This window comes from Mesoplodon mirus (genome assembly GCF_964341445.2).
Source record: "Mesoplodon mirus genome assembly, chromosome: 15".
In the NCBI taxonomy this organism is placed as follows: Eukaryota; Metazoa; Chordata; class Mammalia; order Artiodactyla; family Ziphiidae; genus Mesoplodon; species Mesoplodon mirus.
In genome coordinates this window covers 33,996,814-34,065,598 of record NC_138991.1, presented here as the reverse complement: position 1 = coordinate 34,065,598, position 68,785 = coordinate 33,996,814, and the positions used below count along the sequence as shown (strand labels likewise).

At 45.7% G+C, this 68,785-nt stretch overlaps 4 protein-coding genes across 9 annotated transcripts; 2 read left to right on the top strand and 2 right to left on the bottom strand.

Moving 5' to 3' along the window:
• The first annotated feature begins 12,879 nt into the window (after nucleotides 1–12,879).
• On the top strand, nucleotides 12,880–14,150 carry PPP1R35 (protein phosphatase 1 regulatory subunit 35). Its single transcript, XM_082644454.1, has 4 exons — nucleotides 12,880–13,238; nucleotides 13,319–13,571; nucleotides 13,652–13,788; nucleotides 13,900–14,150. The coding sequence occupies exons 1-4, from the start codon at nucleotides 13,002–13,004 to the stop codon at nucleotides 14,071–14,073; spliced, it is 801 nt and encodes a 266-aa protein (XP_082500580.1). The 5' UTR covers nucleotides 12,880–13,001; the 3' UTR covers nucleotides 14,074–14,150.
• Nucleotides 14,151–14,620: 470 nt separating this feature from the next.
• On the bottom strand, nucleotides 14,621–19,373 carry MEPCE (methylphosphate capping enzyme). 2 transcript variants are annotated; one of them, XM_082644864.1, is made up of 4 exons: nucleotides 17,090–19,373; nucleotides 15,643–15,861; nucleotides 15,339–15,465; nucleotides 14,621–15,220 (listed from the first exon to the last, which is right to left on the bottom strand). In XM_082644864.1, the coding sequence occupies exons 1-4, from the start codon at nucleotides 18,758–18,760 to the stop codon at nucleotides 15,168–15,170; spliced, it is 2,070 nt and encodes a 689-aa protein (XP_082500990.1). In that variant the 5' UTR covers nucleotides 18,761–19,373; the 3' UTR covers nucleotides 14,621–15,167. The 2 variants fall into 2 exon arrangements, with proteins under 2 accessions (XP_082500990.1, XP_082500989.1); XM_082644863.1 differs by having other exon boundaries at nucleotides 14,621–15,064.
• A 1,229-nt stretch (nucleotides 19,374–20,602) lies between these two features.
• On the top strand, nucleotides 20,603–48,077 carry ZCWPW1 (zinc finger CW-type and PWWP domain containing 1). Of its 5 annotated transcripts, none has more exons than XM_082645528.1 (18): nucleotides 20,603–20,730; nucleotides 23,110–23,215; nucleotides 26,694–26,751; nucleotides 27,562–27,815; nucleotides 28,302–28,380; nucleotides 29,497–29,587; nucleotides 29,885–30,042; nucleotides 30,253–30,375; nucleotides 36,914–37,030; nucleotides 37,764–37,884; nucleotides 38,506–38,581; nucleotides 38,973–39,077; nucleotides 40,013–40,096; nucleotides 40,701–40,767; nucleotides 41,180–41,277; nucleotides 46,179–46,239; nucleotides 46,935–47,075; nucleotides 47,634–48,077. In XM_082645528.1, the coding sequence occupies exons 3-18, from the start codon at nucleotides 26,724–26,726 to the stop codon at nucleotides 47,939–47,941; spliced, it is 1,911 nt and encodes a 636-aa protein (XP_082501654.1). In that variant the 5' UTR covers nucleotides 20,603–20,730; nucleotides 23,110–23,215; nucleotides 26,694–26,723; the 3' UTR covers nucleotides 47,942–48,077. The 5 variants fall into 5 exon arrangements, with proteins under 5 accessions (XP_082501654.1, XP_082501655.1, XP_082501653.1 ...); XM_082645529.1 differs by having other exon boundaries at nucleotides 23,107–23,215; nucleotides 30,256–30,375; XM_082645527.1 differs by having other exon boundaries at nucleotides 23,107–23,215.
• A 486-nt stretch (nucleotides 48,078–48,563) lies between these two features.
• Nucleotides 48,564–67,170, bottom strand: LOC309817053 (paired immunoglobulin-like type 2 receptor alpha). Its single transcript, XM_082644970.1, has 7 exons — nucleotides 66,892–67,170; nucleotides 66,188–66,577; nucleotides 52,872–53,093; nucleotides 50,523–50,553; nucleotides 49,438–49,487; nucleotides 49,179–49,210; nucleotides 48,564–49,006 (listed from the first exon to the last, which is right to left on the bottom strand). Exons 1-7 carry the CDS (start codon nucleotides 66,944–66,946, stop codon nucleotides 48,884–48,886), a joined length of 903 nt encoding a protein of 300 aa, XP_082501096.1. The 5' UTR covers nucleotides 66,947–67,170; the 3' UTR covers nucleotides 48,564–48,883.
• Between the last annotated feature and the right edge of the window lie 1,615 nt (nucleotides 67,171–68,785).

Genomic DNA, 68,785 nt, shown 5'->3' with positions numbered 1-68,785 from the left:
TGCTGGGCATTTGGGGGTTCTCTCAGGTTGAAGGACTGACACCATGTGTGTGGAGAGTAACTTGCAGGCAGGGGGCTGGTTCCTGATTCCTAGGTCTCTGCTAGCAGCCTACGTTTCCTAAAACTTAGTGTCTAAGGTTTCAGTTTCTTGAGTACCCTTTCTGGTTGCCACGGCAGCCTGACAGTTGCTGAGCATGATTGGTGACCAGCTGGGTGGCCACCCCCAGAAGCTTAAGATCTTGGGGGCCCCTGGGTGGGCATGGCTGGATGTAGACCTACCCCATCAACTTCTCCGCACAACAGGCCGCCCCATGGCCACCCCTCCCCCTGTACTGTCATGGCTCCCGCTTCCTTCTCCCCACACAGAGGGACCCACAGGGGGGCCAGTCATTCCTCTGTAATCCCAACACCAGGCTCCCCTCCCCAGTGCCCCCAACACTCCACCTGTCTCCCACCACCCACCCTTTCTCCTCCTGCCTTTGCCCTGGTTTCCCTTGGCAGCTCTCTGGAGCCTGGAGAAGCCCTCAAAGGAAAGATGGTCCTTCATGGCCAAATCCTTCCCACCACAGGGCCTCCAATCCCAGCCCTCCAAGGATGGGGATGCTGCCAAGGTGAAGGTGTGGGTGAGATCCTGGGGGACATCGTGGCCTGAGCTTGAGGTGCAGCCCGGACCTTTCCTTCAGCTATATTAGTTTTCTGAGGCTGTACTAACAAATTGCCACCAACTCGGTGGCCGAAAACAACAGAATTTCATTCTTTCAGGGTTCTGGGGGCCAGAAGTTGAAAATCAGTTTCACTGAGTTGAAATCAAGGTGTGAGCCGAGCTGTGCTCCCTCCAGAGGCTCTCAAGGAGAATCCGTTCCTTGTTTCATCCAGCCTCTGGTGGGTGCTGTCACTGCAATCTCTGCCTTTGTCACATTGTCTCTTTTTCTTCTGTATCAAGTGTCCTGCTGCCTCCCTCTTTTAAGGGTAGTTGGGATTGAACCTGACATCTTTGAGAGGTCAGTTATTACACCAGCCTTCTGCCAGATACACACGTAAGTGTTGATCGCTTAGTCCAGCGGTCCCCAACCTTTTTGGCACCAGAGACCGGTTTTGTGGAAGACGATTTTTCCACCAGTGGGGGGTGGGATGGTTCAGGAGGTAACCTGAGTGATGGGGAGCGGCAGGTGAAGCTTCGCTCACCGCCTGCTGCACACTTCCTGCTGTGCGGCCCAGTTCCATTACCGGTCTGCGGCCCGGGGGTTAGAGATCCCTGGCTTAGTCTACAAGTTGTGGGAATCAGCCAGGAAAGGAGTTGAGAAGTAAGGAGGAGAGGTCCCAGGACCAGCTCTAGGCCAGACTCTCAGTAGCTTCCAGGTAGGCTCACCTGGGAGTGGGGATGAGGGGCATGAAAGACCAGAAGGGCGATTGCATTTCTCCCCAAGTTGTGCAAAAGGAACTTGCCTAAAGGCCTCCTTCATGCCACCTGCCCTGCTCTTAGGTTAGGAAGCACTAGGGATTGTGGGTAAGAGCCTGGGCAGTCACACAGACCTGGGTGTAGACCGACACCTCACCCCTTACCAGCTGTGGTTCTCAAAGTGTGGACCAGGGGCCAGCAGCATCAGCATCTCCTGGGAGTTTATTAGAAACACAATTTCTAGGACCCCACTCCAGACATACTGAATGAGAAGCTCTATGGTGGAGCCCAGCACTGTGTTCAACAAGATCTCCAGGAGATTCTGATGCGTGCTGGAGTTTGAGAGCCACTGTCTTAGACTCCTCAAAAATGTGCATGATAGAACCCACAGCAAACACACAGTGATTGGTAGGATTAAACAAAGCTGCATCCACAGAGGACTTAACTGCAGCCCTAGATTTTCAGAGTAGGTGCTCAGTACATATTTGTGGGATGAATGAAAGAGCTTTACAATGAGTAATGGAATACAAGTGGTGTGATTTTCATTCACTCAGCAAAAAATTACTGAGTGCTAGGTCCTCCCTGGGGCAGTTTTGAAGGTGATTCACTCCAGCCCGGTACACAGCTGAGAGAAGGTAAATTGATAGTCTCAATGCGGGGTGAGAAATGCCCCAGCTGAGGGATGGTCAGATGTGCTGAGGGAGCCCAAAGATGGAAGGAAGGAAACCATTGCTGACTTAGGTGCTTTCACACATGCATTATCTTTTTAGATCTACGAAAAGAGCCTTAGAGTGTAGTCCCATTTCCTATACCTACTTGCTGTGTGACTTTGAGCAAATCACTTGGCCTCTTTGTATGCAGATGTATTTCCCCATCTGCAAAATGGGGATGATAATACCACACAGGGTTTTGTTTCAAGCAGTTAGCATAACCCCTAGCATATAGTGGGTTCTGACAGATGTTAAATGTCTTCTTGTAATCCTCCCAGCGATCCTGTGATGTAGGTGTTACATTTACTTTTTAAAGTCTCAAAGGAGCTAAATGTGCTAGAAACCTAGGCCAATGTCAGTTACTGCAATCTGGCCCAACTTTAGCATTGAGCTCCCTGGCAGCCACAGAAAAGGAGGAAAAGTGATGGTTACCTGGAGAGCTGCTTAATTTACATAACAAAAGGAGACCACCTGGCTCCTCGGGGGACCCTCAGCAGGGCTACCCCCAGGCTGGCTGTCTCACCTGCCCTCCCTCCTGCTCCAGTTCCCAGCTAGTGCGGTGGTTGGCTTGTGGGAAGCAGAGTTGTTTCAGTGAAGGCGCATGTGAGTCAGATTCAAGGGGAGGGGACATACACTGCGCCTCTCAATGGAAGGAATGTCAAAGAATTTTGGGCCAATTAAAAAAATGTCATCTTATTAGTCAAATCCTAAATTGTCAGAATCAAGGATAGTGTTTAAAACCTGAAAAGAATACTTTTTTTCTCATTTGGCAAATATTTATCTTCTCTCTCTGTGGTGGGCCTGTGCTGGGCTCTGGGGAACATGGCCACCCTCTTGCCTGAGCATAAATGGCGGGTGGGGAGAGGAAGGCTGGGCACCACACAGAGGAGGGTGCCTTGGGCTCAGGCCCTGGCTCTGTACCTACCAGCTGCTGGCCCTGTGTCAGTTTTCTCATAGACTCTAAGATCCCCTCTGCATTGCAGTTCCTGGGAGAGGGCTCAGTCTGGGCCTGGGCACCTCTTGGGGGCAGCTTAGGGGAGGTGGGGAGAGTGTGGAGGCAGAGACACAGGTTGAGATAAAGGGGAAGAGTTTGGGGAGCTGGGTCAGGCTTTGACGAGGGAGGGTGGTGGTCTGCGGAGGCTGGGACTCCCCATCCCAGTAGTTTTTGGGGAGGAGAGTCCTATTGCCCCACCCAAGCTTCCTATAGCCTCAGCAGCGGTGGACACCAGTGGGCTCTGGGCCAGGGTTCCTTCTCCACCATCTTGGAACCTCCTGCAGCCTCAGGACCAAGGCAGGACCTCAGAGCTTCAGTTCCCTCTCAGGCCTTCTCCCTTTTACCCCTGGCCCTGGTCCCTCCTCAAGTTTTTGCACAGCTGCCCAGGCTGAGGTTATTGCTGGGGAACATGGCCCCAGCCTCTTAGTCACTTAATGATGTCCCAGCCCCCAATACCTTGTCTCTGCCCCCCCTTGACCCCCCGTCTCTCCTCTTCGCCTAGAGCACCTCTCACCCCTCCCTGGAAACTTTATGTTTCCCATCCCTTCCAGCATTCCCCCTCCTCTGCTTCCCCCGCCCCCACCCTGTCTTTTCCTGTTGGGTTGACATTTGGCAGATGGCCCTGGGACCACTGCAGAGAGTGGAGTCAGAGCAACTCTGATCCTTCTCTTCCACCAGCCAGCCTCGGGCTGTGCAAAGACCTCACACCAGCATCTCCCTGTTTGACCTAGAGGTTTCCGCGGAATCACCCTTCACCCTAGGGATCCCCCAGCATATCCTGTGTGCCCACCCTCATTGAGTAGCAGACTGCCCCCATCCCATTTTTTTGAGGTGCCGACTCTCAGCCAGGCAGAGATCTGTTAGGACCTGTATCCCAGGTTAAGGCCAGCAGTTTACCATGTGTCCCTCTGCATAGTTAAATTTCCCTTACCCGTGGCCCCATCTTCCTGGTTTATGGCCATATGTTTTGTGGCTCTAACCCCACCCACCTTGCTCATGGCCTCTAACCCCTTTCTTGTAGCTCCAGTGGTTTTTGACCAGCCTCTCCCCAGGCTCTTTTAGGCCCTAACCAATGGGCATCAACTTCTCTTCCCTATGGTGACATCAAGGACATCCCCTCCCCAGCAAGCCCAGGCTTGCAATCCAATACTCTCCCCTTTGCCAAGCCCAGCTCCACTGAATTCTCCATACCTCCAACCCTGAAAATCTGTTTCTCTCTGTTTTCCTAGTTTCATCCAATTTCGCCTTCTTCATTCTCTACCCCACCTGGACTGTGGACAGCTTCTTCCGAATGAGACCTTATTCCCTACCCTCAACTCTCCATCCCAGAAACTGGTCTCATCCCATATCCCTGGAGACTCAGACATAAGGGGTGTCACCCTGGCCCTTCTGTTCCTTTCCCTGCTTCTGGAGGGGCCAGGCCGAGGGGCTCAGAGTCGGTGCGTTGGCGGACAGCCGGATCTGTGCCCTCGCCTCCAGATGTCGGTCTGTTCCTTCTGGGTTGGGAGAAAGGAGAGGAGGGCTCAGGCCCTCTGCCAGGGGGTGGTTTACCCTGCCAACCCCTGAGATTAGGTAGGATGGGAAAGTACACTGGGGCTGGGAGCCTGGATGTGTGTGTGGCTGAGGGGTGGGTTATAGCTGTTGAGTGCAAGGTCAGCCACTCCCATCCTCCAGCACCCACTGAGTGACAGGGACACAGTGTGGAGGTGTCTCTGGGTTGACCCCTCGGCAGCAGCCAGTTTGGGAGTGGGAGGCGGGAAGTGAGGGGTCCCTGCACATGGGGTTTGCAGAGGGTGGTGGTGGAGGGTTGCTGACTCATCTCTTTGACGTGTCTGGGCCCTATTGGAGGGCACTTTCCTGGATGGAAACTTGGCTCCTCCCCTGCCTTCTCAGCTGGGGCGGGTCTTCCTAGCTGCCTGCTGTCATGGTCCCAGTCACACCACTGTGCTGGATGCATGCTGGTGCTACTCAACAGCATGGTCCCTTGAAGGACCTCTGACCCTGTCCTGTCTGCTGTCCCACCTTAGCCCACCTATAGTGTCTGGCCCAGCAGAACCTCAGGGATGACCCTGAATGACCCCTTCCAGCACCTAGCCTTGTCTTCCCCAAGCCAGGATCCGTGTCTGGGATTGCCTGTCCTAGATGACTAAAGGGAGCACCACTACCTGGTGAGTCTAACCCATCAAGACAAAACCCAAGAGCCCGAAGCATGACCTCTTCCTGGGGGTCCTCTTGTGCTCCTTTCCCTCTTCCTTCAGCATTGTTTCTTCTCTCCTCTCCCACCCTCCCCAGGATGGGAATGGATGCAGAGGTGGGACCTCCCCAGCCTGGAGAGTGGAGGGAGGGGCTAGTTGATGAGGGCTCGGGCAGGGCCCCCTCACTTGGCAATCTCAGTTAACAGGGTTCGGGGAAGCTTCTCTGTTTCTCCTCTCCTTTGCTTTGAGTAGGTGGTGGAGGGGGGTCAGTTCCTGGACCACATTTACAATCTCTCTCCTCACTCCCTCCTCCTGGGTTCCCTCTTCACACTTTCTACTGCCCCTAGTCAGGGCTTGGTTTGCTATGGTGTGTAACTGGAATCCATCTTTGCAGAAGAGGGTAGAGCTCTAGAACATGCCGCCATGAGGGGACTCTGAAGTTCAGGATAGAGAAGGAATCTTCCTTGCTTATCAGTTCCGTCTTAAAGGGGGGACTTCTTTTTTTAGAGAGGAAGAGCAATATCAAATTGTATTAACATAAATATGTACATGATAATTAAAAAAAAAAAGAGCACAAGCAATTCCAGCCAAAAAAATCTTAGGCAGAGTGGAAGTTGGACTGAGACCCCTCATTCCCTCACCTCCACTTACCCATCCTCATGTTCATATTGTTTCTTTAAAGTTGATCGGTGAACTTTACACTTCTTGGAGGCCCATAACATAAGCTAGCAAACAGAATGGCTTGTTTTTTTTGGCCCGTGCTGCATAGCTTGCAGGATTTTAGTTCCCCAACTAGGGATCAAACCCAGGACCCTGGCAATGAAAGCGCCAAGTCCTAACCACTGGACCGCCAGGGAATTCCCGGGAATGGCTTGTTTTAATCTCTGTATCCAGGCCTAAGAAGAGGTAGCGACCAGATTTTTTAAAAATGTTTTATAGTTATTCTTTTTGCTTAAAAATCAATTATTTAATTAATTATTTTTAACGAAATACAGTTGATTTACAATGTTGTGTTAGTTTCAGGTATACAGAAAAGTGATTCAGTTATACGTACATTCATTCTCTTTACATCCTCTTCAATTATAGGTTATTATAAGATACTGAGTATAGTTCCCTGTGCTATATAGGCTATACAGTAGGTCCTTATTGCTTACCTATTTTATACATAGTAGTGTGTATATTTTAATCCCAAACTCTTAATTTATCCACCTTCCTTTCCCCTTTGGTAACCATAAGTTTGTTTTCTGTGTCTGTGAGTCTATTTCTGTTTTGTAAATAAGTTTATTTGTATTTTTTTTTAGATTCCACATATAAGGGATATCGTATGATTTTTGTCTTTGTCTAGCTTATTTCACTTAGTATGATAATCTCTAGGTCCATCCATGTTGCTGCAGATGGCATTATTTCATTCTTTCTTATGGCTGAGTAATATTCCATTGTGTGTGTGTGTATATATATATATATACACCACATCTTCTCTATCCATTCATCTGTTGATGGACACTTAGGTTGTTTCCATGTTTTGGCTATTGTAAATATTACTGCTATGAACATTGGGGTGCCTGAATCTTTTTGAATTATGGTTTTCTCCAGGTACATGCCCAGGAGTGGGATTGCTGGATTATATGGTAGCTCTATTTTTATTTTTTTAAGGAACCTCCTTACTGTTCTCCATAGTGGCTGTATCAATTTACATTCCCACCAACAGTGTAGGAGGGTTCCTTTTTCTCCACACCCTCTCCAGCATTTACTGTTTGTAGACTTTTTGATGATGGCCATTCTAATTGATGTGAGGTGAAGTGGCTAGATTTTAAGACTGAGGAATTGAGTTTACTGAATTCATGGCTAGGGTTCCTGTAGGGCATTTATATCCATCATTGCAGCCCAGGCCTGAGGGTTAGGGGATAGGGTGCAGTTTCAAGTTTCAGCTCCAACACTTCCTGGGTGCCAAAGCTATCTCAGCCTCCTTAAAAAAAAAAACCCAAAAACCCAAAGGTTTTTTTTTTTTTCTAAATCATAGAAATGTTCTAATATATACAAAAGTAAAGAAAAATATTATGATAAACCCCCATGTACCCATCACCCAGCTTCAACAATCACCCACATTTGGCTAATCTTGTTTCCTGTATACACCCACCCTCACACACTGCCCTTCTTCCCAGCCCCAGCATTACTTTTAATTAAAATTTTTATTGAGATCACTGTAGATTCACATGCAGTTGTAAGAAATAATACAGAAACATCCCTCGTACACTTTCCACAGTTTTCCCCCATGGTAACTGCTATAGACTGAATATTTGTGTCCCCTGAAAGTTCCTATAATGAAACCTAATCCCCAAAGTGTTGGTATTTGGAGATGGGGTCTTTGGGAGGTGATTAGGTGATTAGTGCCCTTACAAAAGAGACCCCAGAGAGCTCCCTTACCCCTCTCACCATGTGAGGGCACAATGAGAAGATAGCCACCCGTGAACCAAGAAGTGGTTCCTCACCAGACATGGAATCTGCCAGGACCTTGATCTTGGACTTCCCAGCCTCCAGAACTGTGAGAAATCAATTTCTGTTGTTTATAGCCACCCAGTCTGTGGTATTCTGTTAATAGCAGCATGAACCAACTAAAGCAGTAACATTTTGCAAAACTATACTATACTGTGACAACCAGGATGTTGCCATTCACATAATACACCAATCTCATTAACATTTCCCAGTTTTGTACTCGTGTGTATGTGTGTGTGTGTGTATTAAGTTCTATATAGTTTTTAAATTTTGTTTTAATTTAATTTTTTAAATATTGGGGTATAGTTGATTTACAGTGTTGTCTTAGTTTCAGGTGTACAACAAAGTGGTTCAGTTATACATATACATATACACATTCTTTTTCATATTCTTTTCCCATATAGGTTATTACAGAATATTGAGTAGAGCTCCCTGTGCTATACAGTAGGTCCTTGTTGGTTATCTATCTTATATATAGTAGTGTGTATATGTTAATCCCAAGCTCCTAATTTCCACCCCCCACCACCTTTCCCCTTTGATAACCATGTTTGTTTTTGAAGTCTGTGAGTCTGTTTCTGTTTGTAAATAAGTTCATTTGTATTATCTTTTTAGATTCCACATTATAAGTGACATCATATGATATTTGTCTTTCTCTGTCTGACTGACTTCACTTAATGTGATAATCTCTAGGTCCATCCATGTTGCTGCCAATGGCATTATTTCATTCTTTTTTTTATGGCTGAGTAGTATCCTATTGTATATATGTACCACCTCTTCTTTATCCATTCCTCTGTTAATGGACATTTAGGTTGCTTCCATGTCTTGGCTATTGTAAATAGTGCTGCTATGAACATTGGGGTGCATGTATATTTTCAAACTATGTTTTTTTTCCAGATATATGCCCAGGGGTGGGATTGCTGGATTATATGGTAGTTCTATTTTTATCTTTTAAAGGAACCTCCATACTGTTCTCCATAGTGGTTGTACCAATTTTCTTTCCCATCAAGAGTGTAGGAGGGTTCCCTTTTCTCCACACCCTCTCCAGCGTTTATTGTTTGTAAACTTTTTGTTGATGGCCATTCTGAGTAGTGTGAGGTGATACCTCATTGTAGTTTTGGTTTGAACTTCTCTAATAATTAGCGATGTTGAGCATCTTTTCATGTGCTTTTTGGAGCACTGTATGTCTTCTTTGGAGAAATGTCTATTTAGATCTTCTGCCCTTTTTTTGATTGGGTTGTTTGTTTTTTTGATATTGAGCTGCACAAGCTGTTTGTATATTTTGGAGATTAATCCCTTGTCGGTAGCATCGTTTGCAAATATTTTCTCCCATTCTGTGCATTGTCTTTTCATTTTGTTTATGGTTTTCTTTGCTGTGCAAAAGCTTTTAAGTTTAATTAGGTCCCATTTGTTTATTATTATTATTATTTATTTATTCTTTTGATTTTTTTTTTTTTTTTTTTTTTTTTGCAGTACGCGGGCCTCTCACTGGTGTGGCCTCTCCCGTTGCGGAGCACAGGCTCTGGACGCGCAGGCTCAAAGACCATGGCTCACGGGCCCAGCTGCTCCGCGGCATGTGGGATCTTCCCAGACCGGGGCACGAACCCATGTCCCCTGCATCGGCAGGCGGACTCTCAACCACTGCGCCACCAGGGAAGCCCTGTTTTTATTTTCATTTCTCTAGGAGGTGGATCCAAAAAGATATTGCTGTGATTTATGTCAAAGAGTGTTCTGCCTATGTTTTCCTCTAAGCGTTTTATATTATCTGGTCTTACATTTAGGTCTTTAATCCATTTTGAGTTTATTTTTTTGTATGGTGTTAGGGAATGTTCTAATTTCATTCTTTTACATGTAGCTGCACAGTTTTCCCAGCACCCCTTATTGAAGAAACTGTCTTTTCTCCATTGTATATTCTTGCCTCCTTTGTCGTAGATTAATTCTATCCTGTTCCATTGATCTATATTTCTGTTCTTGTGCCAGTACCATACTGTTTTGATTATTGTACTATAGTTTATAGTATATTTTGAAGTCAGGGAGCCTGATTCCTCCAGCTCCATTTTTCTTTCTCAGGATTGCTTTGGCTATTCAGGGTCTTTTTTGTTTCTATACAAATTAAAATTTTTTGGTTCTAGTTCTGTGAAAAATGCCATTGGTAATTTGATAGGGATTGCATTGAATCTGTGGTTGCCTTGGGTAGTATAGTCATTTTGACAATATTGATTCTTCCAATCTAAGAACATGGTATATCTTTCCATCTGTTTGTGTCATCTTTGATTTCTTTCATCAGCGTCTTCTAGTTTTCAGAGTACAGGTCTTTTGCCTCCTTAGGTAGGCTTATTCCTAGGTATGTTATTCTTTTTGATGTGGTGGTAAATGGGCTTGTTTCCTTAATTTCTGTTTCAGATCTTTCATTGAAGTTCTGTGTAGTTTTATCAGCTGTGTAGTTTCCTGTATCCATCACCACAGTAAAGGAAATGAACAGTTCCAACACCAAAGAAAAACTCTGGGGTTACACCTTTTATGACCACACCCACCTCCTTCCCACCACCTGCATCTCTTCCACTTCGTCCCTAACACTTGGCAACCACGGAATCTGTCTTCCATTTCTAAATTTTTGTCATTTCCAAAATGTTATATAAATGGAACCATATAGTATCTAATTTTTTTTTTTTTTTTTTTTTTTTTTTTTTTTTTTTTTTTTTTTTTTGCGGTATGCGGGCCTCTCACTGTTGTGGCTTCTGCCGTTGCGGAGCACAGGCTCTGGACGCGCAGGCTCAGCGGCCATGGCTCACAGGCCCAGCCGCTCTGCGGCATGTGGGATCTTCCCAGCGTCCATGGCTCACAGGCCCAGCCGCTCTGCGGCATGTGGGATCTTCCCAGACCGGGGCACGAACCCATGTCCCCTGCATCGGCAGGCGGACTCTCAACCACTGCGCCACCAGGGAAGCCCGTATCTAATTTTTTTGAGTTGACTTTTTTTGCTCAGCATAATAACCTGGCAATTTATCTAAGTTGTTGCATGTTATCAATAGTATGCACCTTTTGATTGCTGATTAGTATTCTATGGCATTAAGTGAACCATAGTTTAATTCTTTACCTGTTGGAGGACACTGAGTTGTTTTCAGTTTTTGTCTATTATGAATAAAGCTGCTATGAACATTGGCGTGCAGGTTTTGAAATGCCCAGGGATATGAAATTAGTTACCACATTCTGGGGGCCAGGGGTGCTTACTGGGTCCATCATTGCTTCTAAGGGCTTTTCAGTAGACAGAATTAGTATATGCTTTTAAATTTAAACTAAAATATTCCATGGGTTCATAAGATACTCCCTAAATTCAAGAGTATAGGGAATTTGCATAACATCATTGATTTTATATTTGTATGTTTTTTCTCCTATGCCAAAATTCCAGTTCTGATAACATCAACATAATTATGTTCTATCCTACCCATTTTCACTTATTCCCAACAACATGACTACTGAATATAATTTAAGATTTTATGGCAGTTAAAATTTTTTTAAACAGCAGTTAATTTTGTCTTTAGGGTAGATCTTTTGGATGTATAACTAAATTACTGTGTTTTTCAAGTCATTCAGAAGAGTTCCCATCTGTGTAGTAAATATACATTTAGGTTTATTTGTTTCATCTTACTTTCAACTTTTAGGGACTGATTTTTAAAAATTAATTTATATCATATAATCATGTAAAACATATAAGTTTCCAAAGTCACATATACAAAACGAAGTATACAGATGGTCCCTGACCTGTGATGGTTTGATTTACGATTTTTCAACTTTATGATGGTGTGAAAGCAATAAGCATTCAGTAGAAACCGTACTTCAAATTTTGAATTTTGATCTTTTTCCCGGGCTTGCAATGTATGGTACCATACTGTCTTGTGATGCTGGGCAGAGGCAGTGAGTTGCAGCTTCCAGTCAACCTCGTGATCATGAGGGTAAGCAACGTGATACACTTAAAACCATTCTGTACCCACTTTCAGCACAGTATTCCATACATTACATGAGATAGTCAACACTTTATTATAAAATAGGCTTTGTGTTACATGATTCTGTCCAACTATATGCTAAATTAAGTGTTCTGAGCACATTTAAGGTAGGCTAGGCTAAGCTATGATGGTCAGTAGGTTAGGTGTATTAAATGCATTTTTGACTTAACGATATATTTCTCTCAACATAACCCCATCATAAGTGGAGAAAGATCTGCAGTAGAGGGAATGGGCATACTTATTCCTGACTTTAGCAGGAAAGCCTCTAGTTTCACCATTGAGATTCTCGAAAACTTTTTTGTAAAATATGGGTAACACCATCCATTCTATCTGATCTTCCACAGCATTTCTTGGAAGATAAAGTATGTGAAAACAAACTGAAAAGTGACACAAAAACACGCCTGTTGACTGTTTACGCATTTTGGGAGAGCCTCAAAAGTCTTGAACCCAACTTAGTACATTTTACAGAAGAAGAAACAGAGGCTCACAGAACTGAGAGGGCCTACCCCAAGGAACATTAGGGAATGAGGCGAGAGCTCCCGTTTCCTGCCCTGCAGTCCGGGATAAATCAACGGAGGCTTTTTTAAAAAAAAACTGTACTTATATGCAGATATTTATTTTTTATATAGATGAATATTTTAGTGGATCTTCGAAGGGTTATAAGTCACAAAAGGCCGCAAGGCTGAATGAGGCTGCCGTCGCCCAGGCAACCACGGCTGCCTAGAAGGGAGCCCGGAGCTGGAGTCAGCAAGCCTCGCCCTCACTCAAACTGGGAAGCTCCGGTCAGAGTTCGGAGGCGACGGAACACCCGGAGATGCTGTGGAGGCACCGAGTAGGGAGGTCCAGTATGGGGACGCTGGACAGTTAATAGGGAGGACTGACACACTCTGGACTCCAGCGGAGGCCAGGTGTTGACGATTGGATAGGGAAACGACGCGGTAGCTCAAGTTTCTAAATGAAAATGGTCCTAATGAGGACCCGTAGAGCTTCCAAGGGCTTCAGCTCTAAAACCCCGGTTTGTGGGCGGAAGCCTGCCGGGAGGCGGGGAGCGGGGCAACGGAAATGACGCTTAGGCGCACCAATAGGGCGGGGCGGGCGCTAACGGTTTTCGGTAGCGCCGTCTTAAGAGGGGCGGGGGAGAGGAGGTGGCGAGTCCGTGTCCCCTGACCCTTGGCCCCCAGCGACTCCGCACCCCTGCAGACACCCCAAGATGATGGGCTTTGAGGAGTCAGAGCTGGAGTCGGTGGAAGGGGGAGAGGCCGTGGCTGACCCAGGGCCACCCCCAGAACCCCGAGCCCCCGAGCCCGGAGCCCCAGTGCCGGAGCTCGGCCTGGACCTGAGCCTGAGCCCTCTGTCCGAGAGCCCCGGGCGCGGGCGGTCCAACTGCAGCCCGGGACGGCGGAAGGGGCGGGCGGACCGGCGGGGCGGGGCCCGCAAGGGGCGGCAGGTGAGCTGGGGGAAGGCCTGGCCGCTAGCCCGCCGACGACCCCGCGCCTACCTCTTCACCGCCCCGCTCTCTGCTTCCAGGTCCGCTTCCGCCTGGCGCCGCCCTCCCCGGTACGGTCCGAGCCGCCGCCAGCCGCCGCCGCACCGAGCGAGAAGCCCGCGGCGCCGCAGGACCTGGGGACGCCCGCGCAGCAGAGCAGCCTGGCCCTGAGCTTCGAGCTGCAGGCCGCGCGGGCCGCAGCCGGGGGCCAGTTCGATGCCGCGAAGGCCGTGGAAGAACAGCTGAGAAAATCGTTCCAGACCCGCTGCAGCCTGGAAGAGAGCGTGGCCGAGGGTGAGGGGGGCAGGCGGCCGGCCGGGCGCGGGAGCGGGGGTGCGAGGCGCCGCTCACTTCCGCTCCTCCTGCGATCTCAGGGCTGAACGTACCGCGCTCCAAGCGGCTCTTCCGAGACCTGGTGAGCCTGCAGGTGCCCGAGGAACAGGTTCTGAACGCCGCGCTGAGGGAGAAATTGGCGCTCCTGCCGCCGCAGGCCCGAGCCCCGCCTCCAAAGGTGAGGGACCTGGGCTTGAGTCTCCCCTACCCCGTCCCCCCTCCTCCCCAACTGCCAGGGGTTCTGTCCCCTCCCCGAGGGTAACCTTGCTTTGTGCTCCAACTCCAACAGGAGCCACCTGGGCCAGGGCCAGACATGACCATTTTGTGTGATCCAGAAACATTATTTTATGAATCTCCACACCTGACCCTGGAAGGTCTGCCCCCTCTCCGGCTTCAACTCCGGCCCCGCCCTTCAGAGGATACCTTCCTTATGCATCGGACACTGAGGCGATGGGAAGCGTAGACTTGGAGGCTCCCTGGATTGCTAGTTCATATTTTTTTGTTTTTAAACTGTGAGAATAAAGTGGTTTTGCTAACAAATGGGACTCTTCTTGGGAGCCTTGAGATGGGGTCAGGCCTCAGGTTGGAAGCTGCCAGAAAGTCAAGGTTTTGGCCCTCCTTTAAAGGAACTTGGTAGTGATGAGAAATAGAGCAGGCGGGTGGTCTGGTCCTAAGAGTGCCTTTTTCTAGTTCCACTTCGACTCCACGGTTAACTTTTCCAAAGTTAGCCTTGTGCCCAAAGCTTACGTAAAAAAATTTTGTCAGTGTTGTTTTGGGGGAGGATAGATGGATTCTTCAAGTTTCACATCAAAGTTCACATACCCTTTTTTCCTGGCCTAGGGTTCTGTACACTTGTGTGTGGGTCTCGTTAGCATTCAACAGTCTTCCCAACCATTGAAAAACCTGACCTCTTCCTTAAGACTATAGTTTGGGCAGAGAGGAAGCACAGGTTCTACCAGGAGGCACCGTCCCCACCCCCCACCCCCAAACTAGAATGTGCCAGACATAGGTGTGTGGGCCACTGCCCTAAACATCAAGTTTATTGTGCTGTTCTCACATTCCAAACCCAACCCCCTCTCTCAGTGAGGGACAGCAGAGGGAAGGATTTTCACAGTACCTGCATGCCTCCCCAGCAACGTCCCCCTCTTAACCCTCAGTCCATCTATCCGTGGTCCACTGAAACGCAGCTAGGGACAAAGGCCGAGGAGAAATGGGAACCTCTCCTTGGGAGAACAGGAGGAAGAGGCTAGAGAACTTGATACCCCCCACCTCCCATGCCCTCGGAGAACAGAGGGCAGCAAACAGTCCATGCCATCCAGCCCAGTGGGCTAGGGGAGAGGAAGATGATGGTGACTCCAGCACAGCTGGGCTTGCTGCTTAGGTGCCAGAGGTGTAGGGAAGAGGCTGGGGCAGCAACACAGGAAAAGCTTTCTCTGCAGATCCAGGAGAGGAAACTATTTTTGGAGGCAGAAAGAAAAGACCTTGGGATACTTTCCTCTCCCCCCCCAGGTCCTCTGGAGCAGCGGGCAGCTTCACACTTTCTGTTCAGGGGGCCACTTAGTGGCTGGGGGAATGGGCCTTGTGGAACAGGTACACAGGACGCTGGAAGCCTGAGGGAAGAGTGTGCAATCAGGAGGGGTTTTGGCAGGACCTTAAGACTCCACAGGGTCTGCACCCTGCACCAGGACTGGCCTCCCTTCCTCCCCCAACAAAATAAGCCAGCCTTACCTCTGGAGGTGTTGTGGGGTGTGGCCACAAGCTCATAGCTGGAGAAGCCCACCTCTGGGGATGTCAGGTAGGAAGTGAACTGCTCTGGCTTCAACTGAATTCGATAGTAGTTCTTGTAGATTGTTTCCTAGGGAGGAGGGCAAGGGATCACTTTAGCTCGTTGCCTTCTCTGCTGGTGGAGGATGATGCCCACCCAGGGGGCCTTTTCACCTTGTTCAGAAAGTCCTCTTTCTGCTTCTTTGAGGCCTTCCTTGCCTCAACTAAAGGAAGGATAGGCCCAACTTCCACAGAAACCCCAACTCACCGTGAGAGTCTTTCTCCTGCCGTAGGATGACCAAGGCTGGGGCTCCAGGACCAGGATGCCCCCAGGATGCAGGTGCCGGTAGATTCGGCGAAACATGCGCTTCAGCCCCTCGTCTCCCCAGTTGAGATGCACCCACTTGGTGAGGCTGAGGCAGAGCACCACATCGTACTCGGGTTTTTGGGCCTCCACCAGCTCGTCTCGATCCAGCACGTAGTTCCCCTGAGGGCAAGAATTGGGGGTGAGGGCAACAGAGGCATGAAAGCCACTGCCCCCTCACAACCCACTCTGCAGCCTCACTTTAGTCCTTGGCCACAACCTGCTTTGACACTCCTCAAAATAACTCCCAAATGGTACCCTGTTTGAGTCTCATTTTCTTGCTTTCTATTGGCGGTAAGCCAATCAAACATAAAAAGGGAGCTTGGGTAACTAAATTGAGCAAATTATCCACGAGATCACCAAAGCTGGGGTCAAATTGCACAGAAAGAATGGTGGGGTTCTCCCAAGACCCTGTCCACTACTTGTTCCCACCCCACAGTCATTAAGCTGAGAGATTCAACGTTATGCAAAGGGCTCCAGCCCAGGTTTGAAAGGGAGACCTGTGGGTTCCTTCCCTGTAGTTGGGACTGGCAAAGTTTCAGGCCTATTCTTTTTCTCCCAGAGAAATGAAGAACCCCATCCCTCAGGAAACCTTTTCTAGATGATAAGCTCATTACCACCCTCTGCAAAGTCCATTCTTCTAGGTTGTAACCCAACACACTGCCAACTATTCCTGTAGCTGGCCTAACTGGAGCATTTTATGGGAATCCACCTGCAGTCAGGGGACAGACACTGACGACATGGTACTCTCTCCTGCTTCCCCAAGGTACTCTTTCTGACACTTCCCCATCCCACCATCTAGGGTCAGTGTGGAGATGACCTTAGGCCAAGCTGCTTAGGTTCCTGGCCACTGACAATCAATTCTGCATCTAATGCAAATAAGGTCCCTATCAAAGAACAGAAACTGTAATTAGTCAGCCACTACCCTAATCCTCCCCCCCCATCCCAAGACATTCCATATCTGAAATCCATCCCTTCATGCACCTTCAGTAGGTTGGAGGACAAGTTTTCATCTGGACCACATCCTCTAACGGGGAAGGTGGACAGGTCTGGATTACAGTACTGGCCAAGAGCAGGGCAAGAGGAGTTTGCCCCAATTCTGGGGCTTGCAGTCATGAGAAAGGACTCCAAGTAGAGCCACCGCCCCCGCCCCCCCCACCCCAGGTTACAGGGGGGAGACACACCCAGTGGAATCAATCGCAGATTCAGATCCTTCTCTGGAGGATTTGGTTTTCCTAGGGAGGGGTGCATGCACAGACACCCTCTGGGTCATAACCTTTCCCTGCCATGTTCCCATTTTATCTCATCTTCATTCCCGGCCCCTATCCCAAGAGCCTGTGAACCCTCTTACCGTGACGAAGACGACATTGTTGGGGAAGATGGATGTGTCTGCTCCATCCAAGGGCACTTGGGGTGCAGCAATGGGACCCCGGCTGGCTGTCAGTGAGGCTGGGAAGTAGCTTCTCTTTCGGACGGTTGTGGTCCCTTCCTCACTCTCTGCTCCTGGGGCCCCGTCAGAAGTCTGGGGTGGCAGACGCAGCTCTTCGGACAGGTAGTGTCGGATGTTTTGGCGGGCCGAGTGGATGAGCTGGGCATCAATATCCAGGCCCACCATGCGGGACGGGCCCCACTTACAGGCAATGCTCAGGGTCAAATGGCCCACATTGCAGCCCAGATCTAGGACGTCCCGACCCCGAAACCACTCAGGCTTCAACACCCGAAGGCGCCCATCCTCACAGGAAGGATTGCGGTACCCATAGTACTTGCAAAAATTCCCATACTGGAACTTGCACTGTTGCTTTTTGAAGCCCGCAGCAGGTAGTGGGTGGAGGTGGTGGCGGCCTCCCCCACTCCCTCGGCCCTTTTCCCTGGGACCCTGGCCTCCACCCCTAGCCCCTGCCTCTGACTTGCTGGAAGTCCTGCGACGTTTGCGATGTCGTGAGGAGGAAGACGAGGGTGCAGAGGTAACTGAGGCAGCTGGAGGGGCTGAAAGGGAGCCTGAGGGACCCTGTAGGGCAGATGGAAGGGGAGACACGACCTCATCCCTGCAGTTGATGGCTGTGTTGAGTTCATAGGGTTCGGGGGCGTCCCGGTTCTGGCCTCTATGCTGCTGCTGCTGCTGCGGGGTGCCCTCCCCATGGAGTGAGGAAGTGAGGGGGGCTGTGGGCAGCACGGAGTGGCTATCATTCCCTCCAGCTGCCTGCTGCTGCTGCTGGTGGTGCTGTCCCCGGTGTCTATGCCGCTTCCGACCAGTCTTGAGTGGCGAAGCGAGGACTACTTGGGCCTCATCAGTGCAAGTATTGAGACTGAGAGGGTCTGTAATATCTTTGGGGATGAGGATCTCCACTGGATCTCGCCCCTTGGCCGGAAGTGGGGATGACTTAGGGGTCTCCGCATTGAGTGCGCGGCTCACTTCCTCATCCAGGAGACTATTCAGGTTCAATGGATCAAAGATATTGCCCCCCAGGAGGAAGTTGGAGGGTAAGACAGAGTCACAGTCCGAATTGACCCGCCTGCGCCTCTTGAAGGCCGGATGTTTGAAGCCTCCACCACCTCCCCCTACATTACAGCTATTTCTCCTCTTGCCCCCACCTCCCCCAGGGGGCCGGTGGGGCTGATAGCCATTACGGGGTCGAGGAGGAGCAGGGGGGCCCAGTTCTGTTCCGCCCCCTCCCCGTCGCTCCTCCCCCACGTCCGGGGGAGCGGCTCGCCCGGGGGGATCCGACAAGCGGGCCTCCGCGTGCGACTGCGCCTGGGGGCCGCCCCCTCGTTGCTGCTGCGACTGACCGCCCCGAGGGGTGGATGCAGCCCCGGGGCTCTCCTTGCCGGCCCCAGAAGCCGGGGATCCCGCCGAGTGTGCGCGCGGGCCCGGCCCACGCTGTGTTCCGCCGCGGAGCTCCCCGGAGGCTGCCTCTCGGTGCGGTTGCACAGTGGGGCCGCCCCCTCCGCCCGACTCATCTTTGAGCGGCGGCGGCGGGGCCGGCACCAGAAACGGCTCCTTCTCCGCCGCCATCTCGATCATTTCCTCCCCTTATTCCGTCCCAGTCGAGGGCAACCGGGGGGACCGGGGGCTTAACCCTCCTTCCTAGACCCCGCTCGCTTCCCCCCCCCTTTCGCGAGTGCGCGCGCAGTTCTGCTCTTCTCCCCTAGTCTCGCGCCCAAGCGCCTCCCCCGAAGCGCGCCCTACTCGCCCGCGAGACCAAAACAAGATGCCCGCGAGACCCGAACAACTCGAGGAATCAACCGCGCGTGCGCCGACCCCTTTCTCCACTACCACTACCGCTTCGCCGCGAGCGCGCACTGCTGGGGCGCGTTCCTCTCGCCCTGGAATCACGCATGCGCACTCCGCCACCACCCTGGTTGCGCGCGCATCGGAGTACGAACCAACTTAACGGCTCCGGGAGTTTAAATATAGCCCCTCTCAGCCCCCCCAAAAGCCCACCACCCCAAACTGACACCCTACTTCCCTTCGCACCTATGTCCGTCCCTACTGATATCCTTTGTCTCTGCCGCGCGATCCCACCCACCGTAGGCGGGGGACGGGGAGCTGGTGTGAAAAGGTCTCCTTGACACCCGACCCTTGTTCCTGAGGAATGAGTCTCAGCGGTCTCCGCCCGGCTCTAAACCCAGCAACCTCCCCACCCCGCCTCCTTCCTCCCCCTAGCGGGCAGCGCCTGCGCACACCCTTTTGGGCTTGCGCGGGTAGATGCAGCACGTGCTGGAGATGACGCCCCGCCCTCCGCCCTAGGGGCGGGGACCGTTACGTTTCTTCCTCAGGTTTGGTACACGCATCATGCGTCAGCACGACTCGGAGGGGCGTGGCTAAGGAACGGGGCGGCCCTCATGAATTATTCATGACCTGGTTGCCCCCTGTGTCCACCTACTTAGAAGGGCTTCCGAGGGAGCAGAGGGGTGAACCTAGAAGTAGGGGAGGGGAAGGAGCGGAGCGTACTGCCCGTCTTCCTACTAACTGTTCACAGTATAATACGACAGGTCATTTTAACTCACCCCCTGGAAAATATTCTCTGCTGAACTGGAAAAAAAATACTAAAACAGGCAATGTTGTCCAACTTCCTCTTCCCCCGAAATGGCCGAGTAGTTCTCTCGCTCCTCCGCCTTCCCCCAATCGCAATCACCTGGGGATACTACGCCCTCCTCTCCGCCTCCCCACCCACCGCCCGGACACCAACGCCTCCGCCCACCACCCGACGTCTGCGCACGAGCCCCCGAGCCCGCGGAGAGCGACCCCGACGCCCACCACAGCCACCAATAGCAGTACACCCACCACCACCGCCCCCTCGTACGCAGGGCTTCCCGAGCACACGTTGCGGCTTCGCGCCGCCTTATATAAAAACGAATGTGGGCGGAGAAGAGGCTTTGGTCTGCTTTGGGGACCCTCCCTGCCTCAGTCAGTGGGGAAGAAGCTACTCGACGGCCTTTCCAGAGGGTGCTTGGTGGCTCGTTCTCCTTGCCAACAGCGCCTGGGGTGCGGGTCCTGTGGCTGAGAAGAGGGAGGAAGAGGCGAGAATGGGGTTAAGGATAGTCTCAAAATAAAATATCAAAATAAGGGCATGAAGGAGACTAAGTGGAAGAATGGGAATCAGGGCACGATTCCCAGAGGAAGGAAAAGGCAGTCTGGGGCACAGAGTAAAGTTAGTAAAAGGAAGATGTGCATCTTGAACGATCAGGCGCTATTGCTGCCACCTAAAAAAAAGTGAGGCCAACGAGGATTATGGGATTTGTAGTTTTACAGGGCGGTCTGTTGGAAGATGGCGGAAATAACTCAGCTGCGCAGACGCAGAAACCGATTCCAGTTGCGCATGCGCCTTAGCCCTGCGAGCAGGCCGCCGGTGGGGGTGGAGGTGGAGCTTGTGCGCGGCCTCGCGCCTTTCTCTGGTGGCGGGAAAGCTGGCTCGAGGTTCGAGGGGGCTCGGAGAATCTCTGCATTAGCCCATTTTGCTCCTCGCGCTTAGGTTCTCATCTTTCCAGAAGGTAGCTGGTGCTTCTCCGCTTGCAGCTGAAGGTGCTAGGCGTGGCCAATCCTGGCACCTGTCGCCTGAGAAGTTTTCTCTTCAGGGTGCCGTCCAACTCTTAACCCCTGTCCTCAGAATCTCTAACCGTAAACTTACTCCCAACAAACAAACAAAAGTAACTCAATATCACGGCGGGCGACGACGGACCTGAGCGAGAATGCGGATCCTGGTGCCTCCGCGGGTTGGGGGTGGGAGCTGAGGGGAAATTCTCTCATGGTGGGGGAGTTGTTCATGGGGAAGAGAGGCTAGAAAGCCACTGTTTTACCCTTTGAGGGGAGTCAAGGACTTTTGGCTCTGTGGTACCTCCGGTCTTAAATGCAATTCTTAAGACAGAATTGGTGAGGGAAGAGAGAGGGAAAAATGTGGGTCCGTCAAAGTTCTTCCCTCTGGTTTATAAGGTGGAATCAGGCCTTTTATTCTAAACATCACCTTGGTGCTCTGTGAGGCAAAATGCTGCCGGAGTCTGGGAGTCCACGGGCATGACCCCTTTAAGCGAAAACAACACAAAAAGGCTAGTTTGAGGTCGGCAATAGTTTGGGGCAAGTATGGAAGCTTTTCGGGAGTTAGATAGCAAGGGTCTGAACCAGGATCAGGGTCCTAAAGAAAGAGTCTGTTCTGGTGATAAGTGCCCGTATCTCTGTGCTTCCTTGCACTCTCTGAGCCGAGAAGCTTTAGTCACCGTTAATTTATTTATAAGATTATGGAAAAGGTTTAGTTCAGGTAGTTAGGACAGTAAATGTCTTGTTAGGTAGTCTGCTATGGGCAGTAAGCGTAGCGGGGATCATTTTTTCCTTCTGTCTTGTTAAACGTTTTAAATCGTGCTTGCTGAGTGCACATGAGAGAAGGAAGAAAGAAAGAAAGAGACAGGAAGGAAAGAAGAGAGAAAGAGAAAAAAACCTCTTACGGGGGAATGATAATGAGCAGGGATCTACATACCGTTGGACATTAGGACAAAAAGAAATCAAACTCCAGCTTAAAGGATATTTAAAATATAGTCTTTATTTATTTATTTAAGAGTTATGTTTTCTCTGGTGGCCAAACTGAGGACTTCAAGCCTGGGAGGCAGCATCTCAAGTAACCCTGAGAAAACTGCTCCCAAAATATAGTCTTTATTTATTTATTTTACAATATATATTTACTTATTTTTGTTTGTGTCTAACTACTCCCACTAGAATGTCAGCTCAGTGAGAACAGAAACTCGATCTTTCTTGTTCTCTGCTCAAAATATAGTCTTTTTTTTTTTCAAAATATAGTCTTTAAATACAGTTTTTTGAGGCTCACGGAGTCTGTGTGCTAGAGGACAATTCTAAAGGGTTTCTTTTGTTCTTTTAGACCAAGGATTCCAGGGACAATATAAAGAGGGAATAATTGGATACTTAAGAGGGGAGAAATTTGTGAACATATTCTAAATGGGGGGAAGGGGGAGGAGGATTAATGCTTTTTGAAAAATATTGACAAGACTGAATTTATTTAGCTAGATCAATTCTCAAACATTTTGGTCTCAGAATCCTTTTATACTCTTAAAAATTATGAAGGATTCCAAAGATTGGTTTATATCTATTTATGGATCTATTGATACTAGTATATTAGAAATTAAACTGAGAAAAAAATTAAACATTTATTTATTAATTTTAAAATAACGATAATGAACCCATTACATAATGTTAACGTAGATAATATTTTAATGAAAAATATATTTTCCTAAATGAGAGAAAATTTAGTATGAAGAATGGTGTTTTACATTTCTGCAAATCTCTTTCATGTCTGGCTTAATAGAAAACAGCTGGATTTTCATCTGTTTCTGAATTCAATCTGTTATGATATCTTGTTTTGGTTGAAGAGTATGAGAAAACCCAGCCTAACACAGATAAGTAGTTGAAAAAGGGAGGGGGCCCTCAGGGGTCTTTGGATCACACTTTGAGATCTGCTGAGCTAGGTGATTTCATTCTATAATCAGTGTCATGATTTTTAGTGTTCTAAATGAAAGAAAACTATTTTTTGGAACAGCTCATTCACCTTCCCTTGGTTCCCTTTATTATTTCTAAGTTATTTCCCCCTTCTTATTCACCCTTCTTTCTTATGTCAGTTCAGTAGTTAGGATCTGGTTATGGAACTTTCTGTTACTTTCACACTTAAAGCTTTATTGGATTTTTTTGTCTCTCTTTTTTCATCTAAGGTCAGAAAAAAGAAATTAAAACCTCAAATGTTATTCCTGGGTCTAGAGCCCCAATTCCTGGGTCTAGAGCTCCCAGTCATTTCATAGCTGGCCAGGTGAAAGTTGGTGGTATTTTGTATATTTATTAACTTCCTTAAAATTGTTTTTCTCTCTCTGAAGTAGATTTCAACATTCGTTATTGTGGAAGAAAGTACTTCGCCTGAAACAGAGGAGCAGAGACTTGACTTGTCAGACGGTGACTACAGATTTTCCCTTCTCTATTGATCAGGTTAGAGATTTTATTTAAAAGTAATGTTCTTCATCACACCCTCACTGTAGATTAAGGAAAACCAGTATTCATTGCTGCTTGTATATTTACTACATCTTATTAACTCAACAACGATCCACAATTGTATCTAGTTGGTTGGGGCTCCAGTAACACACTTTTGCCTAGAGAGGTCAGTATAGGTTTAGATAACGATTTGAACCTAAATATTGGAAAAATTTTGCCTTTTTAAGTTGATTAAAATACTCTTTTTATTTTAAAAATAGAGTTTAAAAAATCACTTTGAAATGGTGGTATATATATAAAATGCTAGGGTTACACAAGAGGGTACAGTAGAGAGCTCATTTCCACCCCCAGCCACCCATTTCCACTCTGCTGAGACACTTTTGTCAGTTTCTTGTGTATTCTTCCAGAGATAGTTTACGGATACACAAGCATCTTATATAGATGAACATTTTAAAAAATCAAATTTTGTCATCTCAGGTACACTAATTTTCATTTTGTTTTTCTCATTTCGTATAGTTTTATAATTCTGATTGTCTTCATAGGGACTTCTCAGGATCATTTTTGGAATTCTAGAGTCTGGGAGAAGATATGTTTGTTATTTATTATTATTATTATTCCTTTTGCAGCCTAATTTTATCCAGTTTCCAGCTTCTATTTAGGATTGTCGTAAAGAAGGGACCAATTTGCTGCAGTGATTCTCCCCCAGTGTCCCACTTGCTTTTTTTCCAGTGTCAAATAAGTTTGGGAGTTGGTGGTGAAGAGTTAAGATGGAAACAATGATAAAATGTGCTCCTTAATATATAAGAAAAGTGGTTACTGCAGAATAGCGCATATCAATTATTTGCATTTATGGAATGAAGAAAAGGAACAGAAAAATACCAAAAAGAAAAAATTAAAAATACTTTATATTCAGCCATGCTGTGGCCACACTAAGTCAAGTCGCCAGTACCTTTTGAATTCATCTTGGGATCTGGAGGGAGGAATTCTACACCCTGAACAACTGAGTGTTTAGCTTGGCCATTTGAGGGTCGTAAAATGTTCAGCCCCTTTAGAGGGAAGACTGTATGAACCCAAAGATCCATTTTATGCTGCTTTTGGATCTCTTTATAGTGGGAGATGGCAGAGTTGGAAGATTGAGTTTCAGGTCCAGGGCCTTCAAAGCACTCAAAACCAACAGCCAGAAATAAGATCACTGAGAAGAACAGACATGTTATTAGAATTTAGAAGCCAAAACTTGGGTTCATCTTGACTCTACCATGTATTAACACTGAGGTTTTGGGCAAACCACAGCTGGGTAGAAATAATATTAATGGTGGAAAGTGAAAACTGGAAAAATGTACAAGTTCTTGGAACATCACAAGATGAATCTTGGCCCTGTGCTGGGTCACAGATGACTTATAGCTGTGTAGAGATGTTAACCTCTTCAGCCTGTAGTGTGGCTGGAGGCCCCCCACTCCCATCCCTCGGTTGGATATGGATGTGGGCAGCCTGGTCCTTTTACCCTAGAGTACCTAGAAATATTTTCTGTGTTTCAATGTGTACTTTTAATGTATGCTTTACATGTGTGCTGTGATATTAAAATTATTGTGAAGCACTGAACTACTGAACTAGACGATTGGGATGTAGTGTAGCACAATTCATAACACAAACTTATAAATCAGACAGATTCTAATCCTGATTTTTACCACTTTATCGATTACTTAATGTCTCTAAATCCCTCTAAGCCTCAATTTCCCCAAATGTAAAATGGTATCAATTTCATAGATTTATTGGGAGAATTAAATGAGATGACATATTCAAAGATTATAGTGAGTGCTCAATAAGTGTTATTCATTATTATTAGTCACAACTTTGGTAGAAATAATGAAGCATGCTGATATTGTGTAGAACATCTGTGAGTAGATAGCTACAGATAAACTATGGATATAGAGTGAATATGCTAGATTCTTATTACTGGCTTCTCTGGGGACCTCTGCTGATTACTAATTATTTCTGAGCCATGAATAGAAATTGCGAGAATCCAGCACATTCGGAAATTTATTAGACTAGAAGATCTAGGTAAAGGGAAGATATACATTATAGTGATGTTAATAAAGGGGGTTCTCTATGCATAGGGATGTCTGAATTAGGTAGGAGAATTTTTAGGTTATTTGTGTTTTAAGTATTTAGGAGAACCTTGTGAAATGAGGTTATCCCTCTGAAGAAAACTCTCACTGTTTAACTCCCAGGACTGTCCACACCCTACTACCACTACTCTGCTACTATTTATACTTCTGGCTGTTAAAAACGTGTCTTGCTTTAATAAGAGGCACCAAATGGGGTTGCTTATGCTAAGCCCCAAGTCACTAAACCAAGACAACTTAATTACAATGTTAGGTCTCCCAGAAATGGAATCTTAAACCAGTCAGTCAGGAATTGCCTGATCAGCACTAGTTGGGTAATCTGCCTGATAGACTCCAGTAGTCCCTTAAAGGAAAGTAACCTTGTATGACCAACCTGCTTTTTTTTTTTTTTTCCTAGTATTACTTCCTTGTTCCTGCTCCCTTCTGCCTGTAAAAGTCTTTAATTTTGTATAGCTCCTTGGAACTCCTGTCTATCTGGTAGATTAGATGCTGCCCAATTCATGAACTGTTGAATAAAGCCAATAAGATCCTCAAATTTTACTCAGTTGAATTTTTTTTTAATTTATTTTTTTTTTGGTTGCGTTGGGTCTTTGTCGCTGCACGCGGGCTTTCTCTAGTTGCGCTGAGCGGGGGCTACTCTTTGTTGCGTTGTGTGGGCTTCTCACTGCGGTGGCTTCTCTTGTTGCCGAGCACGGGCTGTAGGTGCGCGGGCTCAGTAGTTGTGGCACGCAGGCTCTAGAGCACAGGCTTAGTAGTTGTGGTGCACGGGCTTAGTTGCTCCGCGGCATGTGGGATCTTCCCTCACCAGGGCTCGAACCCGTGTCCCCTGCATTAGCAGGCGGGTTCTTAACCACTGTGCCACCAGGGAAGCCCCTGAATTTTGTTTTTTAACAAATCACTACCACTATCATTTCTACCTACTTACAAGTGCCTACCTCATGTTGCACATGGTTCTAGGCACTTAAAACACTAAGGATTGTTGCTGATCTTTAAAACAGCAACTTTTATTATCCTCCAGCATGTATTGGCACTGCTGAGGAGTAGAATTGTAGTCAAGAAGGCAGAAAATGTGGTTCAAGTGTCCTAGGCAAAGAGACCCTGAACCCAAGAAGACAGGGAGAGGAGAAAGTTTAAAATCATGTTCGATCAGCACTGTATAGCACAGGGAACTATATTCAGTATCCTGTGATAAACCATAATGGTGAAGAGTATGAAAAAGAATATATATAAGTTTAACTGAATCACTTTGCTGTGCAGCAGAAATTAACAGAACATGGTAAATCAACTAGGCTTCAATAAAATTTGAAAAATCATGTTCAGGGTAATAGCAGTTCATTTCTTTTTTCTAACAGGCATAAAGAAAAGTGTAGCTTCTGAGCTGAATGATGACAACCTTGCAGAGTAAAGAAGGTGAGTCAAGAGTCACTTTCCTCTTCTTTCTCAGCCCTTGGTCATTTGGACACCTTTCCCCCCAAAGGGAAACTCAATTCACATGTATTTCATGTCCACTTTGTTAAAGTTACTACTTTTCTAGACACTTTGAGTGAAATATATTTGACTTACAAACAGTCTTATTCAAGAAATGTATGAACTCGTAGGGAGAGAAGAGACATTTAGATATTTAAAACATAAATTTGAATGTGGTAAATGCCACAGGACAGGTACAAAGTATTATGGAAGCTCAGAAGAAAGATACATTACTTATACCTGGGAGGATCAGTACAATTTTCATTGCATCATTTTTAGATTTTGACTAGGTTTTTAAAAATTTCTCTAATTTCCCCTAAAATTTTGTGCAAAGTTAAAACAAGCAAATTAAAAAAAAATTTCACATTTGAATAATTCAGTTTCCTGCATACTTATATTTATCACCTTTGACTTACTCAGTGGTTCTTAAACCTGGTAGTGCATCAGAATCATCTAGATAGCCTCGTAAAATTACAGATTCTTGGGCCTCACTTCAAACTACTTCATCAGAATCTTAGGGCAGGGATGAGAGGGTGGGGGGCTGGGAGGGTTGGGGAAGGAAGGCCTAGGAATCTGAATTTGTTGAATAATAATTTATTATTTTTTCATATTATAATATTTCATATTATAATATTGTTATTAATATTTCATATCCAGATAATTCTGATATGGTCAATCAATGGCAGTGCTTGGCAATTTCTGTGTTAGATTCTATATTTCATAAATTCCATTTGATGACCAAATTTCTTTCAGTATGCGGGAAGGGACCAAAGAAAACCTTTGCCCCACCTGCACAAAAACTGCATAGCCTGATGCCCTATAACCTTAACTCATCGAAGGAGGAGATCCCGGGAATCAGTTCCCCAGAGGCAGAGACAAGGCCAAGCCTGCTAAAGGCCAGGTTAGAGAAGAAGAAGGAGAAAACAACCAAAGAGGATGGTACAGGCAGTGGCCAGGAGATAAAAGGAAAGGCTCAAGACAACAAGAAAGCAGAGAAGAAAGAAAAGGTAAAAATCACAATGATGGGCTCTAGTGGGACAGTTTCTCCTAGTCACCCAGCCTGGGCAGACAGGATCTTTTCATTTCAGAAGACATTTAAATATTTATAACATAAATTTGAATGTGGTAAATCCCACAGGGAAAATTCATCCTGTAGTTTCAGTTTTTGATTTCTTTTTGGGGCTTCTATTTTCTTCTCTAAGAGGTAAAAAGTGTTTTGATGAAAGCGTTTAGCAGGGCGTACTGGGCAGGGAGGGGCTGAGGTGGGATGGAAGTGAGAGTAGAGGTAGACAGAAATTTTATAAACTTTTTCCTTTTCTTTGACTCCTTTACTCCCAGGAGATCTGGGATAGAATTTATGGAATCCTTAGGTTGAATTTATGCTCTCAGTCTTGTGAACTTACTGCCTCATCTAAAGGAGGCTTCCTTGACTAGTCACAGAGGAGGACTGGGGAAAGATGAGCAGTTTTTCTCCCCTACCCTTCTCTCTGCAGGGAAAATCAACTCTTACCAATACAGAATTTGAGGAGATTGTCCAGATTGTGCTACAGAAGTCCCTCCAGGAGTGCTTGGGTATGGCTTATAGTGGGAGAAAAAGAGTTTCAGTTTGGCAAAGAAACTGTTATCTGAGGGGTAGAGTAAGTCGATAGCTTCTCTCCTTCCCTCCATCTTTCTAAGTAAGGAAATATTAGATGAGACTTTGAAATATTTTTAAATACTTCATCTTCTATCAACAGGACTATAGCTAAACCACCTTAGACAGAGGGTACAGACTTTTAGAAAAGTAGATTACATTGACTTCAGAATATAAAAATAGTCTTATCTAGATTTTTAAAATGTAATTTAAATTTATTTCTATATGTTTACAATCTTCATAGAAAAGATAAATTATTTTTCCCAGATTTGAAGAACTTAGTCTCCATCTACCCTTGTATATTTCTGTTTCTAATACTGCTCTAACATATGCTCAGGAATTTGATTTTAGAATAAGGAACTCTATAGCATAGGTCATGAGGCCTTCTCCATAAGGTCATGAGGCTAAGGACAGTGGTTTGACATTTTCAGCTATTCCTAGGTATACTTCCATTCCTAGAGAAAGTTTGAGGAACAAATGATATAAAACATGGTACATAAAATTTCTGTTATGTACACAAAATAAAATTAACATTACCTGGCTATCCTAGAATAGGCAAATCAATCTGGAAAGGCTTGCAGAAGGATACAGATTTGTAGTTTTTCCTGAGAATTAGAAAACTTGAAAGTTGGAACTTCCCTGGTAGCACAGTGGTTGAGACTCCACGCTCCCAATGCAGGGGGCCCGGGTTTGATCCCTGGTTGGGGAACTAGATCCCACATGCATGCCGCAACTAAGAGTTCGCATGCCACAACTAAGGAGCCGGTGAGCTGCAACTAAGTAAACTGTGAGCCACAGCTGAGGACCCCGCCTGCCGTAACTGAGACCTAGTACAACCAAATAAATAAATAAATAAATATTTAAAACAAACAAACAAACTTGAAAGTTCTGTGGTGTGGCAAAAGTCCAAAGGTAAGCTCTTCCAGGCAACTGATGGGAGATATTTTAATGAAAGTTTACAGTTTGGAAATAATGGAGTAGTTGTTTTCTTTAATTGCTTCTCTGCTTATAGTATTTTGTTTTGGGAGGGATGGAATCTAGCCTTGATTTTGCAGAGACTTCCTGTGCCCAGCCTACAAGATGTACCCAGTTAGACAAGGAGCCAGGAATTGCTTCTTCTACTACTACTACTAATAATGCTGATGGGTAAGTTTATCCCAGTGAGGCGAGTTGATCACAGGGTAGGCTTAATATTGATAAATGGTTATCCATCTATCTATCTATCTAGTCACTTTTTCATATCTCTATAGCTTTCTCTTATCTCAGGAAAGATACTTGAGTTGAGTTGGGAAAAATAGGCCAGTAGATGGATCAAATGACCTCAGGAGGCCATAGAGAGCTTACAATTCTTCTGTCCTCCTAACTTTTATCCTTGGGTTTTTTCAAAAGAGGGGTACTACAAATTGCCCCTTTATACCTTTTAATTAAAAATCTTATTTGCAGAGAGAGGGTGGTGGTACCGCATATTCTAGAGATTTCAGCCTCTCAGGAAGGTGGAGTAATCCCTGAGATAAAGACATCTAAGCCAGGCCAGCCAGATCCTGCACCTTCTGAGAAGAAATTCAATAAACTCTCCCTAAGCAAAAGAAAGAAGGCCGCTCGTAAGTATAGTCAGATACACTTTGACACCTGGCTCAAGCACTTACTCCATGAAATTTGGGAATTGGACAGTGGGCATACTGAGAATTTTCAGCCCAAGACTTGAAACTATTGAGCTATGATTCTTCTTCCTTCTTTAACTGGCCTTTACTATCTACAAAGATTCTCTTCTTCATTTCCCTACCCTACAATGTTTTCTTTTATCTTCCCAGAAGGTGAGAAAATGGAGAAAGCCCAAAGTGGACATGAGCACAGGCAGAAAGACCAACTGAAGAAAACAGTTCAGGATCATTCTCAGATCAGGGACCAACAAAAGGGAGAGGGAAGTGGTTTTGGTGAGTTCAGCCATGGTTTGAAAAACCTACCTTGGGCTTGAAAATTGGAGGTGGAGGAGAGAGGTAAGGGTTAGGATGTTACAGGAAATTCTGCAAAGACTATAATTTATCCCTCACAGCTGCTTGTTAGAGGATATGGTGCTGAGGAAGAGAGAGGACTATTTCATTCATTCAGTTATTAACTCATATAATCCACAGGTGTTTAGTGCTTGCTAAATTCTAGGCATTTTAGGAGGTACTGAGTAAATGCAGAGGAAACAAATATAAGCCTGTCGTGCGAGAGAGAAGCTTGTGAGGAAGGCCAACAAGAAAGCTACAAATTGGGAGTAGTCCTGGAAAAGTTTCCAAGAAAAAGATATCACTTGAACCAGATCTTGAAGTATAATTTAGTCAGACGAACTAAGGTGGGAGTGGGGGTCAGAGTGATAATTATTGGCAGAGTAATGGAGGAGGGCTAATGTTTGTAGCTTTGGGGTATTTTGGGGGGTAGGAGGTTGTAGGGATGGGGGAGATAAGGCTAGAGGCAAGTAAGAGCCAGATCTTAAAGGACCTTACAAGTCAGGCTAAGGAAGTTGGATTTTATTTTAAAAGTAAAGAGGAACGATTGACATTAAGTAGGCAAAACTTGATAAGATTTGCATTTTAGAAAGCTTGCTCTGGCACTAGCATGGAAGATAGATTGGCAGGAGAAAGACTAGACCCATAGAAATAATTATCCAGGCAAGGAAGACAGACAATAGCAGTGAAGAGGAAGAGACAAAACTGAGATCTTTAGGACGCAAGATCAATATGATATAATTGCTCCTGGATATGAGAGCTGAGGAAGAGTGAGGCCTCTAGGATGGTCCTGTTTTCCAGCATGAGTGACTGAGTGGATGAAGAATCATGATCTGAAGTGGAAAATATAGAAGAAAGAGCAAGTTGAAGATGATGGATTGAGCTTTGCCTGAGTTAGGGGGTCTGTGATGAGATTTAGAGCTCAAGAAAGGGGTCTGGGCTTTCGGAGATACAGATTCGGGAGTCATCTGCATCAATAGGAATAGATGAAATTTTCCAAGAAGAGGGTGTAGAGTGAAAAGGGAACATTGGATAAAAACCCTGGGGGAGCATAATGTTTAGGGTTGAGCAGAGGAAGAGCTACCCAGGGAGGAAGCTAAGAAGAACTAAGAGAAAGCTCAGAAAGGTAGGAGGAAAACTAGGAGAGTGTGGTATCACAGATTCCAGGGGAGGAGAGAATGTCAAGAAAGGGAGTGTTTCGCCATGTTAAATGCTGCTACAGAGATGATAAAAAGAATAAAGATTTGAAAATCAACAGATACCACAATTAGGAAATCATTAGTGTTGATTAGAGCAACCATAGGGGTTGGTGAGGGTGAATGGCAGGTTATTGTTGGTTGAAGAATAGATACTTTTTTCAATTAGTTTAGATGTGAAAACAAGGAGGGAAAAAATAGTAAATAAAGGGGAGTGGGTATAAAGTAGATGGAAGATTTTTCTTTTTTTTTTTAGCTTTCTTTTAAAAGAAAGATACTTGACCTCTTTATTGTCAGCATATTTATATGCTGAGGGAAAATTGTTTATAGAGAGGGAGAGATTAAAGAAGAGAACCAGAGGGTTTATTTTGAGTCAGAAAGGACCCAGCCTTTCAGATTGGATGGAGGGAAATAAGGATGCATATAGATTTATTTATTCTTTTAACAATAGTTTTTAATGCCTTATATGCCAGGCATTGTGCTGGGTACTAGAAATATATTAGTGAACAAAATAGATAATCCTTGCTGTCATAGAATTTACAGTTTTAGTGTGCTAGATAGATAACAAACAAATACATTGTGTGAAATAACCTTGGTAATATTGGGAAATTTTAGTATGATAAATAAAATAGATCATACAATATATTAGTATGTTTAAAATTTTGAAAATAAGTAGTCTTAATCAGGGGGAAAACAGGCTTGCACCAAAAAAGAAAAAAAACCAAAAACCAGAACCCGAAGATTAAGGAACAGTGGACTAAACAGTCAGCTGGTGTCTAATAGGCAAGTTTGGATTATAGAAGAATAATATGGTTTGTACATACTGGAAAGAAAACTCTAGGAAGACTATGCAGGTACGAAACAAGGTAGTCTAGGGCAATAAACCACTCCTCATGTTGTAATGACATGGCAATCAGTATAAAGAGCTGGAGGTATAAGTCTAATTTGGGCAGTCAGGTGGTCTGGGTAGTAGTGTTCCGTCTCCTGTAACTCTCAGTATTAAGGCGAGGGATAGATTTTAGACTGGGAGACAGAAGTTCACTCCTTTGGCAGTGCTCGTGAGTTGAATTGTGGTTGTAGTGACTGTGTAAACCTCTTCCTATTAATGAACCACTCTTCCTGTTTTTCACAGTTGCCAAGGAGAGGTGGGTGCTCCTGGAGCAGGAAGTAGAAAGGGAGTATCCAGCAAATAAATTTGCATTAAGTTCTGTGAAGGGAAGGAAAAGAATGTCATGAGAGGAAATGGTGGAGACCTAATTAAGATTGGGTCAGCTAGAGAAAGCATTTGTAAGGAAATAACATTTAAGCTGAAACCTGGAGCAAGACTAGAAGTTAGCCAAGTGAAGCGTAGGAGAAAGTTTTAGGTAAGGTGAAGATTGTCTTACTCCAGGTACTAAAAGAAAGCTGGTATAATTGGAATTCAGAGAGCAAGGGAAGCAAGGCTGGAAAGTGGCTCTGGATAAATGTAAGGAGGTAGGCAGTGGCTAGATCAAAGACCATGTTACGAAGTGAGAATTTTAAGTGTAGTGGGAAGCCCCTGGTGGGTTTTAACCAGGGAAGTGATACCATCAAATTGATGTTTTAAAAGGATCCCTTTGGTGATTAATTGGAGAATGGAGTATGGGGAGACAAGAGTAGACCAGCTAGGAAGTTAGTGCTAGGATTAGATATTTTGGTGGCTTGGATTAGGATGGTGAAGGAGACAAGAAGTAAATGGTTTTAAGATATGTTTTAGAGGTAAAATTATCAGAACTTGGTAATGAGCTGGATATTGGGAGGTGAGAGAGAGGAGAGGGTTTGTCAAAGATGATTGGCTTCTGGCTTGAGCAGTTATGTGAAAGGAGGTGGGAAAAAATAGTTCTGTAGGATAAGATCAAGCATTTGGGTTTGGGCCCAGTAGGTCTGAGATCGTTGTGAGACATCCAGATAGATCAAAGAGCAAGATGGCTATAGGAAGCGGGAGCTCAGAACAGAGGCTGTTAGCGTACTTCTGTGTGTTGTCAGGTGTGAAAGTGGATTTCAAAGCTGAGGGAGTGGATGAGCCGGCCTCAGGAGAAAGTGCAGCATGGGGAGTGAAGACCCATGATTAGGCTTTGGAACTCCAACTCAGAGATTTAGAGATTGGACAGAGAGCGAGGAGAATTCAGTAAAGGAGACTGAGGAGGGAGTTACCAGAAAGATGGGATGGGGAAGCGGGAGAATGAGGGATCACAGAACCCAAGGAAGCTAGTGTTTCAAGAATGAGCAGTCATCTCACACCGGTCAGAATGGCCATCATCAAAAAATCTAGAAACAATAAATGCTGGAGAGAGTGTGGAGAAAAGGGAACACTCTTGCACTGCTGGTGGGAATGTGAATTGGTACAGCCACTATGGAGAACGGTATGGAGGTTCCTTAAAAAAGTACAAATAGAACTACCATATGACCCAGCAATCCCACTACTGGGCATATACCCTGAGAAAACCATAATTCAAAAAGAGACATGTACCAAAATGTTCATTGCAGCTCTATTCACAATAGCCCGGAGATGGAAACAACCTAAGTGTCCATCATCGGATGAATGGATAAAGAAGATGTGACACATATATACAATGGAATATTACTCAGCCATGAAAAGAAACGAAATTGAGCTATTTGTAATGAGGTGGATAGACCTAGAGTCTGTCATACAGAGTGAAGTAAGTCAGAAAGAGAAAGACAAATACTGTATGCTAACACATATATATGGAATTTAAGAAAAAAAAATGTCATGAAGAACCTAGGGGTAAAACAGGAATAAAGGCACAGACCTACTTGAGAATGGACTTGAGGATATGGGGAGGGGGAAGGGTAAGCTGTGACAAAGCAAGAGAGAGGCATGGATATATATACACTACCAAACGTAAGGTGGATAGCTAGTGGGAAGCAGCCGCATAGCACAGGGAGATCAGCTCAGTGCTTTGTGACCGCCTGGAGGGGTGGGATAGGGAGGGTGGGAGGGAGGGAGACGCAAGAGGGAAGGGATATGGGAACAGATGTATATGTATGACTGGTTCACTTTGTTATAAAGCAGAAACTAATACACCATTGTGAAGCAATTATACTCCAATAAAGTTGTAAAAAAAAAAAAAAAAAAGAATGAGCAGTCAACCGAACTGCTCTTGACCTGTGTCTATGACATCAGCCTTCATTATCACAGAGCCACATCGTGAGCCTCAAACACTGTTTTCAAACACCTCTTCTCTTCTTTCTAAGTTGCTTGAAAGGAAACTTTAAGGAACTGTATGTCTTTAAAAACTGTCATTGGAAAGTTCATCCTAAACCATAAATATCTAGTTTTATAGCATTAGGATGATTTTCCCCCACTCATTTCCTCATTAATATTCATTATTTTTACAACCACAATTTATTTGATTCATCTCTGTTCACTTTTATGGTCCCTGGCCCTTTCCCCCACTCTTTTTTTCTAGTCTTGCCAGGTCACCTCTGTAAACATCCAAAACTATCATTGGAAACTGTCTTTTCAGACTAATATATCATTCTCAACCAGTACTTTATTCTTCAAAATAAAGTAATTGAGAAGGTGATCCATAATATGGGATATTGTGAAGGGACCCAAATGTAAGCCAACTGCTTTTCTGAGGGATGATTTTGGTGGGATGGAGGGCATCCCTTATTCAAGGTAAAATTTGACAGTGGGAGAGTGAACTTACTAGAGAAACATATTGGTTGATATTGTTAGCTGTGAATATATATAGTATACCTAGGTGGCTGGTCAGTGATTTTTCTCTAGCAATGCTCAGTCAAATGAGTATAGGCACAGAAAAAGGAGAGTGGGTTCATTCAGAATTGTGTTTGCTAGCTGGGTGGGAGGAAGGACAGAGGGAAAGGGAGTTGTTGATGTCTGCAGGAGAATCTAAGGAAATCAAACCTGCGTAAGTACAGAGTGAAGAAAAACAACCTTAATTGCTACTAGATTGAGAGAAAGGTAGGGGCCAGTGGATTGGAGATCTAGATAAACTGAAAGTTGCCACAGGGGTCTTGGAGCAAGTAAGGTGGAAGAATGGGGCATTTTTATCAGAGAGGGGTTTAGATAAGTGGTTCAGGGGGGTGCACGGTCCCTGCAGATGACTGGGTGTGGCATGCAGGGTGGGAGTGGGTTCCTGAGGTGAGGGGGTGACTGAGGTGGCATGGAGGAGAACATACGGGGTGCCTTGTGAGTTACCCCTGTGGCTGTAGCGGTCATCTACGAGGGCAGGAGGTGGAGAGGAGAAGTCTGAACCAGATGACAGCATCGTGACAAGGGTGATGAGAGGGCAGTGTAGTCCCATGGCGTAGACCTTGAGGGAGGAAGGGTTTTATAGGAGGGAGGATAGTAATGGTCTGCAAGTGTCAATGGGGAGTAAGGATGATGCTGACCCCACTTTCTGGCGTGGGGTATGTGAGAAGGACAGGCTCTTCTTAGAGGGCTTCAGCAGTGGGGTGGGGTCGGGTTGGGGCAGTGTCATTAGCGCATCACCAGATTTCAGAAAGGAGGCAGAATTTCAGAGAAGAGATTGAAGACGTGGACTTTCGTTGCTGTTGTTTGGAATCCCAAAGACTCTAGTGGAAGAGTCTGGGAGGGAGAGAGGAGAGGCTGTGTGGGACGTTGGGTCAACTTAGAAGATGTGGGGGCAGAGAAAGGTGGGGATGAGAGTTTGGAAGGTAGTGGATAAAAGGAGTGTTTGGCCATTGAGCGCAGCCTGAAGTAAATAGTTTGAGAAACAATAGGCTTAAACCTGTCTTTTGGAGAGGGGTGAACTCAGGGCTGTGGGTCCCAAAGGCTGCAACTTGGTGATTTGGTGTCAGGTTAATTTGTTGAGGTTGAAACAGGAACTCTGGATGCTGTGCACAAAAGAGGTGCTGGTTAGTCCTTCAGAAGAACTTTTTAGTGACATGCCCTCAGAGAAATGAGGCACTAGCCAGAAATATGCCAGACAACCTTTTTAAGAACTGTCAATACAGGAAACACTCCTTTCTGCCTTAGGGGAGGAGAGATGATAGCGTGGGATAGGAGAAAGATTGAGATGTGAGACCTGGGCTCTAAGTTCAGCTTTGCCACCAATTTAGACTGATCTTTAGCAGTCAGTTATCTCCTCTGAGCTTTTGGTTTTACCATTTATAATTTAGGGATTGGATGAGTTGATCTCTAAGGCTTTGTGATTCTGGCAGAGGTGGTGGTGGCAGGGAGTATATTGATTTTAATTAAATTGAAGAAGGAAGAACATATTTTTGAGTCTCTTATATCAGTTTTTTTCCTGTGACAGGTCAATGTCTAGTCTGGGTCCAGTGTTCCTTCCCAAACTGTGAGAAATGGAGGCGGCTACGTGGGAACATTGACCCCTCAGTCCTCCCAGATAATTGGTCCTGTGACCAGAATACAGGTAGAATGGAGTGGAAAAATTTTTTTTTCAGTTTTTATTGTTCGTCCCTTTCTTTGCCTGCTTTCATCCTTTAGATTAAATATGACAAAAGTACAGTTAGGATTCCAGGGGTCCTTGTAGTTAGTGTTTGGGGAGAGGGGGGGATCTTGCTGTCATGTCAAGATGAATCTGGCATAAAGGGCTAGAGGAAGACACCCTGAAGAGCTATGTTGTGAGGAGAGTCCTGGGATCTAAATGTATGTTCTGAGTGAATTCCATCTTCTTCAGCATTGGTTTGAGCCTGTCAATCTGATTAGATTGTTGGTATTGGGTTGGCAGATAGGAAGGGATATGGGATGTATGGGGAAAAGCCAGTGAGAGAGATTCAGTGTCTTAGAATTCTAGAATGTTTGAAACTACTTGAAAGAGATTATGAAGCTCTAGTCTAGCCCAACTATTTTACAGATGAGAAAACAATATCAGAGAAATTACCTTCATGATGTTACACTGATGGAAGCAGGGTCAGACGCGTGGGATGTAGGTAGAAGTTTGGAGTCTCTTTCTATAGAGCGTAACGAGGCAACTCTCCTACTTCTCCAGGCTCTGGCTGCATTTCCTTCATGGGTCTCCCAGGTGTCCTTTAGGTCCTACCTGCTGCATATACCAATTTCTTCTTGTCCTCTCCTCTTCCCTCATCCAGATTTTCACCTTATGAGGCTCTTTCCGTCCCTTCATTCCTCCTCTCTTTTGGCAGATTTGGAGTATAATCACTGTGATATCCCTGAGGAGACCTGGACAGGGCATGAGAGTGAAGTGGCCTATGCCTCCTACATCCCAGGATCCATCATCTGGGCCAAGCAATACGGTTACCCCTGGTAGGGTGCTATGGCAGAGTCAGAGCATCCTTCATGAACTTGGGAGTGGTAGATTCAAGCAGGGAGGGAAGGAAATGGAAGGGATTTATAATGGAAATGGTACCTGCCTTAGAAAGAGCATGGGTGAGGGAGAATATAAAGTGCTCAGCTTGGAGGCTTTGAAAGAACCTGTTTTCTAGAGGTTTCACGATGGATGTGGTATCTCCCCGGAAAAAAAGGTTGGACAGTTCTACCCTGGATGGGTAGAAAGAGAAGAGTGGCTCTAAGATTTTTTTAGACATTGGGAAATGAGAGATATACAAAGTAAAGAGAAGAAGGAAGGGTGGAATAGCTTCTTTTTTGGAGATGTCCCTAGTCAAAAGCTTTTGTTCTCAGGGTTTCCAGAAGGCCTAGAAGGATAAGGTATTTTTACTAGGAAGATTCTGAGCTTCTTTGTACATTGATGGAAGTCACTTCAATCATTTGGTAGTGACCACTGTGGAGGGTTGACAGAGGGGTCTATTTTGGGAGTCCTTTATTTTGAAACATATTGCCCTTTTATGTACATGTATATTGATGAGTTTGTGTTCTGTTCACCTAACCCCTTCTCTTCCATTCCCTACACCCATCTGTCTTCTCCAGGTGGCCAGGCATGGTAGAATCTGATCCTGACCTGGGGGAATATTTTCTTTTTGCATCTCATCTTGATTCCCTGCCAGTGAGTTCTCCTGATTCAGGGTGGGTAGGTGCTCAGGCCAAAGTAATGAACAAATACATCCTAACAGATGTACAGAGTTAGAAATACAGACATAGCCAGCAGACACAAGCAGAAACAGATTCTTAGCTAGAGTGACAAAAAGATATAGAAACAAATTTGTATCATTACTAGGGCATTTATGTTTTGATAAATATGCTTTGGTTAGGACTCCTGAGGTCAGGATTGAAGGACAGTGGAATAAGGTGGGATATGTGGGTCAGGTTTAAAGGAACAGAGAAGGCCCAGCCCCTCCTTCCTTGTGAATCCTCAGTTCTTCTCCTGCCTTTTCTGGCTAGAGGGCCAAAGCAAGAAGAAGGACAAGAGGCTATAACAGAACCATCTTTTATTACAGTCCAAGTACCATGTGACATTTTTTGGAGAAACAGCCTCTCGTGCTTGGATCCCAGTCAACATGCTAAAGAACTTCCAGGAGCTATCTCCGGAGTTAGCTGGAGTGGTGAGCAACCCTCAGGGGCCAGTTGTGATATAGGGAACTTGAAAAACAAAGTCCTCTCTTTATTAAACCTGATTTCTCCCAGGGGAAGCTGTGTGAGGAGAAAGTACATATCTGACCAAGTATGCAAGGGTGAGGTTATTTATGAGGTACACTTCTTTCTACCAGGATTGCAGCAGGATAATGATTTTTCTTAGTCTCTTTCCCTGTCTGCAGATAGAGGGCCTTCCTAAAGACCATGGTTTTCTACAGTTTAGCCAAAGCAGGTGTGATAGAAATGAAGGCACAGATTAACTTAGGGTTTCTGAGTCTCGACACTTGATATTTTGGGCCACTTGACATAATTTTTTGTTGTGAGGGGATTCCTAGGCATTGTAGGAGGTTTAGCAGCACCCTTGGCATCCTACTGGCATCTAGCCAGTAGGACCCCTAACCCTAGCTATGACAGCCAAAAAATTGTCTCTAGACATTGCCGAATATATTCTGGGGGGGAAAATCTCCCCTGGTTGAGAACCACTGAATTAACTAAATAATATTTTTTCCCTATAATCAGTTTGTCTTGATGAGCCTTGCAAATGAGCAGAGGTTTAGGAGCTCAGGGACCTTAGAAAATCAGGCAGTGAGTACTAAATCAAGCAGCTGGATCTAAAGAAACTTGTGACGAGCTTAGAAGTACAGTCATCTGAACTCCTTTAATTTTGCTTTTACAAATTTCCATGGGCTTTACTTTGGAGAGGACACCAAAATGTTGGTTGAAAATTTTGCTAGAAATTGATGAAAGGTTTATTTGGGTATAAGACGGGATTGTGTCTCTGAGCTCAAAAGATTAAGAATAGGAGTATCATATCAATACCAGAAACTGGAAATAAGTGTAAAGCTAATGTCTGGTGAGTAGCAGTTTGTTGGAGTCACTTTTCTGAAATCTTCTTTCATTTCAGAAAAATTGCAGGAATAAGGACTGCAGTCAGAAACTGGGGGCAGCCCTGATGATGGCTCAAGAGGCCGAGCAGATCAGTATTCAGGTGGGAAAGTTTAGATCATATACCTGCTTCTCTTTGGGACTTGGGACACAAAGCAAGTTATGCATTTCCTACTGTAGAAAACCTGCTGTCCTTCCCCATTACACAGTCTTAGTCCTAGAACTAGTCTTTTCTTCCCAGGCCAGCTTCCCTTGATGCCTTAAATCATCCATTCTTTTCCCTACCCTTGGACAAATGGGATCTTTTCTCAGTCCAAACAGGGACTGTTGGTAGGGGGAATCCCACCAACCTAGTTAACTTCGAGTCTCAGGTGTATCTACCTTATCTTCTCTCTTATGTGGAGTCAGTTTTTACCCTCAAATTCTGCTTTTGGGTGGGGTAGAGAATGACAGTGAATTTCCCCCTCCCAGTTATTAACTGAATTAAACAAACTGGAAAAAGAAGTTATAATAATATTGTATATTATAATATTATAACATATTATAATAGTTAAGCTCTACAAAATCTAGATAGAAAGTATGAAATTTCAAGTGAAAATGGTATGAAATATGAATACAAATTCTGTAACTAAAAACCTTGAAAACAGAGGACAAAAATAGCCCCTGGGAGAGGAGTAGATGATGCTTTTGTTTCTTGGTTCCCTCAGGAGCGGGTTAACCTGTTTGGTTTCTGGAGCCGATACAGTGGATCTGACAACAGTGGGGAAGAAAAAGGTAGGATAAGTAGGAGGTTAAAGACTAGAGAGAGGGGGAAGGGATTCCTTCATGAGGGCAGCAACTGAAGCTTTTATTTTATATCCAATATCATCAACCTAGTTCTGGATTCTATAATAGGAGGCTCTCCACGAATGCCATTGACCAAGTGTCCAGGATGGATGGATACACAGATGGGTAGAGAGAGGAATGGAGGAAAAAAGGGAGTAGGGAGGGAGGGTGCATGTTGAATAGTGACGGGACTTTGAAAAGGGTGGAACCATGATAATCTAGGATCAGATTTCGTGGAGAAAATGTGACTTGGACCTGAAAGGCAGAATTAGAAGACTGATTCTCTGGGATCAGCTCCACTAACTCATCACCTATTTTATCGGATAAATTATTTAGCCTTCCCTTCCTATTCCTGTTGTAGAGGTAATGCTCTCTGGGGCTAACAGCTTAGATTCCTGCTTGGAGAGAGAAGAGGAGGAGTTAGAGTTGGAGGAAGAGGAGGAAGAACAACAGAAAAAAGTAAGATTGATTTTGGGGATTCCTTTTAGGAGATTGCTGTAAGGCATCTGGTTAGCATGGATTTATATTTTCTAAGGAACCGTCCTGTCCCTGCATCAGAGTAGCCCTGACTGGCTGGCTGGTTTTATCTCTTAGCAGGTCTTCAGGGAAGGAGAGTCTCCTCTTTCCTCAGTTATTCTCTCTAATATCTCATATCTCTAGGAACTTATCTTTTGATTATAATCTCAGTTCCTACTGTAGTTCTTTGGTTCCTACTGGAGCAATTTCAGAGAATAGCAGGTTGCCTCTCTTCACTCTCCTTTCTTCCCTGTGTGAACACTTAGGATATTCATTATTTTATTTCCTTAGTCTGTTTTCAGGCATATGAAATACATATATTTTTCATATTTAAAGACTTTTTAAGAGCAATTTTATGTTCACAGGAAAATTGAGAAGAAGGTACAGAGAGTCCCTATGTACCTCCTGCCTCCACACATGTATAGCCTCCTCTGTTATCAACATCCCACCAGAGTGGTGCATTTGGTTACAGTTGATGAACCTACATTGACACATCATAATCACACAAAGTCCATAGTTTACATTAGGACTCACTCTTGGTGTTGTACATTCATTCTATGGGCCTGGACAAATGTATAATGACACATCATATCCATCATTATGGTATCATATAGAGTATTTTTACTGCCCTAAAAATCTTGTGTGTTCCATTTACTCATTCCTTTCCTCCCATACCCCTCAACCACTGACAACCACTGATTTTTTTTTTACTGTCTCCATAGTTTTGCCTTCTCTGAAATACCATATAGTGGGAATCATACAGTATGTGTAACCTTTTCAGACTAGCTTCTTTCGCTTACAACTATGCATTTACTATTCCTCCATGTATTTTCATGGCTTGATAGCTCATTTATTAATTTTTTTTGGCTGAACAATATTGTATTTTTCTGGATATACCACAGTTTATTTATACATTCACCTACAGAAGGACATCTTGGTTTCTTCCAAGTTTGAGCAATTATGGATAAAGCCACTATAACTATGGTTTTGTGGGAACATAAGTTTTTAACTCCTTTGGAGTAAATATCAGGGAGCTTAATCACTGGATTGTATGGTAAGAGTAGGTTTTGTTTTGTAAGAAACCATCAAACTGTCTTCCAAAGTGGCTGTAACATTTTGCATTCTCACCAACAATAAATGAGAGTTCCTATTGCTGCACATCCTTGCTGGCATTTGGTATTGTCAGTTTTCTGGATTTTGGCCATTTTAATAGGTGTGTAGTGGTATCTTGTTGTTTTAATTTGCATTTTCCTGATGACATATGATGTGGAGCATCTTTTTATATTCTTATTGGCCATTTGTATATCTCCTTTGGTGAGATATCCATTAAGGTGTGTGGCCCATTTTTAAATTGAGTTGTTTATTTTCTTATTGTTGAGTTTTATGAGTTCTTTGTATGTTTTATTTTATTTTTTATTTTATTGAAGTATAGTTGATTTATAATATGTTAGTTTCATATGTATAGCACAGTGATTCAGTGCCATGTATATATATATATTCTTTTTCAGATTCTTTTCCCTTATAGGTTATTACAAAATATTGTGATATATAGTAGGTCCTTGTTGGTTATCTATTTTATATATAGTAATGTATATATGTTAATCTCAACCTCCTAATTTATTCCTCCCCCCTTCTCCTTTGGTAACCGTAAGTTTGTTTTCTATGTCTATGGGTCTATTTCTGTTTTGTAAATAAGTTCATTTGTCTTTGTTTATTTTAGATAATAGTCCTTTATCATGAGTCTTTTTTGTTGTTGTTGTTTTTTGCGGTACGCGGGCCTCTCACTGTTGTGGCCTCTCCTGTTGCGGAGCACAGGCTCCGGACGCTCAGGCTCAGCAGCCATGGGTCACGGGCCTAGCCGCTCTGCGGCGTGTGGGATCTTCCCAGACTGGGGCACGAACCTGTGTCCCCTGCATCGGCAGGCGGACTCTCAACCACTGCGCCACCAGGGAAACCCTGTAATGCCCTTTTTTATCCCTGGTAACTTTACTTGCTTTGAAGTCTGCTCTGTCTGAAATTAACATATAGCTACTCCTGCTTTCTTTTGATTAGTGTTAGCATGGTATATTTTTCTGCATGCATTTACTTTTACAATCTATATGTGTCTTTATATTTAAAGTGGGGTTCTTGTAGGGAATATATAGTTGGGTCTTGTTTTTTGATCCATTCAGGCAATATGTGTCTTTTAATTGGTCATTTTAGACAGTCATTTAGACTGTTGATGTTCAAAGTAATTATAATACAGTTGGATTATTATCTACAATATTTGTTACTGTTTTCTATTTGTTGCCCTTGTTCTTTCTTCCTACTTTTGTCTTCCATTCTTTTTCTGCCTTCTGTGGTTTTGATTGAGCTTTTATATGATTCCATTTTCTCCCCTTCCTTAGCATATCAGGTAAGATTTTTTTTTTCCTTTGGCTTCTTTCAGGACTTTAATTTTCTGTAGTTTGAAAATAATATGCGTTGGTGTGGCTGTTTGGCATTTATCCTTCTTGGTGTTCTCTGAGCTTCCTGGATCTGTGGTTTGGTGTCTGACATTAATTTGGGAAATTCTCAGTCATTACTGTTTTCAATATTTCTCTTTTTCTTATCCTTCTGGTATTCCCATTACACATATCTATACATTTTGTAGTCATCCTACAGTCTTTGGATATTGCATTCTTTTTTCCAGTCTTTGTTCTCTTTGATTTTCAGTTTTGAAGGTTTCTTTTGAGATATCCTCAAGTTCAGAGATTCTTTCCTCAGCTGTGACCAGTCTACCAATAAGCCCATCAAAGGCATTCTTCGTTTTAGTTACAGTGTTTTTGATCCCCAGCATTTCCTTTTGATTCTTTCTTAGGATTTCCATCTCTTTGCTGACATTGCTCATCTGTTCTTGAATGCTGTCTACTTTATCCTTTAGAGCCCTTTGCATACTAATCATATTTGCTTTAAATTTCCAATCTGATAATTCTCTAGCATGTTTGGTTTTGATACTTAAAAATTTTTTATTTATTTATTTATTTTTGGCTGCGTTGAGTCTTCATTGCTGCACACGGGCTTTCTCTAGTTGCAGGGAGTGGGGGCTACTCTGTTGCAACGCGCAGGCTTCTCATTGCAGTGGCTTCTCTTGTTGCGGAGCATGGGCTCTAGGTGCACGGGCTTCAGTAGTTGTGGCACGCGGGCTCAGTAGTTGTGGCTTGTGGGCTCAGTAGTTGTGGCTCGTGGGCTCTAGAGCGCAGGCTCAGTAGTTGTGGCTCACGGGCTTAGTTGCTCCATAGCATGTGGGATCTTCCTGGACCAGGGCTCGAACCCGTGTCCCCTGCATTGGCAGGCGGATTCTTAACCACTGTGCCACCAAGGAAGTCCCTGGTTTTGATACTTGCTCTGTCTCTTCAGGTTGTGTTTTTGCCATTTGATATGCCTTGTAGATTTTTTCTTGATTGCCAAACATGATGTACCAGGTAAAAAGTACTGCTGTAAATATACCTTTAGTAATGTGGTGGTAAGGTGTCAGGGGAGGGGAAGTGTTCTATATCCTGTGATTGGGTCTCAGTCTATTAATGAACTTATGCCTCTGGACTGTAAACTTCACAGTGTTTCTTAGTTTTTTCCCACCCCCTTAGGTGGGACAGGGTGATTAGAGTGAGCTGAAGTTGGGTGTTTCCCTACCCCCAGGACAGTTAGGCTGTGTTAACACCCTAGTAGGTTAGGCTCTGGTTAACAGGTTTCTCCTGAGGGTAGGTTTTGTTAAGAAGAACAGAATGCTCTGGTATATTTCAAAATGTTTCTTTCCCCCTCTCCCTGCTGGAAGCATGAAGGAGTTTTTCTTTGCTATTTTCTGTGAGAATCTGGTTGAGCTCCTGGAAGTAAAACTCACAAAAAGTCTGGAAGTCCCCCATGACTGGGTATCCCTGGAGTTTTTAACTCTCAGACTTGTCCACACTGAGCAATTCCTTTATTACTGTTGAGGTTTTCCTATCCTGACACTAGTTCTCTTGGTGGTTTCTGCTTGTGAGTGTATGTTCTGATAAGCATGACTCCCTGTATTTGCCTGTGTATCTTCAGTTTTGAGGGCAGAGGTTTTCCCTGTGTCCTCACCATCCTTATGGATCTAAGAAGAGTTATTGGTATTTCAGTCTGTTCAGCTTTTTAGTTGTTAGAACACAGTTACAGCTTCCAAGCTCCTTGTGTGTAGATCTGGAAACTAGAAGCTCTGAAATGTAGATTTTTCACTTTCTCTTTTAATTTTTAATTTACCAGTTTTTATCATGTTTGTGGCCTAACTTTATTTTCTTCTGTTGTGCATAAAGCCTTACATTGACTAATAACAAATAGAATGGGAAGGATGAACATTTTTATCTTTGTTGTCATTTATTTATTTATTTTTAAACATTTAAAAAATTTTAATTTATTTTTGGCTGCGTTGGGTCTTTGTTGCTGCGTGGGGGCTTCTCTAGTTGCAGTGAGGGGGGCTACTCTTCATTGTGGTGCACGGGCTTCTCATTAAAGTGGCTTCCCTTGTTTCGGAGCACGGACTCTAGGCGCATGGGCTTCAGTAGTTGTGGCATGTGGGTTTTAGAGCACAGGCTCAGTAGTTGTGGCACACGGGCTTAGCTGCTCTGCATCATGTGGGATCTTCCTGGACCAGGGCTCGAACCCGTGTCCCCTGCATTGGCAGGTGGATTCTTAACCACTGCGCCACCAAGGAAGTGCTGTCATTGATTTAAATTGTATCAGACTCACAGAACCTAATTTGAACTCCCTTAAGTGCACTCATCATTTCTGTAGCATCCCACTCTATTAAATCACAATTATGTGACTTCATTTATATTTTCCTATTTTTCTCTCCTTATTTTTCTCAGGATCCAACTTTGCCTGGTCCCAAGCCAGCCAAAATTCAGACAAAAAAACCCAAGGCAAGAGGTAAGCAAGTCAGCTGGAAATGAGACGTGCTACAGTTAAGGCAAGGCAGAAGCAGAGAGTGGGAGGGTCTGCATGTGGCTGGGCCTTACTGATGTCTCAGCTCCAGAACCTGAGAAAATGAGCAAGACTCATGCTAGGGGCTTCCCTGGTGGCGCAGTGGTTGAGAGTCCGCCTGCCGATGCAGGGGACACGGGTTCGTGCCCCGGTTCGGGAAGATCCCACAAGCTGCGGAGCGGCTGGGCCGTGAGCCATGGCTGCTGAGCCTGCGCGTCCGGAGCCTGTGCTCCGCAATGGGAAAGGCCACAACAGTGAGAGGCCTGTGTACCGGGGAAAAAAAAAAAAAAAAAGACTCATGCTAATGTCGTCAGGGAAGCTGTAGCCTTCTCACTTCTGTGAGTTGAATTATAAAATCTTAGGTTAAAGGTGGAATGAATGTTTTAAATTCTTAGCCAAGAAGGATGACTTCTTGGAGGAGGTGGGTTCTGAGGTGAACTATAAAGAGAAGAAGACCCGGGGTGGGGGGGAAAGGAAATATTTGGGGAAAAGAAAGGAACCAAGGGGACTCACTAGATTGAAAATGAGCATAAGATGCAAGGCGGAGAACAAATATGGGGAGTCTATGGACCCTAGCCATGCCGTCACTCAGTGAGAAATAAACCAATGTCCTTCACGGTTGGGGGTTGGGGGTGATGCAGGTGGAGCACATGGACGAGATGGGACCCCACAAAGGAAGACAACGAAGAGATCTCTGGGAAATGAATCTGCAGCTCCATCTCCATCTTTACCCATAATGGGAGGGGAAAAAGGGCATGGGAATTCAGAAACTGAGCAGCCAGGTAAGGCTCAAGACTTGGGGAAAACTGTGGGGAAATGAGGTTCATGTCTGCATTTTCCCTCCTTTGATCATTTTTTAACAATTTCACAGCTTTTCATTACTTAAAAAAAAAAGTTTGGCCAAAAGGGTGTCATCCAAATTGTAGAACACAGCACACACTGTAGAAACATTTGGTGGTTATTAATTGATTTGATTCAGGGACATTCAGGGATAGGAGAATGGTAAGGAGGTGGGAATTAACATTTATTGATATTTCCATGGGCCGGCTAGGTAGATACTTCTATACTTGTTCCCTTTAATTCTTTCAGTATCTCTATGACTGGATATTTGCCATTTTACAGATAAAGAGACTGAGGTTTAAAGGGTTTAAAGTTTGCTCAAGACCCATGTCTAGCCTGTGGATCCAAGTCTTTCTGACTCCAAACCCCATTTTCTTTCTTTTAAGAAAGGTCATCTTTTCCAGAGATTGTTTTGGTAATAGAAATATAGGAGTTTGACTTGTAAAAGGTGAGGACAGATGACCCAATAAGTCTCTCAGTTTTATCACTTTTTCATTTAGGCCCTAAGAAAAAATTTAAAGCTCCCAAAAGCAAGGCCCCAGTAAGCAGCTCATCTGAGGAAAAAGAAGCTAGAATACTGCCAGAGGTCCTGACCCCACCAGCTCCTCCCGTGGGGAGGAAAGAAGGGCCTGCACCCCAGGAGCCATGGCCTCAGGAGGCTGGAAGTGTCCTCTCTGATGATGGAGCCTCCAGTGACCTGGACCTGGACCAGCTCATGGAGGATGTTGGAGAAGAGCTGGAGCAGAGGGAGGAGCCCCAGCACAGAGAGGACGCAGGGGAGCTCGCCGTGTCCTGCTGTGAGGAATAGCTGTGGCCTCGCACCTCCTTCCTGCTCTCTCATCCTTTCTGTGGGAGCAGGAGGCAGAGCCTCTCAGAGGATCCCCGAGAAGCTGATAAATGTTGGGGTTGTTCATTGGCTGTGAGGTTGTTGGCTAAAGTCAGAGATGTGCAGTTTATGTTAATAAACCAAGTTACTGGTTTAGTTGGTTTGGTTCGTCTCAACCACTTGCTTTCTTTTGCCTTCTCTCCCTCCTCCTCCATGTCACTGTGGCACATCATGCTTTCTGGTGGGAGGCCTGTCAGTATAGGGATCTGGGAAGGCGATGACACCCGAGTCCTAGGAGAAGGACACTGAGAAGGGCAGGTCTGGGTTGAAATCCTGCCTCAGCCACTTACTAGCTACATGGCCTTAGGAAAAGCACTGTAACCATTCTGGGTCTTGTTATCCTGCCTCAGACGGTACATCCAGTGCCATATAGGGTGGTTGATGATGCTGAAATTAGGCGATGCACGTAAGGCACTAACACAATACATGCTAGTTATCTTCCTAAGGAAAGCAGAATGGTTAAAGTTGGGGGACAAACCTTTGCTTCCAGACTGACTACCAGTGTTTGGGGATTTATTGGTCCCTGGCCTGAGGCGGTCACTGAACAAAGGTACTAGGGGAGGGATCTTGGGTGTGAGCTATCTATTATGGTTAATATATGGCAAGAAGGACAGAAGTGGAAGGTGATGTCAGCTTTCTCCTTAGATGCATTCAGGCAAATTGTACAGGGACTTTTATTTTTGTGGTCAAGGGCTAGGAAGTTGAAGAGGGATCTGGAGCAGGTGGCTGTGTGTCTCTCAGGTCCTTGGTGGCCTTCAACACCTGCTGGCTTCTGAGTCGTCTGTGTCTGTCCAGGGTGATTATGAGAAACTGAGATCCCTGTGTGCAGCTGACTCTAAGCAGGTCCTCACTCAGTCCCACTCCTTAGGCCTTTAAGACAGAGTATAGGGTCTCTTCCTGGGGGCCCTCTTGGGGAGGCGGGTGGGGAGGCGCTGCTGGTGAGGTCAAGCTGGAGAGGGTGAGGGAGGCATACAAGATGCCGTCATCCTGGGGGAGAATGGAAAGGGGAGGGTGTTAGGCAGCAGAGGCGAAGCTGTCCCTTCTCAGAGCCGCAGTCCCACAGCTGATGCCCTGCTGAAACCACAGTCCCCCTGTTCTTCCACCCCACCTTCTCCAAACTTCCCTTTAATTCTTTCAGGCCCTAATCTGAGCTGCTTACCTTGGTGTCCAGCTTGGGGCCTGTATGTTGTCCTAGAAAAAATCAAGATGTGCCAGGGTTAGGTGGCCTGGCAGCAAGGGTAGAGAAGTGGGCAGGGGGCTCCAGTAGTGAGGTCATCTTTAGGTCAGGAACAGGGTCTGGGGGAGGGTGGGTGAGGCGGGGGAGAGAGGAGGATGCTGAGGGCACGTGTGTAGGGAGGGGGTGTGTGGGGGGAAGGACGGCCCAGGTGGAGAGTGGGGATGATGGCGGCAGGACCTACCTTTATTCCCAATGTTCTCGTATTTCTCCTCTGGGTTTTGGAAGGATCCCCTGTGTGGGAACAGGAGGGGGGCGATGTGTCAGAGGCTGGGCAGAAAAGAGTTACCACCTGCATCGGACTGGTTCTCTTGGTGGGGGCTCTGTGACCTGCCTGGACACACCCGGAAATTGAAGGCAGAGGATTGAGGCTCTCAGAAGGAGACCGCCTGGACGGGGCTGAGGGGTCATTTGTGGTGTAGCCCTGTCCCTGAGTGCTGACTGAGGTGGATTGTTCTGGAGAAGCGGCTTTACTGCAGGGGCACAGGGAGGAGAAGCAGGAGGGGGAGCTTCTGTTCGCTCTGCCGCAGCACCTCAGTTAAAACTGGAGCCTGAGAACCAGGAAGCTAATCTCAGATCCCCTGGGCGGTGCTCAGGCCTTGGTCCCTAGAGGAGATGCCATCGCCATGGGGAGGGGTCCGAGGAGGGCAGCTGTCAAGAGTCAGGAGGGAGAGAAAAGAGGGAGGGGCTGAGAGAAGGAAAAGCCTGGAAGTGGAAGGAAAGATGGAGAAAGGAAAGAGGTGGGCCATGAGGAGGGTAAGAGCTCAGGAAAGGAAGAGGAGCTGGGGCCCGAGGAGAGGGAGCCAGGCTGGAAGCCAGGAGGGAAGTTGCTCTGAGAAAAGACAGAGGGCGGAGCAGCTGGAAGTCCCGCGTCACAGGGGAAAAGGACAGATTGGATGAGGGGCAAGAAAGAGGACAGAACGTGGAGGTGGTAGGTGTGTTCAGGAAGGATGAGGTGGAGAGAAACCAGGATGAACAGAGGAAAAGGCTGAGAACTGGGGATGAAGGAGGAAAGAGGCAGCCAGAGAAAGACAAAGGGAGATGTTCTGGGAAAGAATCAGAGAAAGTGCTGGTCCACTGTTCTCGATTTTTTAAAGAGCTGGAGCCTCCGGAAGTGAAGAGCCTGGCCTGTTAGGGGACTTGGGAGGGTGTGGATGGAGAGTCCAGGAGGGGAGGGGCTGTGAAAGGCTCCCCAGTGCTGTTCCCAGAAGGAAACTTCCTGCTTCACAAAACAGCACCCCCCTCCCCCCTTGGAGGAGAAGCGCTCACCTGGCTGGGGTTCTGGCTTTAGTCTGCAGACCTGTAGGGGGACCAACAGTGTGTCAGTGTGTCATCCATGGAGGCCTGTCTCCTGCCTGCCTTCTCTGCCCCGTCCCACTGTGAGCTCATCCTTGGAGAGACCAGAGCAGCGAAGCAGCTCGGCTGAAACCCACCTGAGAAGGGCCTGGGACTCTGAGCCTGCACCCAGCAGGCACCCTGAGGCTGCCCACTCCTGTCCTGCCTTGTCCTCAACACACATCAGGAGGGCAGCTCTTCCCTGCACCCTGCACCCCTGCACCTTCTGAACACACTGGACTTGCCCACTTCCCCCAACTCCAGTGACCTCTGCTCCACTCAGCCACACCATGGGCCTTTTTTTTTTTTTTTTAATCACTCGGGCTGAGACCTCTGACCTGGTAAATGCTAGTATCATTTTTATGCTACTACAGTCTTTCCTTCCAGCTCTCTTTTGTCATCATCCCTCTGTACCTGTGCTTAACCTCACTAACTCTTGTCTCTTGATGATCCACTTTCTTTCAGGTTATCCAGGCTCCCTGCTGAGTCCTCTCCTCTCCATCTCTGCCCCCTCACTCACTCCTTGACCTCCTGTGTTCCCCTGTCCTTCTGCCACACTTGCTGACACATCTTCAATCCTGGATGTGTCCTAAGGCAGGGAATGCTATTTGCTTATCCCAATATCCATTTGCTTCTTCTTATTCAGTTACAGAACCTTGATTTTATTTGGAGTGGCAGTGTGCCCCCCTACAGATAGATATGGGACCTATGACTAAATATAGCCAGTGAGATATAAGGGGAAGTTGTAGGTAGGACTTTCAGGAAGGCTCTTTAAAAGGAGGACAGAGAGCTGGGTCATAGTCTTTTTGTCCTTTCCTCCTACATCCTGTTTCCTGTTTAGATTCATAAATAATGCCTGGAGTTCTAGCAGCCATCTTGCACCTTAAAGCAGCCTTCAGGATAGAAGTCAGTATCCAGGACAGTGAGCAGAAAGGTAGGAGCCTGAGTACCTAAGGACGGTGTCCTCTGCTTTCTGGCTCCAGATCCTTTTAGATGAGGAAAAAAGAAACCCTCTGTGTTACTTAACCCACTGTTACTTCTGTTCTCTGATGCTAGCAGCTGAACACAACTTTTTTTCTTTGGCTGTGGCACGGCTTGCGGGATCTTAGTTCCCCAACCAGAAATCGAACCCAGGCCCTCAGCAGTGAAAGTACAGGGTCCAACCACTGGACTGCCAGGGAATTCCCTGAACACAACTTTTAATCAGCAATTCCTAAAGGCTTCTAAACCTGCATGGTTGAATACTGCTGAAAAAAAACATAGTCATGTGCCATGATGCTTGTACAGATTTATGGCTTCTCATCTGAGTTGACCCTCAAATACCATCTTGCATTTCCTCAGTGACTATGTCACATTTTCGCTACATCTTGAACGTTCATCCTCACTCTCAGCACACAACCATTGTGGTTTTTGCTCTGCAGAGCTAAAATAACAATTTTAGAGTGACCCCAGCCTGGCCCACCTCTGGCCCTTCCACAGCAGACTCTGTATCTGCAAGGCCAAGCTGAGGTTACCACTTTGCTTTATCACATTGCTGCTGGGATCAGAGGCTCTGGGGTGTGATTTCCAAGGTCTCCTTCTCTCGTCTTCTGCCTCCTCCACAGCTGTGAGCTACTTAGAGTTCCCAACATGGTTTCCTTCCCCTGGAAGGACAGTGACCTCTACAGCACCCTCAACACCTGGCTAATTCTTTTTCATTTGAGACTTTTTGCAGGCGTCACTTCCTCTGGGAAGTCCTCCTTGATTACCCCTCCTTCCTCCCAACCTACCATAGCTCTTTGCAAATGAGGCCATTAGCCCTTGAGGCAACTGTCTTCCCCATATCCTCCTATCCCCCAGTTCCTTGAAAGCAGGGCCTGTGCTTTATTTACTTTTGCATCTCCAATTATAACCCAGACCCTGGAAAATGGGTGTCCAGCCAGTGCTTGCTGAGTGGAGCCACCTTCCTGTCCCTTCTGTTCTCTCCTTACATTTCCCAGGGCAGACCCTCCCTACCCTTGCACCAAAAGGTGAGGACAAATGAGAAATGATTAAGTCAAATGAAAAGAACTGGAAACGATCAGATTTGTGGAGAGGGATTGGTCTTGAGCGGTGGTTCCCAAACTTGACACACAAATACCACCTGAGGAAACCATTAAAAATGCAGATTCCCAAGCTCAGATCTCAAACCCAGCAGGGATCTGCATTTTTAATGGGCACCTATGGTCATTCAGATGCAGGAGCGTTCTGAGAAACACCCAGCTGGGAATCCTGGGTAGAGATTGGGGGTCCCAGACCACTTACCTTTGATTCTCTTCCACCTGAGGTACACAATCAGTCCCACAATTGCAGTTATGAGCACAGCGCTGGCCAGTGCCAACCCAACTGTAGCTTCAGTACTCAAGGGCCAAGACCATGAACTCCTTTTGCCCTCTGGGACCCTGAGGCCAGATGTGGTGGTGATGGTGGTGGTGGGGCCTTGAATGGTTGTCTTGGTGGTTGTAGGGCCTTGATTTGTCTTGGTTGCTGGGAAGACATGAGAAATACGCAAATTCTTCACTAAAGGGCTGGAGGTATCTGGGTGAAGCTGTCACATTTTGTTCCCTAGTTTGGGGAATGTGGGGGTGTGGGGAGCAAGTCTCTGAAGCTCTCCCACAGGGAGGGGAGTAACAAGGGCAGATGCTGGAAGCTCTGAATCCTCATCACTCTGTTTAAATCCTGACCCTACCACTGACCAGTGCTGTGATCTCAGAACCTCATTTCATCACCTACAAATAGGGACAACTAAGTCACAGGATCAAAAAAAATTATTGTGGTAAAATATATGTAACACAGATTTACCATTTTAACCATATTTAAGTGTATAGTTCAGTGACATCAAGTGTATTCACATTATCATGCAACCATCACCACCATCCATCTTCCGAAATTTTTCATCTTTCCAAACTGAAACTCTGTCCCCATTAAACACCAACTCCCTATTCCCCCTTTCCCCAGCCCCTGGCACTCACCATTCTACTTTCTGACCCTAAGCATCTGACTACTCTAGGTACCTCATAGAAGTGGATTCAAACAGTATTTGTCATTTTACATGATTGTCTTAATATGTGAGAAAACATCTGTAAAGCACCTAATGTATATTGGAAATATATTATTACGGTTAAATTAATATGTACTGAACTTTAGTTCCTACACACAGATTGTGTCTTTGTAGATGTTTAAGGCACCATTAAAAAATTGACATAATACTAAGCCACATACAGAAAATCCAACTCCATTAAAATCTTCAGGTTAGTGTGGACTGAATTTTCTGTCTGCTTGTAGAAATTAATAATAAAAGTGTGAATCCCATCACTCAGTTGAGATAAAAAATTTTAAGTTCTTAGTCAAAGAAATATATATAATGACATGCTATTTAGAAAATAAAAACAAGAGCAAGGTGTATTTTTTAAAAACTGGAATATGACTAAACCACACTCTAAGCTAAATTCATAGTATTAAATGCTGTAATTATTTAAAATGGGAAGAAATTTTAAAAATGAATGAAAAGTCAATTTCCAAAGAAAAAAATTACCAAACAGAGAGGAGCCAGCTCTAAGGAAACTCATAGTTTGAAAGTAATGAAAACCTGTGTTGGAATAAACGTTTTTATGAAACAGAACAGCAGGAGTAACAAATACAGGAAGTGGTTAGAGAAAAAACAAACAAGAAGACAGGTAAGACTCCTGCAAACCTAACAACCACAAAGAGTCTGTTGAAATCATGAGTGAGTGTGTGCTCAATCATAGGCTGATAATTTTAAAAAATTTCTGTGAAATTGATGATTTTCTGAGACAAATAATAATTTGTGTGTGTGTGTGTGTGTGTGGTACGCAGGCCTCCCACTGTTGTGGCCTCTCCTGTTGCGGAGCACAGGCTCCGGATGCGCAGGCTCAGCAGCCATGGCTCACGGGCCTAGCCGCTCCGTGGAATGTGGGATCTTCCCAGACCAGGGCACGAACCCGTGTTCCCTGCATCGGCAGGCGGATTCTCAACCACTGCGCCACCAGGGAAGCCCCAAATAATAATTTTTAAAAATGGATTTAAGAGGGACTTCCCTGGTGGCGCAGTGGTTAAGAATCCACCTGCCAATGTAGGGGACACGGGCCCAAGTCCTGGTCTGGGAAGATCCCACAGGCCACGGGGCAACTAAGCCTGTGCGCCCCAACTACTGAAGCCTGCGTGCCTAGAGCACGTGCTCCACAATAAGAGAAGCCACCACAATGAGAAGCCCGCACATTGCAACGAAGAGTAGCCCCTGCTCACCGCAACTAGAGGAAAAGCCCGTGCGCAGCAACGAAGACCCAACACAGCCCAAAATAAATAAATAAAATAAATTTTAAAAATTTATTTTTAAAATGGGTTTAAGAAATAGTAAACTTTAACTTATGGGTAGACAAAGAAGAAATTGAGAACACTATTAAAGAACTACCTTTCGTAAAGATTTCAAGCTCAGGAGATTTAATGGGAAAATTCTTGTGAAAATTTAAGGAACAGATAATTCCCAGATAGATGATTCTAGAACAGAAAAATATGGAAAACTATGCAATTCTAATTCATTTCGTAAAAAGATAACCCTGATGCTAATATCCATTCATAATTTTTAGAAATGTAGATTAAAAGAATAAAAGGCTGTTTTTGTTTTTGCGTTTAACTGACCTGAGTGGGGGAAAATACCCAGTATTGACACAGTGGGACACAATTGACACAAAGGCACAACTTTTGGGAATGCATTTCGGAATATCTATCAAAATGTAAAATGTGTGTGCATGCCCTTAGACCCAGTGATTTCTGTGCTAGGAAATTATCCTATGGAAATGCTGGTACAAGTGTTCAAAGGCCTGTGTTTAAGGGTATTCTCTGCAACTTTGTGATATGACAACAACCTAAATGTCTTTAAATATGAGAGTGATTAAATAAATTATGATCCATTGCTACAGTGGGAGACCATGCAACCATTTAAAAAGATAGGTGTAGGGGGTGCCCTCAAGATGGTGGAGAAGTAAGATGTGGAGATCACCTTTCTCCCCACAAATACATCAAAACTACATCTACATGTGGAACAACTCCTACAGAACACCTACTGAATGCTGGCAGAACACCTCAGTCTTCCCAAAAGGCAAGAAACTCCCCACGTACCTGGGTAGGGCAAAAGAAAAAAGGAAAAACAGAGACAAAAGAATAGGGACCAGACCTGCACCTCTAGGAGGGAGCTGTGAAGGAGGAAAAGTTTCCACATACTAGGAAGCCCCTTCACTGGCGGAGACGGGGGTGGAGGTGGGGGCGGGGGGGGGAAGCTTTGGAGCCATGGAGGAGAACGCAGCAACAGGGATGCAGGGGGCAAAGTGGAGAGATTCCCACACAGAGGGTCGGTGCTGACCAGCACTCACCAGCCTAAGAGGCTCGTCTGCTCGCCCGCCAGGACAGGCGGGGGCTGGGAGCTGAGGCTCGGGCCTCGGAGGTCAGATCCCAGGTAGAGGACTGGCGTTGGCTGCATGAACACAGCCTGAAGGTGGCTAGCGCACCACAGCTAGCCGGGAGGGAGCCTGGGAAAAAGTCTGGACCTGCCTAAGAGGCAAGAGACCATTTTTCGGGGTGTGTAAAGAGAGGGGATTCAGAGCACCGCCTAAATGAGCTCCAGAGATGGGCGCCAGCCACGGCTATCAGCGCAGACCCCAGAGACAGGCATGAAATGCTGAGGCTGCTGCTGCAGCCACCAAGAAGCCTGTGTGCAGGCACAGGTCACTATCCACACCCCCGGGAGCCTGTGCAGCCTGCCAGTGCCAGGGTCCCGTGATCCAGGGATAGCTTCCCTGGGAGAACACATGGCACACCTCAGGCTGTTGCAATGTCATGCTAACCTCTGCTGCCGCAGGCTCACCCCGCATTCTGTACCCCTCCCTCCCCCCTGGCCTGAGTGAGCCAGAGGCCCCTTATCAGCCGCTCCTTTAACCCTGTCCTGTCTGGGTGGGGAACAGATGCCCTCAGGCGACCTACACACAGAGGCAGGGCCAAATCCAAAGCTGAACGCAGGAGCTGTGTGAACAAAGAAGAGAAAGGGAAGTTTCTCCCAGCAGCCTCAGGAGCAGCAGATTAAATCTCCACAATCAACTTGATGTACCCTGTATCTGTGGAATACCTGAATAGACAACGAATCATCCCAAAATTGAGGCAGTGGACTTTGGGAGCAACTGTAGACTTGGTGTTTGCTTGCTGCATCTAATTTGTTTCTGGTTTTATGTTTATCTTAATTTATTATTTAGAGCTTATTATCATTGGTAGATTTGTTTATTGTCTTGGTTGCTCTCTTCCTTTTTTTATTTTATATATATATAAATATTTTTTCCTTTTTCTCTTTTTGTGAGTGTGTATGTGTATGCTTCTTTGTGTGATTTTGTCTGTATAGCTTTGCTTTTGTCATTTGTCCTAGGGTTCTGACTGTCCATTTTGTGTGTGGGGGTTCTTTTTTTTTATTTTTTAGTATAGTGTTTAGTGCTTTTATCATTGGTGGATTTGTTTTTTGGTTTGGTTGCTCTCTTCTTTCTTTCTCTTTTTTTAATTTTTAATAAGTTTTTTCTATTTTAATAACTTTATTTTATTTTTTTCTTCCCCTCCATCCTTCCTTCCTTCCTTCTTTCCTCTCTCTCTCTCTCTCTTTCTTTCTTTCTCTTTCTTTTTCTCCCCTTTCTTCTGAGCCGTGTGGTTGACACTGTCTTGGTGGTCTGGCCGGGTGTCAGGCCTGAGCCTCTGAGATGGGAGAGCTGAGTTCAGGATATTGGTCCACCAGAGACCTTCCGGTCCCATGTAATATCAAATGGTGAAAGCTCTCCCAGAGATTTCCATCTCAACGCTAAGACCCAGCTCCACTCAACGACCAGCAACCTACAGTGCTGGACATATGCCAAAAAACTAGCAAGACAGGAACACAAACGCACTCATTAGCAGAGAGGCTGCCTAAAATCATAATAAGTTCACAGACACCCCAAAACACACCACCGGACATGGTCCTGCCCACCAGAAAGACAAGATCCAGCCTCATCCACCAGAACACAGGCACCAGTCCCCTCCACCAGGAAGCCTACACAACCCACTGAACCAACCTTACCCACTGGGAGCAGACAGCAAAAACAACGAGAACTATGAACCTGCAGCCTGCAAAATGGAGACCCCAAATGCAGTAAGTTAAGCAAAATGAGAAGACAGAGAAATACACAGCAGATGAAGGAGCAAGGTAAAACCCCACCAGACCAAACAAATGAAGAGGAAATAGGCAGTCTACCTGAAAAAGAATTTAGAGTAATGATAATAAAGATGATCCAAAATCTTGGAAATAGAATGGAGAAAATACAAGAAACGTTTAACAAGGACCTAGAAGAACTAAAGAGCAAACAAACATTGATGAACAGCACAATAAATGAAATTTAAAATTCTCTAGAAGGAATTAATAGCAGAATAACTGAGGCAGAAGAACGGATAAGTGACCTGGAGGATAAAATAGTGGAGATAACTACCACAGAGCAGAATAAAGAAAAAAGAATGAAAAGAATTGAAGACAATCTCAGAGACCTCTGGGACAACATAAAATGCACCAACATTCGAATTATAGGGGTCCCAGAAGGAGAAGAGAAAAAAAAAGGGACTGAGAAAATATTTAAACAGATTATAGTTGAAAACTTCCCTAATATGTGAAAGGAAATAGTCAATCAAGTCCAGGAAGCACAGAGAGTCCCATACAGGATAAATCCAAGGAGAAACACGCCAAGACACATATTAATCAAACTATCAAAAATTAAATACAAAGAAAAAACATTAAAAGCAGCAAGGGAAAAGCAACAATTAACATACAAAGGAATCCCCATAAGTTTAATAGGTGATCTTTCAGCAGAAACTCTGCAAACCAGAAGGGAGTAGCAGGACATATTTAAAGTGATGAAAGGGAAAAGCTTTTGATTTGTCCATCGACAGATGAATGGATAAAGAAGATGTGGCACATATATACAATGGACTATTACTCAGCCATAAAAAGAAATGAAACTGAGTTATTTGTAGAGAGGTGGATGGACCTAGAGACTGTCATATAGAGTGAAGTAAGTCAGAAAGAGGAAAACAAATACTGTATGATAACACATATATATGGAATCTAAAAAAAAAAAAAAAGGTTCTGAAGAACCTAGGAGCAGGACAGGAATAAAGATGCAGACATAGAGAATGGACTGGAGGACATGGAGAGGGGGAAGGGTAAGCTGGGACTAAGTGAAAGAGTGGCATGGACATATATACACTACCAAATATAAAACAGATAGCTAGTGGGAAGCAGCAGCATAGCACAGGGAGATCAGCTCGGTGCTTTGTGTCCACCTAGAGGGGTGGGATAGGGAGGGTGGGAGGGAGACGTGAGAGGGAGGAGATATGGGGATGTATGTATATGTATAGCTGATTCACTTTGTTTTACAGCAGAAACTAACACACCATTGTAAAGCAATTATACTCCAATAAAGATGTTTAAAAAAATAAATAAATAAAAAGATAGGTGTAGATGTATATGTGTTGAAGTGGAAAGATACTTGAGGTCCATGAAGTAAACATAGCAAGCTGAAGAGCAGAAAAGTATGCAGTTTGATTCTGTTGTGTTCCATCTCTATATATCTGTAACTATATCTACATCTGTAGAGACAACATTTCTGCAGAAAGAGATAATGGCTGAGAGATAAAGTGGAGAGAGGAACTTGTTTTTCATTTGATTCCCTCTGTGTGTTTGACCATTTTTAAAACTATGCACAAGTATGTATTACCAGTACTTTTATTATTTTAAAACGTAATATTTATTTTTATATAAGTTGTATAGGCACATAATTTAAAGAATCAACAAATTCCCTACAGGTTATAAAAACAGCACCCCCTGCATAAGCCTCCTCACTCCTTTCCCACTCCCCAGATGGAACTATTTTCAGCAACTTTAGCTATTTTTTGGCATTAACCTCATATTTCTAAGTCACTAGCTTTTACTGCTATTGTTTGATCTTGTTGTTTTAGGTAGTATCTAGTCCTTCCTACTATTGAAATCCAGGATTTAGATCTCTTACACCCCCTTTTCTTCATCTTACTCAACATCTCAGCGTTTGATATTCTCCCTTTCATGAAACATGTTCTTCACGTGGCATCTGGGACACCATCTCTCTTTGTTCTTCTCCTGCCTCACTAGCAGCTCCATCTCAGTTTTCTTTGTTGATTCCTCCTTGTCTTCCCACCTGTAACCATCAGCGTTCAGTGCTGGGACCTCCTCTCTCTACACTCACTTCCCAGATAATCTCATCCTGCCCTATGGCATTAACCACCACCATACACAGAAAACTCCTGAACTTACACATCCAGCCATCTCTCCCCTTGCACTTGGAGTCATATATATCTCACTGCCTCCTCACACCTCCTCTTGTTTGTCTGGTAACATCTCAAATTTAAGATGTTCAAAACAAAGCTCTTCATTTCTTCTCAAACCTGTTCTTCCCTCAACTCCCCCTCTCAGTAAATGGAACCCCATCCTTCAAGATGCTCAGGCCAAAGGCCATAGAGTCATCCTTGCTTCTTTCTTTCTCTTCTCCCATCATCTGCAAATCCTGTCTACTCTGTCTTCAGAATATAACCAGCATCTGGCAACTTCTCACCTGCCATAGCTGTCACCCTAATCAAGCCTCACCATCTCTCACCAGTCTCCCCGCTTTGACCTTGGTCATCTCTGCAGTCTTATTCTCCACACAACAGCTGGAGGGACACTTTTACAATGTAAATCCAATCACGGCGCTCCTTTGCAGGAAACCCTCACCTGCTCCCATCACTCTTGGAGTCAAAGCTCTCTCCTTGGCTTTCAAAGCCACATGAGACCTGCCTGTTCTGCCCTCACCTCCTGCCACCCTCAACCTCTTCCTCTGTTGCAGATACACTTGTCCCACTTCACGGCCTTTGCCCTTGCTGCTCCCTCTTGACTGGAACCTTCTTCTCCAGACCTCTCCCTCACTTCCTGCACATCTGTGCCTAGGCTGGATTTTTTTGCTCATTTCTTCAGATCCCTCCCCAGCTCTTCTCCACCCTGCTTGGTGCCTTTGGAGGCTGGTCTTAGTGGACTCCAGCCATGGGCTCAGGGGGAGAGGGGAGTGAGTCAGGGCATAGCCCTTGGGTCCCTCCCTGATGGGCATCGTATTAGTCAGTGTTCTCCAGAGAAACAGGAACCAACAGGATATACAGAGAGAAATAGTTTTAACATGAGGGATTGCTTCTTCAATTATGATGGCTGAGAAGTCCCACGCTCTGCCATCTGCAAGGGGGAAGGTTCAGAAAGCTGGTGGTGTCGTTGCAGTCCAAACCCAAAAGCCTGAGACTACGGGGGCAATGGTGTAAGTCCCAGTCTAATTCCAAAAGACCGAGACCACGAATTCTGATGTCTGGGTGCAGAAGAAGATGGATGTCCCAGCTCAAGTGGAGAGCAAGTTGGTTCTTCTCCTACTGTTTTGTTCCACTCAGGCCCTCAAGGGATTGTCTGGTACCCACCATCTGATAATCTCCTCTGGAAACATCCTCACAGACACACTCAGAAATAATGTCTTAGCAAGTATCCAGTCAAGTGGACACAGAACTAACCATCACGGGCATGTGGACTCTCTCTCCCCAGAGGCCACAGCTCCTCTCTGGGTCCCAGTACCTACTTCCTTCCCTGCTTCTTAGGCCTGTGGCTGGTCCCAGGTGTCTCACTGTCCCTGACTGGTTCCCTACCCTGTGCCCCCCTTAAAACTCTCCTCAGTTACCCTGTTTGAGGAGCTGCCTCCTGCCGGGACTCTGACAATGTCCCCACGGCCTTCCCTGTTCCATCTGAATAAAGCAGCACCCCCAGCCCCCCTATCCACAGATTCTACTCCATTTTCCTGCTTTTCTCTTCTCACCACCACCTGACACACAGAATAAATTTGTTTGCTTTTTTTGTTGTATTCTCAAGCGTAAGTTCTATTGTTAAGGACATTTTCATTTTGTTTTGTCTTAACTGCTTTATCCCAGTGCCCAGATTAGGACTTGACATATAATAGGCACTCAGTCAGTACTTGTTATTTCATTTGTTAAATGAATAAATGAAATAATTTTCCCTTGGAATTTCACAACATTCAACCTCTGTCTTCCAGCTTCCTCTATTGCTACTGAGAGAGTCAAGCCACTCTGATTCCTGAATCTCTTTATGTGGCCAGTTTATTTCCTCCTTGGAAATGTATTGGATCTTCCTTTATCCCTGGTGTTTTGAAATTTCATGTTGCAGTGGCCCAGGGTTGGTCGCTTTATTTTTATCCATTTTGCTGGGTTCTTTCATTCTGGAAAATTTCTAGAGTAATTTTGTTGATAATTTCTTCCCCATGGGCTTCTTTTTTCTCTGTTTTTAAAACTCTATTATTCAGGGGTTGGAACTCTTGGACCATTTCTCAATTTTTCTTATCCTTCCTTATAATTCCTATATTAAATTTCTATGGCTGCTATGACAAATTGCCACAAACTGGGTGACTCTAAACAACAGAAGTTTACTCTCACAGATCTGGAGGCCAGAAGTCAGAAATCAAGGTGTCAGCCACGCTGCACTCACTCAGGAGGCTCTGAAGGGGAATCTGTTCCTTGCTTCTTCCAGGTTCTTGGGGCTGCTTCATTACAGTCTCTGCTTCTGTGGTCACACTGCCTTCTCTTCCAGCTGTGTCAAATCTCCCACTGCCCCTCTCTTATAAGTACACTTTTATTAGTATTTAGAGCCCACTCAGATAATCCCAGATAATCTCATCTCAAATTCCTCAACTGAATCACATCTCCAACAGTATAAGGCAGTATTCACATTATTCAGTATAAAGTTCTGGGGATTAGGATGTGGACATGACCTTTGGGGGGCTGCTGTTCACCCACTACAATATCCAAATCTTTGCATTTTTTTCTACCTTCTGAGGTATTTCCACAAACTTCATCTTTCAATTATTTATTGTTTTCCATCTTTGCTAGTATACCTCTAATTTCCAAGGTCTTTTTTTTTTGTTTCAGAAGCTCCTTTGTAAAGCACCCTTTTGTGATATATATATGAAATTCCTTAACTTTCTGAGGATGGTAGTTATTTGAAAATTTTAATCTCCTTTCATTATTTTGGATTCTTCCAGATGCCCTTTCCCCCCAGATTGTTCTGTTCTCTGCATTTCATGGGAAAAGCATTCTTTAAATGTTTAGTTCAGTCATTTTTAAAACAGCTTCTGTAGCCTCAAGCAACCTGGGCACAGCTGAGGTGAGGGTACAATCCTTCATGCAGGGGATTTGGTGCAAGGCCGAGACCCCAATCACCTTACCCCTTTGGCTCCCAGCACGCAGGAAGCTGTGTGTGTTATAGCAGAAAAGGCATGTCAGTTAGTGGGCTGTAGAGTGTGATCTGTTAGATTTCTAGATCTTTTCAGGCCCATCAGATAGATATCCCAGAGAAGAGTCTCCTAATATTCTGCCCTTGGTGGGTGGGTTGTGGGTACCAGCCTGGCTACCTGCATCCTGGGAGGCTCCCACGGGGGTCAAGTTGTTTAAGGTCTCATCAGTTCACCAAATCTCCAGATTTAAGAAATAAATCCTTGTCGCCAGTTAGGCCCCAGGGTACTCCCCACAGGCTCCTTGTGGATTATCATTTCTAGAAAGCAAATACCCACTCTTTGGCTGGGGTGGTGGGTGGGGGTATGGAGGTGTCTCTGCTTCTTAAATACATTTCAACTACTCCTCTAGTTTTCAGACTCCCTTCCACCCCCAGTTTCACGAGTACTAGGAGCTGCCATTCCTGACCCTTTAAAGGGTTTTGCAGTGTAAATCACCTTCTTTCTGGGTGTCGCTGCTGGTGGCTTAGGGTTTAACTCCTCTGGTCTCCTGAGCCAGTTACATTAGTCTATCTGTTTCCAGCGTCCTCAGTTTTGTTTTTGTTCACCTGGATTGCAAATACTTTGTCCTTGTGGGTTTTTGTCTTAAAAAATTCCCTTTGCTGTCATTTTAGTAGATTTTGGGAGGGAGTGGAGGTAAACATGTGCATATAACCCAGCATCTTGGCCAGAATTTATGCATTACTTTTAAAATGAAACATAACAAGTATACATTTTTTAAAATGTTGCACATTAATAATAAAAGTAGAGAATAGGAAAAAGTCTTGTGAGGTATTTACATGATCTTTGGAAGAACATTACAAAGGTTTACTGAGGGATATAAAATAGGACCCGTTCCTCAGTGAGAAGATTGCACATCATACTGATTTCAGTTTCTGTCAATTGCTTTATAGGTTTAACTCAATTCTTATTTAAAAAATCAACATAAGCATTTTTCTAGGTACTTGGCAAACTTATTCTAACAGTTATGTGGAAGAATAGGCGGGCAACGATAATAAAGTTTTTGAGGAAGAAATATGTGGTTGTGATGGAAAAAGTCTTAACAGTCATTGAAACATGATAAAGTTATAATAATTAAAACAGTGTCGTACTAATATAAGAAAACACAGACTAGTGAAACAGAATAGACAGACCAGAAATGGATGCTATTCTACAAAAGAACTTAAAAGCTAGGCCTATGAATCAATGGAAAAAAGAAAAAATATTCAATAAATGAAGTAAAGACAACTGATTTGTTTCTTGGCATAAAGATCAACTTAGTTCTTTATCTCACACCATATACCAAAATAAATTCTCACTATGTTGAAGAATTTTATTATGAAAAGTAATCAAATCTTACAAAAATTAGGAAAAAATATTTTCATTCCAAGTGGGATATGGGGTTTTCGGCTTAGAAATAAAAGAGAAAAACTACAAATGAGAATATAATTAGATTTGGCTACAAAAGTAAACCGTTTGTAAAAAAAAAATTAATAAGCCAATCTCAAACTTATGAGATATGTTTGCTACAGATATTCCTTTGGTGTGATTTTTTGCATGGTGGTACTTCACTGGGATTAAAAACATTTCTTTTTATTACTTTCTTGTATCTTTTAAAAAGTAATGAGCATGACCATCCAATTAATTGAATTAATTGAAAAAAATTAACTTATTGATGAAAAAACTCAGAGTAAGTGTGACTGAAACACAGAAATGAGAAAAAGAAGGAAGAATTAGGAAAGGAAGAAGAGGGATTTAAGGCGAGACGAAGTCCCTCAGAAAAGGCCATTTAAGGAAATACGGAGGAGGTGCAGGAAATATTAATCCAAGGCTGTCTTGCTTAATTCAGGTTGTGAGTCACTATCTATTTGCTTTAAAACGAGCATAGTGGTCAAGAAGGGGCAATGGTTTTCCGAGGGGGAGACACGGGGAGTGTCCATCCCAGCCGGGAGCAGAAATTCATCACTGATGCTGCTTAGAATTGCCAGCACAAGTGATTATAAAAATCAAACAATCGTAGATGATTTTCAAAAAAAATAATCTACAGACAACACACCTCTTTATTGTCTGTGCCTGGGGGAGAACCCCTCACCTCTGCCCTGGAGTCAGATACACTGAGGTTCAAGTTCCAACGCCCCACTGAATGACAGAGGGAGATCCGCTGATGCTACACGTCCATTATTAGGTGAAAAATAGTCAAAACAAGATGATCAGGTCAGTACCTGAGGCCAAGCGGCTCATGGTTAAGAGAAGAGGCTCTGGGGTTAAACTGGGGTCAAACCCCACCTGCACCAGGAGTGACTTCGGGCAGGTGTTTGCTGTGCGAGCCTCGGTCTCCCTTCCTGTAACAGGAGGATGGCAGAAGGGCCGAGTGTTACCGGGGTCGTGGGGAAGGTTAGCTGGGGTTCAGCTGGGGTGACGCTGCCAAGGTGTCCAGCCGGGACGCAGGACACAGTCAGCGGGAGCTGCCGTTACCGCTGCTGCTGCCTCGTCATGACCAGGACAGAGGAGCAAGATCAGGGTGGACAACGGGGACAGTGTGACTAGAACCACACAGGGAGAGGTGGAGGGGAGGCAAGGAGGTAAAGAGGATGGAAGCGGGGAAGAGGAGATGGGAAAGAGAGGGGATGGGGGTGGGAGCGTTGAGGGCCACGTTCTGGGGAGCAGAGCAGCAGAAGGAAGGGGGAGATGGGAAACAGGTGATGGGGACACGGCACGCCTCGGGCCACCATTGGTGGCCACCACACACCTACTGTGTGTGTGGGCTGAGCTCATGGCCGTGGGGAGACAGACATGGGGTAGCCGAGCCTCCACACATGGACACATGACAAAGGGGAGGCGGCCACATCCCAAAGATGTCAAGTCACCTGGAGGACATGGGGTGAGGGCAGGGGAGGGTGCAGCCCCAGCTTGGAGCAAGAAAGGAGAAGAGCTGGGAGCCCAGAGGGCGGAGGCCTGAGGATGAGGGAGGGCGCTGGATCTGGAGGGCAGAGAGGAGGATGGGCAAGGGAGGCAGCCCAGGGCTGGGGAAGATTAAGGTGAAAAGGGGTTGAGAGAGGCCTGGGGAGGAGTAGAGGGGGCAGGGAGAGGAGTTTGAGAGAAGAGAGGAAGAGGGGGCCTGGGCCAGGCCTGGGAGACAAGACCCCAGTGGCCTCCAAGAGCCTCAGGCAGGACAGCTGGACTCACTGGGGGTGATGGTGAGTGTGGTTCCCTTGATGGACTGCCACATCTGCTTGCCTTGTCTCAGTGTGCGCACCTCCACCCGGCAGAAGTATGTAGACTCATCCTCCCTCCGCAGTTTCGAGATCTGGAGGGAGCCGTTCTTCCCATCCTGTTTCCAGTTCAGGAGGAGCCGGTCCTTGAAATCCTTATGGATGAACAGCGGGGTCGTGTTGTAGATGAACTCCCCATGGAAGTGTTTCCATCTCCAGGATAGTCTCACGTTGGGAACCTTGTCTAATTCCCAGGAGTAATAGAAGGAGAAGGGGATGTGGATGGAGCCATCCTTGGAGGCTGAGAGTTTCTTTGGTTGGTTTATCTCAAAGTCAGTGTTTGGATTGGGTTCTGCCAAGTGACCTAGAGGAGAGAGGGAGAGGGAGAGACTTTGAAGGTGACCCCAGACCGTCAGCCACCCTCACCTACAGGGGGATGTGTGACAGGTGGTAGGACTGGCCCTCTGGCCTGGGTGAGCCCCTCTCCAGGCTTGGGGCGGGGAGGAGGGTGCGGGGTTGGGGGGACCCGGCACTGTGGGACCAGCTCTTTGTTTGTTGGGGGTGGGAGGCCTGGCCGGCTACCCCAGGGGACACTTCTACAGACACCCAGCCATAGCCCCTCCCCCGAGCGGGTGGTCCCTGCGGCCCTGGGCAGACAGGACAGTCCCGGCCTCTCACCTGCCTGCAGAGATGCCAGGGGCAGCAGCAGGGGCAACAGCAGGGGCAGACCCATGGCCTTGCCCTCCTCCCGGGATGAGAAGACGAGCAGAGCCTTCAAGGCCAGAGGGGAGGCCTGTGGAGGGGCCGCCTGTGGGGAGTCTCAGCACCAGGAGAGCGAGGACCAGGCTCCTTCAGAGGACTGAGGAGGGTAGGGGCCTTCCCCAAACCCGCCCACCCCTGCCGTGACTGGCAGTTCCTTTATCAATCTGGCTTCTTTTCCTATATTGCAAAAGGGCCTCTCTGTGGTCACTGCAAAGGGAACCATGACCTAGGGCTCCCTGCCCTCCTCTGCACACTGAGGGGCTGGTCCTGACCTGGGCCAGCTGGGGCCTCTCCTCTCTCCCTCAGCTCCCTGCCTCTGCCACCCACTTGGCATCTCCTTAGGAGTCAGTCTCTGTGTCTCTCTGTGTGTCTCTCTCTCCTTTTCTCTGCTTCTCTGAGTGTCTCTCTCCTCCCGGGGAAAGGGGCGACAGCAGGACCAGTTCAGGCTCCTTCAGGGAGAGGTCCACGGCCCTGAGTCCCTGCCCAGCTACAGCCCCTTAGAGAGAAGGAGGAGGAGGGAGCTGCTGGTGCTCAAGCCTCAGCCCCCAGCGCAGGCACCAGGGGCACCCAGCATGCTGGTGGTCTCTCTCTGCAGGTAGGGGACACTGCAGTGTCCGCGTCAGTCTCCAGGCAGAACCAAGGCCCACCAGGCCCCTCCCGCCCTGCTCTGCTCCCTGCAGTCTCTCACCCTCCCTGAGGTGAGGAGGTGAGGGTGGGCGCAGGTTCCCACCTACCCAGAGGGTGGGCCTTCTGGAGGCCACGCCTCCACCCAGGGATGCAGGACTGCATCTGCAGGGCCCTCTGTCCCCACACTCTACAAGGAGGACACCGGGGCTCAGACACGCCCTGCCCCACGCCCAGGACTCTGAGGTGGCGGGTCCAGGACTTCAACTCCAGTGTTTCTGAGCCCACAGAGCCTTCTGCTCCTCTGGATGCTTCCTCCTGGCTGCGCCACAGAATCTCTGGGCCTCACCCTGTGAGTGCAGAGCTCTGGGGGCTGAGCCCGGAGGCTGTATTTAATAACGCTTCTCAGGGGGTTCCATTAGCACCTGTGCGACCCAGGCTCATCAGGAGCCTTCCCTGGACAGAGAGGATGAAGGTCAGAGCAGTCATGATCCATCCTGGTGACAGTCCCTGGGACCCTCTCTGATGGAGGCCCTGCCCGCCTGTGACTGGTGGTGGGCGGGGTGAGAGACTGGGGGCTGGGAACTTTGGTGGCCCCCCAGGGCTGGCTGGGATGGAGGCTCTGCTCACCCGCTCTCCAGGATGGCATTGGCATTGGTTCACAGAATGGACCATGGGGGTGGGAGGACATGATTTGAACTTCCTTTTTCCTTTTCTCAGTTTTTTTCCCAATCCTAATAGAGTTTTTGCACAGTTCTCTCATGGCCAGCCAGGTAGTCCTGGCTTTCTCTATGTGCCTGCACTTATAGGCCGCAGAGGACAGATTCTGCCCTTTCTTGGAACCCTCTTGTCTGAGTCAAGCCCTAAACCTGCGTTTTCTCATTTTCAGCTTTACAACATTCTGTGGTGATGTATCCTTATGTCCATTTTACCCAGGAAGAAACTGAGGCCCAGAGCCTTAATGTCATGGAGAGTCCCAAACTCCCCCATTCCTGTTGGGGGAAGGGAGGATGAACTCCTGTCACCAATTCAGCCCAAACGTCTTCCACAGTCCGCAGGGAGGTGACCTCACTTACTCTGGTTCCCTCCAGGTCTGGATTTGGACCGCACTCAGGTCTGTCTGCCTCGTGAGCTTGGCGCTTACCCAAGATTGCCCCTCCCCCACCAACCACCCCCATTAACCTCC

What these genes read in the sequence shown, in the direction of transcription:
- ZCWPW1 (XM_082645528.1), top strand. Translation starts at nt 26,724, where the DNA reads ATGATGACAACCTTGCAGAGTAAAGAAG. An exon ending in GGGAGAGGGAAGTGGTTTTG is followed by an intron (nt 30,376 to 36,913) that starts GTGAGTTCAGCC and finishes TTCCTGTGACAG; the next exon opens with GTCAATGTCTAGTCTGGGTC. An exon ending in AGGAAGAACAACAGAAAAAA is followed by an intron (nt 41,278 to 46,178) that starts GTAAGATTGATT and finishes TATTTTTCTCAG; the next exon opens with GATCCAACTTTGCCTGGTCC.
- MEPCE (XM_082644863.1), bottom strand. Translation starts at nt 18,760, where the DNA reads ATGATCGAGATGGCGGCGGAGAAGGAGCCGTTTCTGGTGCCGGCCCCG. An exon ending in GCAGGAGAAAGACTCTCACG is followed by an intron (nt 15,466 to 15,642) that starts GTGAGTTGGGGT and finishes CCTCCTCCCTAG; the next exon opens with GAAACAATCTACAAGAACTA. An exon ending in ACCCCACAACACCTCCAGAG is followed by an intron (nt 15,065 to 15,338) that starts GTAAGGCTGGCT and finishes CTCCAAAAATAG; the next exon opens with TTTCCTCTCCTGGATCTGCA.
- PPP1R35 (XM_082644454.1), top strand. Translation starts at nt 13,002, where the DNA reads ATGATGGGCTTTGAGGAGTCAGAGCTGGAGTCGGTGGAAGGGGGAGAG. An exon ending in GGAAGAGAGCGTGGCCGAGG is followed by an intron (nt 13,572 to 13,651) that starts GTGAGGGGGGCA and finishes CTGCGATCTCAG; the next exon opens with GGCTGAACGTACCGCGCTCC. An exon ending in CCCGAGCCCCGCCTCCAAAG is followed by an intron (nt 13,789 to 13,899) that starts GTGAGGGACCTG and finishes CAACTCCAACAG; the next exon opens with GAGCCACCTGGGCCAGGGCC.
- LOC309817053 (XM_082644970.1), bottom strand. Translation starts at nt 66,946, where the DNA reads ATGGGTCTGCCCCTGCTGTTGCCCCTGCTGCTGCCCCTGGCATCTCTG. An exon ending in AAAGCCAGAACCCCAGCCAG is followed by an intron (nt 49,488 to 50,522) that starts GTGAGCGCTTCT and finishes GTTCCCACACAG; the next exon opens with GGGATCCTTCCAAAACCCAG. An exon ending in GCCCCAAGCTGGACACCAAG is followed by an intron (nt 49,007 to 49,178) that starts GTAAGCAGCTCA and finishes ATTCTCCCCCAG; the next exon opens with GATGACGGCATCTTGTATGC.